Source organism: Canis lupus, chromosome 31, assembly GCF_048164855.1.
Source record: "Canis lupus baileyi chromosome 31, mCanLup2.hap1, whole genome shotgun sequence".
Lineage (NCBI taxonomy): Eukaryota > Metazoa > Chordata > Mammalia > Carnivora > Canidae > Canis > Canis lupus.
In genome coordinates, this window is record NC_132868.1 from 26641225 (window position 1) to 26713313 (window position 72089).

The 72089-nt window shown below is 39.1% G+C and overlaps 1 protein-coding gene, 1 long non-coding RNA gene and 1 pseudogene across 5 annotated transcripts; 1 reads left to right on the forward strand and 2 right to left on the reverse strand.

Moving 5' to 3' along the window:
* Positions 1 to 5664: 5664 nt before the first annotated feature.
* Positions 5665 to 16590, reverse strand: LOC140622217 (uncharacterized). Of its 3 annotated transcripts, none has more exons than XR_012021964.1 (4): positions 16237 to 16590; positions 14909 to 15136; positions 12968 to 13010; positions 5665 to 11491 (listed from the first exon to the last, which is right to left on the reverse strand). It is a non-coding gene; the product is annotated as an uncharacterized lncRNA (long non-coding RNA). The 3 variants fall into 3 exon arrangements; XR_012021963.1 differs by having other exon boundaries at positions 14909 to 15102; positions 16237 to 16589; XR_012021961.1 differs by having other exon boundaries at positions 14909 to 15133; positions 16237 to 16589.
* Positions 16591 to 16701: 111 nt separating this feature from the next.
* MFSD1 (major facilitator superfamily domain containing 1) lies at positions 16702 to 41250 on the forward strand. 2 transcript variants are annotated; one of them, XM_072807875.1, is made up of 16 exons: positions 16702 to 16951; positions 19011 to 19063; positions 19987 to 20099; positions 21636 to 21678; positions 22205 to 22272; positions 24012 to 24120; positions 28576 to 28678; positions 30674 to 30772; positions 31258 to 31369; positions 32271 to 32327; positions 32910 to 33066; positions 34458 to 34555; positions 35146 to 35258; positions 36993 to 37040; positions 38022 to 38079; positions 39378 to 41250. In XM_072807875.1, exons 1-16 carry the CDS (start codon positions 16789 to 16791, stop codon positions 39379 to 39381), a joined length of 1398 nt encoding a protein of 465 aa, XP_072663976.1. In that variant the 5' UTR covers positions 16702 to 16788; the 3' UTR covers positions 39382 to 41250. The 2 variants fall into 2 exon arrangements, with proteins under 2 accessions (XP_072663976.1, XP_072663977.1); XM_072807876.1 differs by lacking the exon at positions 39378 to 41250 and having other exon boundaries at positions 16708 to 16951; positions 38022 to 38083.
* A 9097-nt stretch (positions 41251 to 50347) lies between these two features.
* On the reverse strand, positions 50348 to 51726 carry LOC140622433 (P2Y purinoceptor 3-like; annotated as a pseudogene).
* Positions 51727 to 72089: the final 20363 nt, after the last annotated feature.

Genomic DNA, 72089 nt, shown 5'->3' on the forward strand with positions numbered 1-72089 from the left:
GTAATGGTTTATTAGATATGACAAAACTTTAAGGGAAAACTTTACGGGAAAAAAGAAAAATATTTATAAACTGAATTTCATCAAAATTTAACTTTTGTTCCACAAACAATATGAGTAAAACCTACAGAATAGAACTGTTATGCGTGATAGTTAATAAGACAATCCAATTAAAAATGGGAAAAGGAGGGGACCTAGGTGGCTCAGTCAGTTAGGAGTCTGGCTCTTGATTTTGGATCAAGTCATGATCTCAGGGTTGTGAGACTGAGCTCTAAGTTGGGGTCTGTGCTGGTCATGGAGCCTGCTTAAGGTTCTTTGTCTCTCCCTCTCTCACCGCCCCTCCCCCATCTCTCTCTCTCTCTCTCTCTAAAAAGAGGAAAAGGATCAGAAAACACATTTCTCCAAATATTTATGAAATCTAATTAGCACATGAAAAGAATGAAAAGATGCTCAATTTCACTTGCCATTAGGAAATGTAAAGCAAAGAAATATGGCTAAAATAAAAAAAGCAATAACAGGTATTGGCAAGGATGTGAAGAAATTAGGACCCTTATCCATAACTAGTGATAAGTGAAAACATATGTACACAAAACTCATATAAAACTGCTCATATCAGTGTCATTCATAATAGCCAAAAAGTGGAAATAATCCAAATGTCCATCACCTGATGAATGGATTAAGAAAATATAGTATGTTCACACAATGTACTATTATTTGGCAATTAAAAGGAATGAAGTACAGACACATGCTATAACATGGATGAAACTTAAAAACATTTTACAAAATAAAAGGAACTAATCATAGTATATCATATATTCTATGATTCCATTTGCATGAAATGTTCTGGTTAGGCAAATTCAGAGATACAGAAAGTAGTTTATTGGTTATAGAGTCTTAGGTGGGTAATGCGGGGTCAGTAAGGGGATATGGAGAGTGAAAATAAGGTATATTTTCTGAGTGTTAAAATGTTCTAAAATTAGATTGTACTGATGGTTGCACAACTGTAATATAATAACATCCACTGACTTGTATACTTTTTTTAAAGATTTTATTTATTTATTCATGAGAGGGAGAGAGAGAGAGAGAGAGAGTGTCAGAGACACAGGCAGAGGAAGAAGCAGGCTCCATGCTGGGAGCCTGACACGGGACTCGATTCCAGGACTCCAGGATTGCGCTCTGGGCCAAAGGCAGGCGCTAAACCGCTGAGCCACCCAGGGATCCCCGACTTGTTTACTTTTTTTTAAATTAAAAAAAAAATTTATTGGAGTTCAATTTGCCAACATACAGCATAACACCCTGTGCTCCTCCCGCCAAGTGCCCCCCTCAGTGCCCATCACCCAGTCACCCCAAACCCCCAACCACCTCCCTTTCCACTACCCCTTGTTCGTTTCCCAAAGTTAGGTGTCTCTCATATTTTGTCACCCTCACTGATATTTTCACTTATTTTCTCTCCTTTCCCCTTTATGCCCTTTCACTAATTTTTATATTCCCCAAATAAATGAGACCATATAATGTTTGTCCTTCTCCGATTGACTTATTTCACTCAGCATAACACCCTCCAGTTCCATCCACGTCAAAGCAAATGGTGGGTATTCTCATTTTTAATGGCTGAGTAATATTCCATTGTATACATATACCACAGCTTTATCCATTCATCTTTCAATGGACACTGAGGCTCCTTCCACAGTTTGGCTATTGTGGACATTGCTGCTAGAAGTATCGGGGTACAGGTGTTCCAGCATTTCACTGCATCTGTATCTTTGGGGTAAATCCCCAGCAGTGCAATTGCTGGGTCGTAGGGCAGGTCTATTTTTAACTCTTCGAGGAACCTCCACACAGTTTTCCAGAGTGGCTGCACCAGTTCACATTCCCACCAACAGTGCAGAGGGTTCCCCTTTCTCCACATCCTCTCCAACATTTATTGTTTCCTGTCTTCTTAATTTTCACCATTCTCATGGGTGTGAGGTGGTATCTCATTGTGGTTTTGATTTGTATTTCCCTGATGGTCAGTGATACAGAGCATTTTCTCATGTACTTGTTGGCCATGTCTGCCTTCTTTGATGAAATTTCTGTTCATGTCTTTTGCCCATTTCATGATTGGATTGTTTGTTTCTTTGCTGTTGAGTTTAATAAGTTCTTTATAGATAAAGGATACTAGCCCTTTATCTGATAGGTCATTTGCAAATATCTTCTCCCATTCTGTAGGTTGTCTTTTAGTTTTCTTGACTGTTTCTTTTCCTGTGAAGAAGCTTTTAATCTTGATGAAGTCCCAATAACTCATTTTTGCTTTTGTTTTTCTTGCCTTCATGGATATATCTTGCAAGAAGTTACTGTGGCCAAGTTCAAAAAGGGTGTTGCCTATGTTCTACTCTAGGATTTTGATGGAATCTTCTCACATTTAGATCTTTCATCCATTTTGAGTTTATCTTTGTGTATGGTGTAAGAAGTGGTCTAGTTTCATTCTTCTGCACGTGGCTGTCCAATTTTCCCAGCACCATTTATTGAAGAGACTGTCTTTTTTTCCAGTGGATAGTCTTTCCTGCTTTGTTGAATATTAGTTGACCATAGAGTTGAGAATACACTTCTGGATTCTCTATTCTGTTCCATTGATCTATGTGTCTGTTTTTGTGCCAGGACCACACTGTCTTGATGACCACAGCTTTTAGTACGACCTGAAATCTGGCATTGTGATGCCCCTAGCTATGGTTTTCTTTTTTAATATTCCCCTGGCTATTTGGGGTCTTTTCTGATTCCACACAAATCCTTTTTTTTAATTTTTATTTATTTATGATAGAGAGAGAGAGAGAGAGAGAGAGGCAGAGACACAGGCAGAGGGAGAAGCAGGCTCCATGCACTGGGAGCCCGACTTGGGATTCGATCCCGGCTCTCCAGGATCGCGCCCTGGGCCAAAGGCAGGCGCTAAACCGCTGCACTACCCAGGGATCCCTGATTCCACACAAATCTCAAGATGATTTGTTCCAATTTTCTGAAGAAAGTCCATGGTATTTTGATAGGGATTGCATTAAATTTGTAAATTGCCCTGGGTAACATTGACATTTTCACAATATTAATTCTTCCAATCCATGAGCATGGAATATTTTTCCATCTCTTTGTGTCTTCCTCAATGTCTTTCAGAAGTGTTCTGTAGTTCTTAGGGTATAGATCCTTTACCTCTTTGGTTAGGTTTATTCCTAGGTATCTTATGCTGTTGGGTGCAATTGTAAATGGGATTGACTCCTTAATTTCTCTTTCTTCAGTCTCATTGTTAGTGTGGAGAAATGCCACTGATTTCTGGGCATTGATTTTGTATTCTGCCACACTGCCGAATTGCTGTATGAGTTCTAGCAATTTTCGGGTGGAGTCTTTTGGGTTTTCTATGTACAGTATCATGTCATCTGTTAAGAGGGAGAGTTTGACTTCTTCTTTGCCAATCTGAATGCCTTTTATTTCTTTTTGTTGCCTGATTGCTGAGGCAAGCACTTGACTTGTATACTTTAAATGGTGAATGGTAGGATATGTGAGTTATATTTCTACAAAGCTATTTTTAAAAAGACTTCATTAAGAAAATATAAATGAAAGCTACAGATTGGGAAATGTTATTTACAAAATATAATCTGATGAAAGGACTTGTATCCTAAATTAATAAAGAACTCTTACAATATTGGGAACACAACTCAATTTTTAAAAATGGGGAAAAGATTTGAAAAGATACCTCACTAAAGAAGTTTTATAACATGCATATCAAATAAACACACGAAAAGTTGTTCAATCAACATGGATACTCATCAGGGAAATATAAGGTAAAACTACCATGAGCTATTGTTACCCATCCAATAGAAGGGCTAAAACTAAAATAAGAACATCTGACAATATACAGTGTCTATGAGGATGTAAAACAACTGTATTTCTCATACATTTCTATTGGGAATGCAAAAAGCACAGCTAGTTTGCATACTAGTCCTGCAGCTCTTAAAAAGTTAAACATACATGTACCACACAATTCAATAATCCTACTCATTGGTGTTTACTCAAGAAAAATAAAAACATGTTCTACAAAGTTTTTTCCATGGATGTCTTTAGCAATTTTATTCATAATAGCCCAAACTGGAAGAAACTCAAGTGTTCATGAACAGGTGAATGGATAAACAGACCATCCTATATTCATTCAATGGAATACTGCTCAGCAACAAAAAGGAATAAACTATTGATGCTCCCAACAATATTAATGAATCTCAAGAGACTTATGTCAAGTGAAAGAAGACAGACAAAATAGACTACATATTCTAGGATTTCATTCACATGAAAATCTAGAAAAGGCAAACTGCAATGAAGGAAAAACCAGATCAATAAATGTCTAGTATTTGGGTTAGAGGTAGAGGAAAAGATTAAATGTAATGGGCCATGAAGGAACTTTTTGGGGTGACATCTATTTTCTCCAGATTGTTGTGTGATTATATAGTGGTATAAATTTATCATGAATCATTGATTTACACAATGACAAGGGATAAATTTTACTGAATGTAAATTATACCTCAATAAAGAATAAAGTTTTTAGAAAAAAATCAAAGAAATGTGGGGTTTCTGGTAGTAGGGAATTGCTATAGGTTGAATGTTTGCTTTTCCCCTAAAATTCATATGTTGAAATCTAATTCCCAATGTGATGATGGTAGGAGGCAGAGCCTTGGGGAGGTGCTCAGGTCAGGAAGGTAGACTCCCCGTTAATGGGAGTAGTACTTTTACAAAAGATAACCAGGAGGACTCCCTTGCCCCTTCTTCCATGAAAGGATATAGTGAAAAGAACCAGGAACTGGACTCCCACCAAATACTGGATCTGCTGGTACCTTGATCTTAGACTTCCCAGCTTCTAGGAATTTAAGAAATAATTTTATGTTACTTGTAAAGCTGTTCAGTCCATGGCATTTTGTTATAACAGCCCAAGTGAATGAAAAAAAGAAATTAAGAAGGGATTATTGGTAATAACAAAGTGAAATCCATTGATGTTAGCCAATCCTTATGTGAGGCATAAAAAGACTGAAGTCAATATCCCTAACTCCCAGAACAGAGACTTAGCCACTATATCACATTCACAGTTCTTTTTGGTGTGTGCAATATTATTGTATATGAATCCAAAGCATTTTTTAAAAAGAGTGAAACATTAATAAGTTTCAAAATCAAATATATTGAGCTTCTGACATGATTACTAGCCAGTAATCTCAGAGGAGGATCATACTCTAGGATTAGTCTGGGTTAAGTGAACCCTGACACAAAGATCTGAGGGCAAGAAATCTATTTGGGATATTTTCTATGTGGCTAAAAGCATTAATACGCCAGGACTAAGATTGCTATCCTGAGGCCCGCTTGCAAGGTTGGAACTTGGCCGGCTTCAGGAAGCTTGAATTTTGAGAGAGTTCCCAAAACCCTTATAAGAATGGCTCACTGGGGACACCTAGGTGGCTCAGTGGTTGAGCGTCTGCCTTTGGCTCAGGACATGATCTTGGGATCCAGGATGGAGTCCGACATCAGGTTCCTTGCATGGAGCCTGCTTCTCCCTCTACCTGTGTCTCTGCTTCTCTGTGTGTCTCTCATGAATAAATAAATAAACTCCTAAAAAAAATGGCCACTGTGCCTAAACTGCATGCAAACAATGTGGTTTGTGCTAAACACCTATTTTTCCTTTTGGATTTGGGCACCTGCCAAGCAGAGGGTGCCTGCCTATAGGACCAACTCTTATTAGAGACTTTGGGCATTGAGTCTCTAATGAGATTCCCTAGTAAACAGCTTTTCAAACATGTCACAACTTGTTGCTGTGGGAATAAACAACGTCCTATGTGATTTACTGGAGGAGAAATTTTGAAAACTCATTTCTAGTTTCCTTTGGGTTTTATCCTGTGCACCTTTTCTTTTTGCTTTTTGTCCTTCAGCTGTAATAAATCATATCCATGAATATGACTATATACTCAGTTGTGTGAATCCTCTTAGTGAATCACTGAACCTAGGGTCAGGGAGTCTTGAAGATCCCCAACAGAGGTGATCCCAGAAGACATGAAGAAAGGAAGGAATGATGGCCCTTAAAAGGATATATTATTAAATAAGTTGCCAGAGCAGGCAATCAGGACAAAATTTTTCCCGGGGAACATGCACTTCAGAGTTATCCACTCAAGTGGCAAGAGGGATGTGATATTTAATCAACAGTTGGTATTAATTGTCTGGAACTTTTAGCCCACCCTGTGTAGAGGCCCAGTGGACCCTGGGGGCCATAGCCAGCCCTGAAGCAAAGAGGTGAAGCTGGAAGTTGGACGTGCTTGTATGGAAAATATACATGCCCATGGAGGATATGGTGGGACACTTCTCCCAGTCTCTGAAAGGCATGAAATAAAACATGAACATAGAACTATTGTCCAGTCATTTCACATGCTACCCATTGCCTTCCCTAGGGTGAAATACTTGTACGTTATTCCCCCTAGAGAGCCCTTGCCTTCCAGGAGAGTCCTTTTTAAGCTGCAGTCTGGCCCAGGGCAGCGAGAGCTCCAGGGAGAATCTGACTTATCCATAAAAGACAGAAATAAGGTCTTTACTCTCCCCCTGCTTTCAAGTCCCGGTCACAGGAAGCCCTGCCAGGGTTTACTGTTTTCTTTTGTTTTACCTCTTTACTAGCCCAGACTAATCAGTAGGATCAAGAGTAGGCTTCCTCTCCCATAGAACGGGCACCCAGTGTGAGCCTCTAGCTCTCTCTCCTCAGGACAGAGGCTCCTTCATCAGGCTGCATTACTGAGGGATATTCTAGCTGGGTATATTGTAGGCTCATCTATCCTGCCAGCTCTTGGTAGACTGTCTATATTCTCCAGAACTTCTGGCTTACTTACAGTTTCCTCATTTTTTTCTTTTCCTACTTCCACAGCTAGAAACTCACCATTTAAATGTTTTTTTAAATCCCAGTTTAATTAACAGTTATATTAGGTTCAGGTGTACAATATAATTTTTCAACAATTCGATGTATTTCTCAGTGTTCATCAAAGTAAGTGTACTCTCAATCTGTTTCAAGTGTACTCCTTTGTCTTTTCCATCAGTTCCTCCACCTACCTCTCCTCTGGCAACCACCAGTTTCTTCTCTGTATTTAAAAAGTCTGTTTCTTTATCTTTTGTTTAAACTTTGTTCATTTGTTTTGTTTCTTTAATTTCCACATATAAATGAAGTTATGTGGTATTTCTCTGACTTATTTCATTTAGCATTGTATTCTCCAGTCCATCCATGTTGCAAACGGCAAGATTTCATTCTTTTTTATGGCTGAATAATATTTGATTGTATAACACATCTTCTTTCTTCATTTATTTTGTAGATAGACACTTGGCTTGTTTATATTATTTGGCTACTGTAAATAATGCTGCAATAAACATGGGGGTGCATGTCTTTTTGAATTAGTGTTTTCATTTTCTTTTAAAATTTTATTTAAATTCTAGTGTTTTCATTTTCTTTGGGTAAATATCCAGTAGTGGAATTACTGGGTCGTGTAATAATTCTATTTTTAATTTTTTGAGAAAACTCCATACTGTTTTCCACAGTGGTTGCACCAGTTTGCATTCCCATCAATAGTGCATGAGGGCTCCTTTTCTTTACCACATCTTCACCAACATTTGTTATTTCTTGTGTTTTTGATTCCAGGCATTCTGACAGGAGTAAAATGTTATTTCATTGTGTTTTAATTTGCATTTCTCTGATGATGACTAGAAATTCATCATTTATAACATGGGGATAATAAAAGTATCTATCTCACAGGGTTGTGAGAATTATGTCAGATAAAACCAGAGAAGTGCTTAAAACTGCTTGGAATACAGTAAGAAGTTGATATTATTATGTATGTATAAATAGTTGGTAGATATATATTTATTAGGAAAAAATGGAATGCCCAGATTGCTTCAACCTGCTCATTGAAATGCATCAGGAGACTAGAAAGGCAGTAGATTCTTCAGGAACACTTAGCTGATTTTCAATTTCAGCTTCTGAAAAATTTCAAAAGTTCTAGGCACAATACTATTCCTCTCAAACAGTTGTGAATGATTTACCAGCTCAACTCCTAAATTCAAGGTTGCTAGGTAGACTTAGTGAAATTCTTGTTCAAGAAATGGAAGGTAATAAAATGACAATTCTTATAAGCTCCGTGTCAGCTTCTACTACCCATACAGTTTAATCTTACCTTTAAAAAAAATAGCTCAATACTTGCAGAGCAGACTTGAAAAACCCTCCTTCTATAACTGCTTGTGAGGAGAACAGAGAAGCCATTGACAGAAACCTGGAATGCTCAAATCAGAAACATACTGACGCCACAGGGCCTCGCACACACAATGAGATGAGCCAGTCCTGTGGCCACAGACGATTAGCAACAGACATTTAGCAAGCAGAGTAGAAATAAGAGGATAATCCTGGGAATTCGTTTGTGACACTGCATTTCAGGTGACCTTGCGACGAGAGTATAAGCAAGAACTCAGGACAGTCCAGCAACTGGAACAAAGGCTGTAAGACCCCAAAGGGACTGAGCCAGCAGGTGACAATGTGTAGCAGAACTTCCACAGTGCAAAGAAAGAAATTCAGAATGGAGATGATTCCTTAGCTACACTTGACTGAAGGTTATCGTAAGGAGCGATTTAACTGTTGGTATCAGAACTCAGTGTGTATCATGTTTATTGATCGTGGTTATGTTTAATGAATATTGTGCTTATTCTAGAATGGGAGTTTGGCTATTCTCAACTAATGTTTTGTAGGATTTATTAAAACTTTTAGGACCTTTTTTGATATATCCTATTTTGATGTACCCTACTCCTATGTTCTCATTTTTCTGCTGGGACTCTACTGATAAAATATTCAAAAATACAATCTATATGCCATTTGATTAATTTTGATAACAAACATGCCTGATACTGAAGATAAATAACACAGCTCTAATCTGTGAACTCAACCTTCTTTTTTATTTGAAAATTACCTACTTTTTGAAGTAATGAATATTCAAGATCTACAGTTTAATACTCTTAAGTTTGCTAAGATCTCTGTCTCCCTTTAGTCCACAAGGTAATCAATGCAAGGATTCTCTGGTCCTTAAGATCATCCTTGCCAATTTTTCTTAACCCAAAAATGCCTTAGGAATTCATGTCAGGATCAATTTTATGAAGGTAAGCTAAGACATTGTCATTTTATGTTTGGAAACTGTAGTAAGTGAAAAAGACATTGTCCTTGGCTGGAGAGGGGTCTGTTGAGTACAGGTAAGGACACCCTCTAGTTTTTCTGGATCTGTGTAGGTCATTTCATCAGGGACAGAAATGCAGTTTAGTTCTCATTGCCCATAACTTTTGTCTTGAACTTAGCTAACTTTTGTTATCAGATCAAAACTACCACATGCTGTTTAAATCAGAATATGCTAAATTGTTATTCTTTAGCCCTTCAGAAAGCTCTTTCCTGCTAAGCATATTAGTCTTGGGTTTTTTATTATTTTTATTTTTTAAAGATTTTACTTATTTATTCGAGAGAGAGAGAGAGGTAGAGACATAGGCAGAAAGAGAAGCAGGCTCCATGAAGGGAGCCTGATGCAGAACTCGAGCCTGGGACTCCAGGATCATGCCCTGGGCCAAAGGCAGGCGCTCAACCGCTGAGCCACCCAGGCATTCCAGGTCTTGGGTTTTTTTTTTAAAAGACTTATCCTTTGGAAAGTCTTGCCTAGTTTACCTAGTGAACATAGGCAGTGGATTTTTAAAGAGTTATTGTCCTAAGATATATGAACTGAGAGGGCTGTACTAGAATCTACCCTTTAAAGTAGCACTAGAGTGACCTCCACTGGCCAAACAGCTTTATTGGCTTATGTGAGAGAGAGCTTACCTCTGATATAACAAAGAAAGAGCATCTGGAGACAGATGTTCTAAATAGCTGAATATGCCAATCCAAATGCCAATGATTTCTGTCTTTAAAAATTTATATCCACTACTGTAAACATTTCTTTGTTATTTTTTATAAATCTATGCTGCATATGCCAGTCTAAATAGGCAAAATCTCAAAAGCTTGACAATGCAGTCTCTCGGTGAGGCTGTGGGAAACAGGTATTTTCACAGCAAATAGTATTACAACCCCTCTAAAAGGAAATTTGGAATACCTAACAAAACCATATAGGCCTTATCCTTTGACTCAGCAATTGCATGTCAGCCTGAACAGAAACTTCCAGCAATATAAAAATACATATGCAAAGATTATTCAATGCAACATGATTTGTAATTGCAAAATATTGAATGCTTAATAAATGCCCAAATATAGGAAAGTGGTTGAATAAACTATAGTACATATATAACACATAGTATTACACAGGTATAAAAAAAGAATAAGATCTATAAGAAGGGATATGGAGGATTTTTCAGGATATGTCGTTAGAGAGAAACAACTTTTAATAATTGACATCTATATTAACGTTGTTTTTCGACCTAATCCAGGAGATAGTTTGAACTTTAGTACTAGAAATTTGTGCTGACTCAGGGATCATAGAGATGGGTGAGGAAGGCATTTTAAGTCTTTGTCTTCCCTGGGCCAGCCCTGTGGAAATATTCACTAATGGATTCTATGTGTGGCGGGTCACTTCTCTCAATAGAGAGAAAGGTAGATACATACAAACATTCATAGGGATCCAAAACAGATAATAAATTGTGTTTACGTTTAGATGTCTGCATTGAACACACATTGACTCTGCCATGTTGCAGTATTTACAGACAAATTATGCTTGAATATAGATGCAACAGGTGGACCCGAGTCCAGTGAGTTTGTTGACTCCAAGATTTTACAATGATCTGTTTGATGTAGGTGTGTGTTGATTTAAATTAAATTTCAAGCTTAGAGTGGAGAAGATCTTGTTACTTCCCAAATGATAAAACCTGCTCCGCATCTGCAGTGGTGTGCTCACATTTCCCTTTCTGTTGTCATTCTTCCCACGGGCTGGTTGTTTTAATTTTTTTCTCATCCTTTAATTTTTCTTCTCACTTTAAATTTCAGAGGTTATCTTTGTTGTACAGCTTTGTTATATTCATGACTTTATAGATTTGCTTGTTCTGTTAAGCTGTGGGTTCCTTGATACTTGCACCTGCGCTGTAGGAACTGGGCACTGAAAAGGTTGCCCACACTTATCCCTGGAATGAGCATGTGCCTTTCAGCCTAAGATGTCTCTCCTGTGCTGTCTACTGACAAAGCTTCACTTTGTTCCAGGGGCAAAGGAAAAACATTTAAATTATCACAGACCAGGTGAAAAGAATGAGCTGCGGCAGTAACTACAAATCTGTGTTAAGGTGTGTCTATGTACACTTCCTGTGGCTGTTCCTCTGATAGCTTTATTTTTTCTTTTTTTTCATTCTTTCTCTTCCTCAGTATGTTATTCATAAGTACGTGCACAAGTCTATGAAACAGACTTCCATAACCATGATAGATGAATAGATAAATGTACAGGTAGAGGTAGGCATATGGATGACTACATAGCTGGACACATAAAAAGAAAAATAGAAATAAACTGAGATATATATATACATATGTATACATAGATTAAAAACTATCATAGTAAGACAAACATATCTTTATTAAAAACTGAAGTCTGAAGGGCATAAATATAGTCACTGGCAATAGAAATTTAGGGAAATTTGAGATGGCATTTCATCTTGGGCATGGTACCTATCTTTGTTTCCAATTTACCAGCCTTTCTCCTCATCCTGACATCCCAATTTCATATCTTTGGAGGCAGGCCCCTTCTCTTTAATTAGTTTTCAAAACAGATAATAAGGATGTGCCAATCTGGGGGTCTGCATATGAATAGAAACACATGTATTTACTCTTATACTTTACACTCATACACATTTTGGTTCTACGTGTCTCACTGAGACCCAAGGGTCAGCAGCTCTGACCACTGAGGTGTAAGAGCTCTCTTTCCCAGTACCTACTTTTCCCAGTAAGAAATCTCTTGTGTTTCTTTAGGAACATGCTCATATTTACTTTCTCAAGCTTTTTTCCCAAGGGGCTGGTTTTGGTGGTGTTAATCTTTTCTTTTCTTTTCATCCTCATCTTGTAATTCTTTATTCTGTATCTCTTTATTATTGTTTTGTCATATTGCCTCATATATTTCCAATAGGTCTATACTTTTTGTATTTTTAATAATTTTTTTCATTCAGTGGAATAGTTATATATATTAACATAATATCTTTTGCAATCTCTTTCCTTCTTTTAACCAGTTCTTTCAAGTAGGTCATACAGCAATTTATGGTCTAATTTTTGTTTATTCACTAATTTGTATTGAAACCCCAGTGAATTATTTATTCTGCTTCTTCAGGACTCAAATTTGCCATAAACAAATGAGGAAAACAACAGAATTATTCTATTGGAGGTGAATATAATAAATCTAAATGGTTCTTAGGCATTTTTCTATATAATAAAAAGCATCATTTACTGAGCATGCAAACATTATTTTAGATCTTTATAAAAAAAGTTTGGCCATAGAGGATCAGATCCATAAAGACTGCTCTTTGGCTTTAATTATTTTAGATGCAAAACTTCATATTTAGAAAACATTAAGACTAGTATTTATTTCTCACTATCATTCATATTCTTTCCATATGAAGACATTAAATTAACATTCTTAAAAATCTCACAATCACCTTGGCAACCCAATAAGTATGCAGGTCACAAATATGATTTTTGCTGATGGAAAAATTAAGGTGCAGAAATGTGCAATGAGTCCAAGTCATATACTAAGTATCTTTTCTTATTGAAAAATCACTTCTATTTCAATCAACTTTTAAATCATGTCTAATAAAAACATCATTTCAGCTTTATGTCACGCTACCTAATTCTTTATAAAAGAGTGAATTTTATATTCTGGGCAAAGGAAGCAGATATTCAAGTGGATTTCGAAATATTGCAAACATAGTTTTGAGAGAAATGTTAAGGAATAAAAAATAGCATTACCTGAGTCCCAGAGTTGAGAGTTGAGGGAAGAGCTTTCTCCACACTGGAGACAGTCAAAGGCAAGGTACCAGGCAAAATATATGGAAGAAACAGATTCTCAGATCATGATGGTAATGTTAAAAAATTCCCCCCGAAATAAAACAATGAAAAAACTAAAGGAGACAGTTAAAGAATGATTACTATATGAATTAGCCAATGCTCCCCAGAACTCCTAGTGGGTACCTTCCCATTTTCTGGGCTACCAGTTTTGCCAATTCAATTCTGAAATATAAGGGTAATCTCATCCTACACTATTTAGTCCCATGATTTAAATCAATCTAGTTATTTTTACCAGACTTCCAAAGCTTTCCTTTGCACATCTTCCAAATAGAATGGCAGTTGATGTGCTTTTGTATCCCTTTCTAAGTCTTTGTATATGGTAGTATTTTTGTGTTTTGCCTTAACTACTTTAATCCCTTCCCCTGGCCCCTGAATCTTCTACATTCTTAGAGATCAAGCTCACTTATTACTGTGTCTGGGATCCGAAGCAGAACCAGATACTCCTCACTCTTGCCCCACATTAGAAAACTCAAACTGCTAGTGTGGGGGTGTGGGGAGGTGGGGTGGATGTGGGCCACAGAGGGAAAGAAGTCACTGAAGAGGACTAATGCGGTTTTCAGCCTGGCTTCCGCATAGGATGGAAATACGAGGAATGTTCTAAGCCACCCAGCCCTCTGGAGGAGTGGTAGATAGTAAAGGCAGGTGAAAGCTGAATCTAGACTAACTTAAGGTTTTCAAGAGAACCTTAGTCTCTTTTCTATGGGCTAACTTTGCTTCAGAGGCAGCAGACATTGTCACACCAATGAAAGTGGCTGGTCAATCTAACTATGTTGCGTCCCAGGTAATAGTCTATACCTATGCCCTCATTCTTGTTTTTCCATTACATGGTAATTATAAAGTCAATCTGCTTGACTATCGATAGGTCATACCGTAATAGGACTCACAGAAAAGTTGAAAGACTAGTATAAGGTTTTCCATATATCTGGAACCCAGATCCCCTAAATGTTAACATTTCACCACTTCGTTTTCTCTCTCTGTATACATATATACACGTATGTATGTGTGTAAGCCACATACACAATTTAAAATTTTCTAGCAGCCACATTAAAAGCAGGTAAAATTAATTGTAATATCCTGTTTGACCCAATATATGTATGGTATCATTTTGACATGCAATCAGGATAAAAAACAACATCATATTTTCTTTTTGTCGTACAAAATTTTTGAAAGCTGGCGTGTATTTTATACGTACAGTACATCTCAATTAGTAGCCACACTTCAAGTGCTCAATAGCCACACACAGGGATGGCTACCTAATGGACAGCAGAAATACTGATGATCTTTCAAGCTATGGGACTGGATGAGTAAAAGAGAGCCCAGGACTGGGTCTTGGAGCACTTGAACATTAAGGATGCAAATCAAAAAAAAAAAAAAAAAAAAAAAGAGGAGCTGATAAATGAGACAGCAAATGACAGGCTAGTCGACTAGGAGGAAAACGAAGCAAACATAGCGTCAAGATAGCGTCAAGTGGCCATAAAGGAGGAGACTGTCAACTGCATCAACTGAGGAGGAGAAGTAAAACGAGGACAGAGAAGTGATCCCTGTAATTGGGAAAATGCAATTGTTAGACATCTTGGCAAAACTGTTTCATTGGACTGGGTGCTGCTCTTTAGAACTGAAGAGAGAACCGGAGGTGCAAAGTGGAGACCTCATGTGCGGATATTTCAAAGGCCACAAGCTCCAAACTAATCAATCTCCTCTGACGCTCTCCCCCCCTCTCCTCCAATACTCCGACCTCTATTTGAGGCCTATGCTAGATACCTGGGAAACACTGACTCCGTTTCTTTCAGACCTTGTATGCCATTCACAAAGACATCCCTGTTTCACCTCTTAAATACTTACTGTCTCCTTTGCTCTGTCCATATTTCCTCTTGCAGGCCCTTGCCACCTCTAATCTTCCTGATACTTAGTACTCCTTGCTGTAATTAGATCTCTAGGACTGTCACCCTCAAAATCCTTTTTGTAAAGCCTTGAGACACGCAGAAATGTGGGTCGAGAAGGGGGCGGGGATCGGGTGGTGCTGCCAGATTGAATTTCTAAAAACACAAATCGTGTATTCTTGCCATTCTGCTAAAAAAAAAAACCTTGCATGGCTCTTTGTGGAACAGCTCTAGTGTTGCTACTCTTGGATTCCTTCTCTCAATCCCAAATAGATACACACACACACACACACACACACACACACATCCAGTTCTGGTTCATGCTAGCATTTTTATTATCCCTTCTACCCACCCCTCCCCCTCCTTCCAGTAACCCATCCCCTGAAACAGGCAGCACGACCGGCTCATTTTCACTAATTCTCTTTTTTTACTTAATGATTATATATCATTACATATTATATATTATATATATGTTATATGTATATGTCTTATATATATATATATTCTTTCATCCCCCACTACTTCAAAAATTCCCTTGTCTATGTGATCAATGACTGTCAAGTGGCCAAATCCAATGATCAATTGTTGTGTCTTATTTTTGGTTCTCCTTCCTCCCTGCAAGCTCCTTTTGCATCCCCTTTTGGTAGTTTCTCCTCACCTTGCTGACCTTGCAATATTGTAGTTTCTGTTTCTATTCAATCCTTCAGTGATATTTCCATAAATGTAAAAACAATCGGTATGCTTGCATTTTCTACGTTTTTATTTCCAACCTAGATCTTATTTCTGAACTTTTGAGTCATACTTCTAAGTGCCTATGTAATACTGACATTTGCAAATTTAATAGGTAATTTTCATTCTCTCTCTCTGTGTCTCTCTCATAAATAAAATCTTTAAAAAAATAATGCCACTGTTCCCTGTACCCCTTTCTTAACACCAACTTCCTTGCCAGTATCAGAGACTCTATAAATTCTTTGTTCTAGTAATTCTTTCCTCGCTTTTTTTTTTTTAAGATTTTATTTATTTATTCATGAGAGACAGAGAGAGAGAGAGAGAGGCAGAGACACAGGCAGAGGGAGAAGCAGGCTCCATGCAGGGAGCCCGACGTGGGGACTCGATCCCGGGTCTCCAGGATCAGGCCCTGGGCTGAAGGCGGTGCTAAACCGCTGAGCCACCCGGGGTTGCCCAATAAATAAAATCTTTAAAAACTAATGCCACATTCACAAACTATGCTCACCACACTCATCCATTCATCATAGTTTTTTTTTTTTTTTTTTTTTTTTTCTCAAGTACCAGCTTTTGTCATTGTTTCCAACTAAACTGCAAACTCTTGGAGGTCCGAGAGCTCGTCTCCTGACGTTTGTACCCGGCACGTCCCTTGACACATCATTAGGTGTTCAATCAAAGGTGTGAGCGCTAACAGCAGTCCGAGGCCGCCACAACGGGGGCGCGTCTTCCGCGTCTCCAGGCCACGCCGGGTCACGCAGGGGGCGCCCGGCCTCCAGCCGGACGGGAGGCCCGCACTTTCCCGGGCGGAGCTGCGCGGCGCCGCAACCACAGCGGGGCTGGAGCCCACAGGGGGGCGCTCGGCGGGCGGGAGGCCGCGGGGAGGCACCGCGACAGTCCCCGGGGGCGGCGGACGGCGAAGCCCCGCCTCCTCCTCCCCCCTCGGGCAGCCTCCGCCGGCCACGTGACCGCGGCCGCTCACGTGAGCGTGGCCCTGCGTGACCCGCCGCGGCGTCACGTGAGCGGCCGCGGCCACGTGACCGCGTTCTCGGCGGGGCCCTGGGGGTGCGGCCTTGCCCCGCAGTTGCGGCTGCCGCGTCCCCGGCTTCCCCCGGCGCGATGGAGGAGGACGAGGAGGAGGCGCGGGCCCTGCTGGAAGGCCGCCCGGATGGGGCTGGCAGAGCGGCCCCCGGCGTCTCCGGGGCGCTGCCGGCAATCTGCGACCCCGGTCGCCTGGCGCACCGGCTCCTGGTGCTGTTGCTGATGTGCTTCCTCGGCTTTGGTGAGGGTGGGGCCGAGAGGCGAGACGTTTCCGATTTTCCCTGGGAGCCCCGGGATCCGCTGAGCTCGGAGCTGCGACGCGGCCCCTTCCCTTCCCCTTCGCCTGCGGAGGCTGCTGCCCCCGGCACCTCGGGGTGGGGGTCGGAGTCGGCTAAGCGGGGCGAGTTTTGTCTCTCTCTTGCCCTCCAAGAAGTTCTGGGGGCTGGGAGCTCGCCCCCTGGGGCCATGGATGTGAAGGAGCCCCTGTTTGTCTAAGCTCGTGTCCATACAGTGTTAAGAAGGAATTCAGAGGGGCGGCCCGGGTGGCGCAGCGGTGGAGCGCCGCCTTCAGCCCAGGGCCTGATCCTGGAGACCCGGGATCGAGTCCCGCCTCGGGCTCCCTGCGTGGAGCCTGCTTCTCCCTCTGCCTGTGTCTCTGCCTCTCTCTCTCTCTCTGTCTCTCTCTCTCTGTCTCTCATGAATAAATAAATAAAATCTTTTTTTTTTTAAAGAAGGAATTCAGGAAGATTGAACTCTCCACCCCTAAGACCTCCCCCCCCCCCCCCCAAGCTTTTTAAAGGACTAATACGTGAGCAGTCTGTTATTTGTTTCTCATGGTCTTTGGGTAAATCCATGCATGCGCCCTGCCGGTGGCTGCAGTAAGTAGGTGTGTTCCCTTGCTGCTCCGCTCTGCCGCTGCTGAAGGAACCCTCCTGGGTTTGCCTTGTGGTGGTCTTGGCGGTGTTCGGTTTCAGTTACGAAATCTGACGACCCTGAAAAGTTCTTGAGATGATTTCTAAAGCATCTGCTTGTATTCCCGCAACTGATGTGTCCAGCATTCTCATGTCAGCTTGGTATGGTTTTAAGAGGTGGTTATGTGTTTCTCAGGGGCGTTTGCTAGAACCTGCTGGAATGTGTAATCAACATTATTGTGGATAATTTTATGCTGCTGTTGGAAATATGTAAAAAGGCTTCCATGAAGGATGCCTTGGGTTTACCTCCTTTGCAACTCTTGGTTCACCCCTTCCCCCCATACTTTGTGGAAAGGTGATGCCTGTCCAATAGCTTTAAAACATGACATTGGGCTGAGTGAAGTAAGTCAGTCGGAGAAGGACAAACATTATATGTTCTCATTCATTTGGGGAATATAAATAATAGTGAAAGGGAATAGAAGGGAAGGGAGAAGAAATGTGTGGGAAATATCAGAAAGGGAGACAGAACGTAAAGACTGCTAACTCTGGGAAACGAACTAGGGGTGGTAGAAGGGGAGGAGGGCGGGGGGTGGGAGTGAATGGGTGACGGGCACTGGGGGTTATTCTGTATGTTAGTAAATTGAACACCAATAAAAAATAAATTAAAAAAAAACCATGACATTGGCATCCTTTACAGCAATTAAAACAGGAATCCTAACTTGCTGGGTTTAGAAACCAAAAAACCTAACATACAAAGCACTTAAAATTACCTCTACTCAAGCAGATTATTTTGGGTAAATTATGGTTAATTGTCTGATTTTATTATTTTTTTTAAATTACTGAGAAACTTTTTTTAAGACTTTATTTATTTATTCGTGAGAGACACACAGACAGGCAGGGAATCTTGGGAATTCTGTTTGTAGATCTAGATTATTGTTTCAAATATCGACTCAGTCAGAGTAGTTAAACTCCATTCCAGTACTCTCATGGTAAGTGGTGACCTCGGGTAACATTATTAGGAAACTGCTGAGGGTGTTTGTGAAATCTTTAGTGTGTGTGTGTGTGTGTGTGTGTGTTTTGGTAGCTTTAAATAAGGAAAACATAGTTGTTTCATGAAGATGCTAAAAAAAGACAATTGTCGATTGACTTCTCTTAAGGTTCCCAATATTTGCTGTTTATGCACATAAGTTGAAAATGATTTGGCATGTTTTCTCTGCATCATTTGGCTACAACGTAGAAAATATTAGTGGAAAGGAAGTGGTCCACACTGTCAGTCCTTGAGCCCCTCATATAAACATTGAAAATCACCAGTTGAATAATATTTGCAACTTGAAACTTCTACATGGACAGAATTATTATTTATAAAATGTTTGCTCTTCCTTATTCTAGGCAGCTATTTTTGCTATGATAATCCTGCTGCCCTTCAGACTCAGGTTAAGCGGGTAAGTTGATTTTTCACTTTATTTCTTTTGTTGGCTCTGGAGTAGGTTTAACTGTTGAGGCATCATCAAGTCTCAGATTGCCTGGCTGAAACGTCCGTTGAATCCATTTTAACATCTGTAGTGAAATTCATGTGTAGTAAGGAGTATTCTTGAGTTGGAATGAGTGGCCACAAAGAATTCATTTATAACACTTGTGACTAGATACTGTTTTACACTTTAAATAAATTAGTGCTATTTCCGTAGAATTACCAAAAATATTAGCAGATTTTTGTTTGTAATGCACTTTCCAATTGCATAATCATCTGAATGACAAATGATTAGAATAGCTTTTTGCTTTCTTAAATATATCTTTGTTATTGTTCATTCATTTTTTTTTTTATTTAATGTGGATGCCGACCACAGAGGATTCTCCATGTCAATATCTTTATTCTGGTTTTGTAAAAAATATCTTTGATATTTATAGTTTCTTGTGAATTTAGATAGTTTTTTCTTTGTAAGGTTTTATCTTTGTACAGAAAGGAAAAGATTAGCCCTTAACATTCTAGAGTGAAAGGAAAAGAAGGTAGGATTTGGGGGGTGCATAGGGATGGGCTAAGATTATCTTTTCCATGTGGAAGGAATACCAGTGCGCATGGTATAATGGGAATAAGAATGGAGAAGATACAGACAGATGGAGATGGTCCCAGTATTGGGGGATCTATTGATCTTGGATTCCATAAATGCTCTGAAAAGGCATACGGACCCAGGGATCCCAAGGGTCACCATTTTTCTGTGATAGGGGCCATAGCTGTCATGAGATTCTCAAAGCAGTTAGTGACTATAAATGATTAAGAAACTTCTGTCCTACACACAAAGAATGTTTGATTTGTTGCTATACTTAAATGTTTGGAAAAAAAAAAGAGTTTTATTTTCTTTTGTTATAGGATATGCAGGTGAATACCACGAAATTCATGCTGCTGTATGCCTGGTATTCTTGGCCCAATGTAGTTTTATGTTTTTTCGGTGGCTTTTTGATAGATCGAGTATTTGGAATACGGTAAGCTTGAGAAAAATCTCACTGTGGGTAAAATGTTATTAGGAAAACACAGAAGTAGATTAGGCATTCTATAAAGATAAAGAGAAAAATAAAATTCTGTATTAACTGTTATAATCTACATTATTATTATTATTATTATTATTATTAAAAATTTTGAAGGGTTAAGTATAAAGGAGGAATTAAAGTTATTTTGCTTGGTCTGAAGGGATGGAATTAGCTTGAAACTTCAGGGAGACTGATCCTACTTAGTATGATGTAGACTTTGGTGAGTGTGATGAAGGGCCATGAGTTGCCAGTTTTCCAATGCTAGAGAACTATTCAGTAGAATGTGGATGGCCATTTCACAAGGATCTTGAGAGGGATTTGAGTTTCAGAAGTAGGATTTACTCGTAGAATCTTTGAGGTCTCTTCTAATACTGGCATTTTATTACTCTGGGACATTAATGAGAGATTTGAAGTATAGAATGTGTGAGTGGGCAGATTTGCAATTGTATTAACTTGGTTGATACTTGTCCTTTTAAAAATAATTATGCTAAGTGAAATAAGTTAGAGGAAGACAAATACCATATGATTTCACTCATATATGGAATCTAAACAAAAAACAGAGCCATACCTATATAGAGAACAAATTGATGGTTGCCACAAAGGAGGGCATGGAAGGTTGGCCAAAATGGATGAAGGGGAGTGGGAGATACAAATTTCAGGTTATGGAATGAGTAAGTCACAGGAATGGAAAGGCACAGCATAAGGAGTATAGGCAATGATATTGTAGTAGTGTTGTATGATGATAGACGGCAGCTATATTTGTGGTGAACATAGAGTAATGTATAAACTTGTCAAATCATTATGTTGTATACCTGAGAGTATTATAACACTGTATCAACTATACTCAAAGAACAAAAACAAAAATCAATAAATAAAATAAAAATAGTTTTTAGTTGTCGGGAATTATAACCACTTAAAATTACTTAATCTTGGAATAAATTCTAAACTCTTAATAGTAATTTTGTAAAGAATGTCAATTTTTTTAAGGATTTTATTTATTTTAGAGAGAAAGAGAACAAGCTCCTGTGCATGCAGGAGAGTGGCAGATGGAGAGAGAGAGAGAGAATCCCAAGCAGACTCCTCACTGAGCATGGAGCCTGATGCAGGGCTCCATCTCACCACACTGACATCATGACCTAAGCTGAACCAGAAGTTGGATGCTAAACTGACTGAGCCACCAAGGCACCCCTAGAATGTTGATTTTTAAGTGGGAACCCTGGGAACTTTTTGAAGATTATTTAACAAATTTTGTTTGTTGAAGAGATGATAATGGTTTAAAAATGTATGCCATTCTCTGGAATCCTCTTAGAAGTCAAGACTTCTGTAGCTTAATATTTAGCCTAGGAAAGCTGCTGACTTTAGAGGCAGACTAGCACTTCATTTTTTTTTTTTCCTGGAAGAAATATGTAGGGGTCAAAGAAAACTGGAGTGAATTATTACTGAAGGACTTGGTGACATAGTCTTAATTCATTCTCTTTCTCTCTCTCACAGATGGGGCACCATTATTTTTAGCTGCTTTGTTTGCATTGGACAGGTAAGAAAGTCCAAAACATCCATTGATTGTGTAACAGTGACTTTTGAATTCTTGTCTAATTCTACCAGCAAAAATGTGTTTATTGACTACCCGACTTAATTAAGCAGGGCCCACAGATGCCCATGTAGCATAATGCATAGTCCATTTTAAGCCTTGAGATAGATGAACATTAATATTTAAATTTCACAGATTTACTAAGAGGGAACATTAAAACCATTATAGAAGTTGTGATTTTTTATTATTTATTTCTTTTTTTTTTTATTTTTTTTATTTTTTTTAATTTTTATTTATTTATGATAGTCACAGAGAGAGAGAGAGGCAGAGACACAGGCAGAGGGAGAAGCAGGCTCCATGCACCAGGAGCCCGATGTGGGATTCGATCCCGGGTCTCCAGGATCGCGCCCTGGGCCAAAGGCAGGCGCCAAACCGCTGCGCCACCCAGGGATCCCTTATTATTTATTTCTCTTGAATACTTTACCTTTTTATTTCTATTGAAATGATTCTGCATTTCTGTTCTACGTTGTAGGTGATTTTTGCTCTGGGTGGAATATTTAATGCTTTTTGGCTGATGGAATTTGGAAGATTTGTGTTTGGGTAAGTTAGGCATAATTTTATTCATCCTAATATGTTAATTACTATTTTAGTGTTTATTATTAATTTATTAAAGATTCATAAAATTATGTCTCTTCTGGAGAATTACCTCAAATCCTTGAAATCTATCTATACATACAAAAGACTGTTTATTGTCTTCCTTTAAAGTAAGCAATAATTTTGAGTGGTCATGGTTAACTATTTCGGGTTTAGATATTAAATAGTTTTCCAGAAATGATATTTTTCCCGAATGTTTTGTTTTTTGTTATATTGAAGACTGATTTAAACTTCATTTAGAAAAGTATAGACCAACCATTTGTATGTTGGCGATTTATGGACATTTTTCTATTTCTTAATGGATGATATGCAGGTCTTTTTGAATCCTGTTAAAGAGGCTTGAATAATCAAACTACCAGCAGACTGATTATTCTTCATGAATTTCAGTGCCTGTTCAATACATCCATTCTGCGTCCAGCCTTGGGCTCCCTGCTGAGAGATGCAGATGATAGAACTTATTTAAGCTTTTCTTATAAGTACTGGGGACATGTAGACATATGTGATTCACCTTGGAAAGTTTCTGAGTGAGAGAGAAGGAAACAAAATATATATAAAAATATGAAAGAGATGGACGCCTGGGTGGTTCAGCAGTTGAGTATCTGCCTTTGGCTCGGCATGATCTCGGGGTCCTGGGATTGAGTCCTACATCGGACTCCCTGTGAGAAGCCTGCTTCTCCCTCTGCCTATGTCTCTGTCCCTCTCTCTGTCTTATGAATAAATAAATAAAATCTTTTAAAAAAAATGTGAAAAGGGTCAAGAGATGGAGGTATTGTCAGAAATGGCCTCATGGATGAAGTATGCCTTGACATCAGCATCAGGTTTGGATTTGTAGAAAGAGGGGGAATATTTTTGGATTTTTGGATTAAGACAGAGTGAGGAGGACTCAGTGTTAGGATATGGAGGAGAATCTCCTAACTGAAGGTCTAGAGAGGGAGTGGTCAGTATGTAGGACTTACAGAAAGAAAGTCAAAGCCCAGGAAATAGAAAAATGTCAAATATGGAAGTTATTGACCTGGAAAATGTGAATTTTTGTGTTTCCACAAAGTAAGAACTACTCTTCCCAGGTGGACCTTTTATGTATCATAGGTAACATAGGTGATGATGTAACCCAGACTCCTTTTATTACAGGTCATGTTTATTATTGCGACATGCCACAATCCCCAAAACTTAGCAGTGTCATACAGCCATTACAATATGCTTGTGGACTTTGTGGGTTAGGAATTTGAACAGGGTACAGCATGGATGGCTTGTCTGTGCACCGGATGTCTGGAGTCTCAGCCCAAAAGATTCATGGAAGGTTGGGTACTGGAATCATCTGAAAGCTTGTTGACTTAAACGTCTCATTCTGGGATAACTTGAAGACTAGCACTGCTGGATGGAGTGCCTACATGTGGTCTTTCTGGGTGGCTTGGCTTTCTCATAGCATGGTATACTGAGGGTTGTTGGACTTTTTACAGGATGGCTCAGGGCTTCAAGTGGGAATGTTTGAGTAAAAAGGCAGATGTCAGCTTTGATTACATAGCACCACTTCCACCATATTATATTGGTTGAAGCAGTCTCAGGCCCACTAGATTCAGAGGTGGGGACACACCTTTTGATAGGAGGAGTGTCAAATTTTAAACTTGCATTGCTAATAGTGGTATTTCTGTAAAAGCAGTAATTTTTCTTCCTTTTCTCATTTTTAGGATTGGTGGGGAGTCCTTAGCAGTTGCTCAGAATACATATGCTGTGAGTTGGTTTAAAGGCAAAGAATTAAACTTGGTGTTTGGACTTCAACTTAGTATGGCTAGAATTGTAAGTATGACAAACCTAATGAAGTCAAACAGGAAGTAAGAGATTCAATCTTATAATTATCACTTAAAAATAATGGGATGAAGTGTATTTTTGTTTGCTACATTAGGCATTGATTTTTTATGTTTTTCTGTAGACCATAGTATAACATTTACCTTACTTTAAGGCATTTTTACCTTATTTCACTTAGGAAACAGTCTAAAAAGGCTAATTAGCATTTATTAAAGAATCTGAGCATTGGTAGGGATCTTACAGGTTTTGTTATCAAATTTCTTTGCCCACTTTTTGCATTCCTGCTATGAAAGTCTTCCAGACTATACTTGCACATTTCTAGTGATTGGAAGCTCACTGTGTGATAGGGCAGCTCCTTTAGTTAGCTTTGTGAAGTTCAACCTTACATAGAGATGAAATTTGCTTCCACAGGTAACTTTTTCTGATTGCCCAAACTTTTGCCCTCTTGTTAGTATTTATTTCCTTTGCTGTGGGCCAGCACTTTGCTTATAAAGACAGCTTTTAAGTTCCTCACTCATTTCCTGTGGTTGTCTAAGCCACATGACATGGGTTGCAGCTCCCTGGCCATGGTGCTCCCACCTGCCTGGGCTTACTGCAGGTATTCAGTACTTTACTCAGCATCTCGAACCTGGAACTATTTGTGGTGTTTCAGGTTTGGTCTGATAGAGGGTACTCAGAGAAGCAACATTGTACTTTTATTAATGCAACCTATAAGGTGTTTGGCCCTCCCAAACCCTGTTAAGTATTTTTTTCTCATAAACTCCTATGAATAGAGGGTTTTTTGTTTTTTTTTTGTTCTGTTTTGTTTTGTTTTTAAATCCTTGCCACTGAAAATCAAGGTTCCAAAGACTAGTAAATGGCATGAAAATGCTTGTAACATATTCTTAGGGAAAAAGAAATCCAGTAAAAAAGTCTTTAATGTAGTGGTTCATTATATGAAATGTGTAACACGTGTCACCTGTATGATACTTTTGTGACTTTATACATATAGATTCTTCCTAATTTTTCAACCATTATAGACAGCACTGTTGTGTGACACTCTATAAAACTTGTCTGCATCTGTTTTCTGAGGCTAGGTTGCTAGGAATGGAACTGAGTCAAGAGAATTAGTTAGGGTTTCTTAGGACATATTCCCATATTATTTTCTCAATGATGTTTACATTCCCATCTGTGGGATATGAAAGGATTCTTTTTATTATATAGCTTTGATAGTACAGACTGTTATTGCCTTAAAAAATTATTTTATCAATTTGATTGGAAACACCTAGATATTACTTTATTTGTAATTATTAGCTAGTGTGATTTTGCATATTATCTAAATTTTATACACAAGGATATTCTGAGTACTTTGTTATGTATCTTGTGCAAGTAAAGATATGTTTGTGGTGGTTTGTGGGTCTCATTGTCTAATAACTTATTGAAGAAGGAAGTGAGATGCACTCTTGGTGACATCATTGTGGCTACTCGTGGTCTTCAAGTTCTTCTCTGTATGGTCACAAATTAGCTCTAATCCATTCAGCTGCATTCTAAGGAGCCCTAAGTTTTTTAGAAAGGAATCTAGGTAGGGGTTAAAGGGGAAAGGAGAGAAACTCAGTGGGAAATAACAGAGGGAGACAGAACATGAGAGACTCCTAACTCTGGGAAATGAACAAGGGGTAGTGGAAGGGGAGGTGGGCGGGGTGATGGGGTGACTGGGTGACGGGCACTGAGGGGGGGCACTTGACAGCACTGGGTATTATACTTACTATATGTTGGCAAATTGAACTCCAATAAAAAATATATTAAAAAAACAAAAAGGGGGGATCCCTGGGTGGCGCAGCGGTTTGGCACCTGCCTTTGGCCCAGGGCACGATCCTGGAGACCCGGGATCGAATCCCACGTCGGGTTCCCGGTGCATGGAGCCTGCTTCTCCCTCTGCCTATGTCTCTCTCTCTCTCTCTCTCTCTCTCTCTCTCTCTCTGTGACTATCATAAATAAAGAAATAAAAGACTTGTTTAAAAAAAATAAAATAAAATAAATTAAAAAAAAGAAAGGAATCTTAGGGGCTTCTAGAATGCAGGATGGAGGTAATTGGGGTGATGGGAGGACCTGGGGAGGAGGTAGAGTGAGCCAGACTGCAAGCAGGCACCTTCTCTTAAGCTAGGGTGGCTCAGCTTTGACCTGATTTCTTGCTTAGGGTCCTTGTGAGAAGTATGAGACCAAAGGATTCCATTTCAGAGCTGCTGGGGTAGATGGAGTTTTAGGGTTTTTGTGCTTTCCTTGTCCCTGGGCATATTCAGAATGGTCATAGAGATTCTGGCTTTACCTTTCCATAGATTTTCTGTAGCCTGAGCTGTGAGCATTTTATCTTCAGGCAGCAGACTTCTCACTTATTATTTGTGTCTTACTGGGGGTTAGAAGTCCAACACTCTTTTGATTTTCATTTGTAATTTGTTACTTTTAAATGCATTATTTCAACAAATATTTATTGAGTACTTGCTAAGTCATGTCATTTAGGCATTTTAGAATTAACGGATTTTTAAGACAACATCCCTGTCATTGAGAAGCTTTCATTTTCAATGATATTGGGGAAAGTTTCTAGTACGTCTCTATTTATACCTTATTACTCATTTGAATAATGCCATAAGCTATTATTTTTGTAAGAAATAGCTGCATGGAATTTGCTACAGTGTTTGCTGTGAGAATATTGTGGATGACACATTGATTTCTCAGTCCTTAAGTGTCTGACCTGTCAATAACAGCATTTAGCATAGTTGGCATTCCCCCTACCCTGATGTCTTCTCATGGGTTCCAGGTCACTACAGTCTCACAGTTTCCCTCTTGCCTTTCTGTTTACTCCTTTGGCCTGTTTTGCTAGTTCCATCTTAGTCTTCTCAACTTGTAAATGTGGGGGTGCCCTGGAGCATGATTATTGGATGTCTTGTCTTTTCTTTTGACACTCACCTCCTTGGTGATCTTATAGGTGTCTTTGCTCCTGCATTTATATCACTTGTCCAGGCCTTTTCCCTGCATTCCACACCCCTATAATGCAACTTCCTACTTGACATTTCCACTTGGATGTCTAGTAGGCACATCAGACCTGACGTGGCCAAAAGCCAGCTCTTGATTTTCTACTACTACCCTCCCCTCAACCCTCCCCCCACCAAACCCAGCTTATGCTGTAGTTCTTTCATCCTTGGTTATGGGCAACTCTTTTCCAGTTGCTCAGGCAAAACCTTAGGTGTCATCCTAAATTACTCCTCCCTGGTCAACATGTATTTTCCATTAGCCAGTCTTGTTAGCTTTACCATCAAAATATATCCATATTCTGACCTCTTCTCACCATGCCTACTGCTAGCCACCCTAGTCCAAGACCCATCACCTCTCTTCTGGATTATTGCAGTAGCCTCCTAATGCATATATCCTTGCTTCTGCCTTCATCCCCACTTGTAGTCTCTTTTGAATACAGCAGTCAGAACAAATCTGTTAAAATGTATGGAATTCTGCTGCTTCTCTACTCAAAACCCAAGTGGCTTCCCATCTCATACAGAATAAAAGCCAGAATCCTTAGTATTATCTGTGGTTTGCCCCCCACCCCCCAATTTCCTCTCCGGGGATCTCCTCTCATTTTTCTGTCTTCTTCATTTACACTGTTCCAGTCTCTGCCGTCCCTGCTGTTCCTGGAGCATAGTGCTGTTGCACTTTCAGGGCCTGGCTGTTCATTCTGCCTGAATGCTTTGTCCTTCCGCCCAGATCACCTCATAGCTAGCTGCCTTCAAGTTTTTACTCAAAGGCACAGTCTCAGTGAGGCCTTTACCCCTTTATGTTCTCTATCTCTGCTTTATTTTTTCCCTTATTTAAAAAAGTGCTTACTACAATGTAATATATATACTACATATTTTGCCACTTTGCCCCACTGAAATATCAGCTTTATGAAAGCTGGGAATTTTTCTGTTTGTTCTTTATTATATTCCCAGTACCTTAGAACAGTGGCTGGTTCAATCAGGGCTCAATAATTGCTGATGAATATGTGAATGAGGATATTATTTTCTATAACTTTTATTGTCTTTTTATGGATAGGATGAGTTTTTTTTTTTTTAAGAATGTCAGTATCAGCAAACGCTATGCTTTTTCTGAGTGAAAGTTTATTTATTCTTAGCTGCCCTGTGAATTTTGTCACTCGTTTCATTTTTGCTTTTGCTACTAGAAAATTCTAAGTGTACTGTGCTGTTTTCAATACTAGCATTTTCTATAAATTAGCTTTTTTGTGTGTGCAGTAATCTTATCTGTGGCTTTTTCTTAGTGTGCTAGTTTTGTTTTAAAAGTTTAGTAGTGTTTTTTAAAAATTTATCTATTTAATCTGGATCTTGTTATACCTGTTTCTCCTAGCTACCTCATATCCTTTATTGAACGAGATGGAGTATATATAAATGAAAATTATATATATGCCTTTTCCTTCATTTTCAGGGAAGTACAGTAAACATGAATCTCATGGGATGGCTGTATTCTAAAGTTGAAGCTTCGTTGGGTTCTGCTGGTCACAAAACCCTTGGGGTCACACTTATGATTGGTTAGTGGATCCTGATGTCCCTTGTTTTGTCTCTTCTGAAAGCATGTCATAGGAAGTATTATGGGAGAGGAAAGAACACTGGAATCAGGGTTAGACCACTTTGGTTATAGTTTTGCCTGAACAGTTCACTAGTTCTTGGACCTAATTAGAAATAGTAAATCATTCACCCTGTTTGTGTTACTATTTCCACCTTCTTAAAATGGAGGATCTTGTCCCTCTTTATCTGCTTCAGCACTGTCATGATGAGCAAATAAGAGTATATTTGAAAATTCTGAAAACAGAGACTTTATACATGTAAGGTGTTACTAGTCTGTAGCAAAGAGAAAATTACTTCCTTTTAAGCAAATTCATTTAGTATACCTGTGGAGCTAAGATTTTACAGAAGTTGTCATGGGAAATCCACTGTGTTGGGAGTCAGGAGTGTGGGTTCTAGTCCTGGCTCTAACTAGTTCTGTCATCTTGGACAAGATGATTAGCCCCTGGGTCTCAGCTTTCTTTTCTGTAAAATTTCAGGTGTTTGACTGAAACTGTATAGGTCCCTCTGGCCCTAAGTTCTCTTAGCTAAGGCTTGGTTGTCCTGGTTGCTGGGTAGATCACTGAGACACATATGAGTGAGGCCTTCTGGAGTTACCACCTGTGCTTTTCTCTGAGTAGTGGATTTTTGTAACTGAGCCCCATAGTGGGTAAGAGGGCCACTTGGAGAGACCTACAAAGACCTGTGGGATGGTGGGGAGAATATTCTGTGCCATCTTTTATTCCTTATATATAACTTGATAGAAAGAGGTCAGTGGAGAGGAAGTCTTCAACAGGTAAAAAATCTAGAGTCTCCTCCTTTCCTCTCTCACCTCTCAAATCCCTTGCCTTATCGAAAACTTCTTTTTCTTACTCTCAGATGCTCTTCAGTATTCCTTCCACTCCTCTCCACAACGGAGAACTTAATAATTTTAAAGAATTTTAGAGCCAGGAAAGATTTGTGCTGTCAAGTCAAAGCCTCTAGTTTTACAAATGGGGAAGTTGAACTTCTAACTAAGAGATTAAGTTCTGTGTTCAACATCATTCAGCTTGTGGCAGAAGTAGAACCCACATCTACTGACTTTTATTTTAGCAATTTTCAGATAGACCACATTATGAAATTAAAGATTCATTTATTTTACTGAACTTATTTTAAAAGTCTTGAAAGTATAAACTTTATTTACTCTTTATCCTGATTGAGTTTAATGATAGGAGTTTAGCATTAGTGAGTAATGCTGATTACAAAGAGGAAGGAGAGCCTGGGTGAGCTGTGCTGTGGGTGGATGGGTAGAGCCCTTTGGGCTGCCAAAGGGCAGGAGCAAGGGTTACAGACTTTGGGAAGAAATTGAGAGGAAGATGAGATGATCGGAGAATCAGACTTCGTTGTTTTTATTTATTTTTTTTAAGATTTTATTTATTCATGAGAGAGAGAGAGAGGCAGAGACACAGGCAGAGGGAGAAGCAGGCTGCATGCAGGGAACCTGACATGGGGACTCGATTCTGGGACTTCAGGATCACGCCCTGAGCCTAAGGCAGGCACTAAATTGCTGAGCCACTCAGGCGTCCCCAGACTTTGTTTTTATAATTTTTCTCCCTGGCATCCATCAGTAATCAGTGCTTAGACTTAGTTAATATATTAGTACTGATTTGCTAGCTGGTCATCCACTTTCTTAAGGAAATTCTAGATTACAAGACTAGACTAGTATGTTATGGTCTTTTCCCTCTAGTCTCCAACCTTCTGCTGGGAAATAAATGTAGTAAGAGTGACTGTAGTTTGTTGAGTACTTAACCACATGCTGTTCCTTTCCTTCTGTCCTGATTTAGTATTTGTAAGATTTTCTTAGATGTGTCAAGATGGCATCCCTTTCAATTGCTAAGTTTTCTGCTATGACTGTAAGGTGCTGCCTCTTGGGAACCTTCATTCACTTTTAAAAATCTCTCTCTCTCTCTCTCTCTCTTTTTCTTTTTCTTTTTTTATTATAGGGGGTATAACATGTATTCTTTCACTAATCTGTGCCTTGGTTCTTGCTTACTTGGATCAGAGAGCAGAAAAGATCCTTCACAAAGCACAAGGAAAAACAGGTAGGTCTAAATGCAAGAAAAGTGGGCTTTGGGGATTTGCGGAACTTTGAACATAATTTACAATGAGATAAGTTCCTTATGTAGTGTTATAAGACCAGTGAGGCTTAATACATGTCTTTTATCTTTTATTTTCCAATCTGTTTCAACTTGTCTAAATTTTGGAGAACAATTTTTTTTTTCACTTAAGCACTTTTGACAGAATTTACATTCTTTATTTTTTGTTTTTTTATTTTTATTTTTAGAATTTACATTCTTGATTGCACTTTGTGTATTTGGAAAATGATGAGTGTTCCTGGAAGACAGCAGGAAAGTAGACAGTAATCTTAGGTTTTGCTTTTTCTAATGTCTTTTTAGATTTTCCCAGAAGTTATGTTCCAGTACTTTACTGAGAAAAGTGTTTTGTAAACTGAATGGCAAAGGTTAATCAGTACTCTTGACCTGGGTATGCAAAATTATGCTCATAGCTTCTTCCCTTTCTTTTTAAGGTGAAGTTATTAAGTTAACTGATGTAAAGGACTTCTCTTTTCCCCTGTGGCTAATATTTATCATCTGTGTCTGCTATTATGTGGCAGTGTTCCCTTTTATTGGACTTGGGAAGTGAGTATTCTCTGGCATTCCATTGTTGTTGCTAAATTATAATGAGAATTTAATCACACAATTGCAATTTTTTTAGCTATAAATCTTGCTTTTCTGGTTATAGTTTACATTTACATAGGAATTGTTTTACATCCTGGGATATAACTGATTTTCTTACCTTATAAGGGTTAGTATTTGGCTTAATACTTTCATTATATTTTTGATGAAATATAACAGTTTTGAATCTTAATAAAGATTTATTTTAATACTTTGCATTGGATTAGTATTCTTTTTTTTTTTTTTTTTTAATTTCCTCTTTATTCCTTTGTTTGGAAGCCTATTCTTAAGAATGGAAATAGTGCTTTGACTCATTGTGCCATGCCTGGGCGCATTTGCTAGGACTACATTATGCCAGGGTTAAAAATCAATTTTTTTTTTTTAATCACTTAGCTCTGCCTTTCCACTGGCAGCTGCTCGAACAGAGCAGTATGTTGAGTGTGTTTATAGGGGTGTGTCTTCGTAATCAGAACCTTTAAATTCAGAGTGTTTTAAATTATTTGAGACAAGATCTCTAGGCATTATTTGGCAAAGAACCTATCCAGTCCCGCTTTAAGGAAAAGAAGCACTTTTAATTTCATGTAGTAATTCATTTGGTATTCTGAAAACTTATGTGTACTGTTTGTTTATTTAAAATGAAAAAAGTCAACATCAGGGTATTTTATTTAGTGAAATACATAAACACTAAAGCTTTAACATCAGTTGCTTAAAGATGAATGTTAGATCAGGTAAGAAAATAATATCAAGAAGGAAAAGTTGGTTAAACTTAGAATTATTTTAATTTAGTTTTATTTTGCCTTTAATTATTAAAAAGCAGTTCTCTCTAAAGTACTTATTTCTCTCTCTCTGTCTCTCTCTATTTTAGAGTTTTCTTTACAGAGAAATTTGGATTTTCCTCCCAGGCAGCAAGTGCTATAAACAGGTATTTCATTAATTCTGTGAGTGCTTATTTTGTGCATAGGTGGGTCTTTAATTATAACCAAATGTTCTAAGAGACAAAGAATACGTGTAACTTAACATCCATAATACGAAATCAACATTATATTGGTACTTGATCCTGAGAGACCATCTTTGCATTAATGGAAAACTGAAGAAATCTTGGGCTGCTCTTTAATCTTTAAATTTCTGTTTACTGGGGGTGCCTGGGTGGCTCAGTGGTTGAGCATCTGTCTTTGGCTCAGGTCATGATCCTGGGGTCCTGGGATTGAGTCCCACATCAGGCTCCCCACAGGGAGCCCGCTTCTCCCTCTGCCTGTCTCTGCCTCTCTGTGTGTCTCTCACAAATAAATAAATAAAAATCTTAAAAAAAATAAAAAGATACTATATTGTAATACTGTTTACTGATGACTATTTTATTTTATTTTTTTTTCTGATGACCGTTTTAGAAGAATGCTAAATTAAATGAGCTAGGGTTTGCTTTACCTGATGGTTTTAGGGACTTCTTGGATTTTTTTTTTTAAAGCTGTTATGATTTTATTAAATATCTTTTATATTCTTTGGGCAGTATTGTATATGTTATATCAGCTCCCATGTCCCCGATATTTGGGCTCCTGGTGGATAAAACAGGAAAGAACATCATCTGGGTTCTGTGTGCAGTGGTGACCACTCTTGCTGCCCACATCATGCTGGCCTTCACACTGTGGAACCCTTGGATTGCTATGGTAATGTCACTGTTCATGCTGGCAGGGCTTCAGGGAAGACTCTGTAAAAGTGCATGTCAGGAGCCACCATATACTCATTCTGATAGAGCTTGTGAAAGGGGAAAAACAATGCCTTCAGTTTCTACAAAATAACTATTTTAAAAGTAAATTTGATTACTAATGAATAAGATATTTTTAATTTTATTTGGCTTTTTAACATAGTAATCTCAGTGCTGAAATAGAATTTGAGATAAAGTAGTCTTAGGAAAGCTAAAATGCTTATTAGTTCCATTTATTTTTCTGTACTTCTTTAAAAGAAATTCTTCCATCATAAGTGGCAAAAAAAAAAAAATCTTTCTGCCCATGATTCATGATTTTGCATTCTTTTGACCTTGATCCTTAGAAGGTTAAAAAAATTCATCAGGGTTTTGTTACTCTTTTTTAGAATGTCATTTTAAAGACCACAGGCTGAGATGTGCTGCATTTCTTGACTATTAACAAAAGAATATCTTGAACATATATGTTTGCACTTAGTGAGATTTCTTTAGGACAGATTCCTGGAAGTATAAATGCTATAGCAAAGGTTTTGCACACTTAACATCTTGATAGACGTTGTGAAACTTCTCCTCTAAGAAGTTCTTACCCATTTATAGTTTTACCAATAATACACAAATGTGCATTTTTTTAGTATCCTAGTCATGTTGGGCATTGGCCTTATTTTAACCTTTGCCAATATAATAGGTGTAAATGATCTTATTTAAACTTAAATCATAAGGCTTCCTTTATAATTAAAAAGTAACACTAGGTAATGGTTTTCTACCCTGCTCTCCAGTTAGGCGTTGATGACCTGAGGTAAGATAATAGACTTTTTGGCATGGTGTTGCCTTGATTGCTTAATTTGTAAATAATAAATATTGGAAGATTAACTTTCCAGAAATGTTGGTAGTAACTTTTTGCAAATTAGCTTTATTTTCTTGCTTAGTCCTTGATTGTACCCTGGGCCCAGTCAGTTATAAGCACACATAATATAAAATGGTTAAGACAAGGGATCCCTGGGTGGCTCAGCAGTTTAGCTCCTGCCTTTGGCCCAGGGCGTGATCCTGGAGTCCCGGGATCGAGTCCCACATCGGACTCCCAGCATGGAGCCTGTTTCTCCCTCCTGTGTCTCTGCCTATGTCATAAATAAATAAATACATACATACATACATACTGTGTGTGTATTTTGTCACTAGAGGGATACTATTAGAGTCAGGACTTTCTTGTATCAAATGTGAGTTTTAGTTATAATCATAATAAAATATGCATGAATATTCATATATTTGCTAATGATCGCAGATTGGCTAATTTGCATTAAAGGAAAACCACTTTTTTTGGTTAACGTTAAGATTTTTACCCTTTTCTGTATTCTACAGGTTCTCCTGGGACTCTCCTATTCGTTGCTTGCCTGTGCGTTGTGGCCCATGGTGGCGTTTGTAGTTCCTGAACATCAGCTAGGAACTGCATATGGCTTGTAAGTGTTTGCACTATAATGTTCCTCTTTGCTGTATCAATTTGATTATCATATAAAACTCCAGATCTCTTGAATCTAGTCCTCTTCAGGCTCTTGGGACAGCTCTGAATCTAGAAACTACTAGAAAAGTCAGTTAATCTATTTGTGATATTGTGGCAATGGATGCTCCAAGCCTCCAGCAAGATAGCTGATGTTAAGCTAACCCATTAGAAGTGGTTTCTGACATTGCCATTGACTGCCTGTTTATCTGAGCGTTTCTTAGTGAGAAGTTGAGTTCTAGTCTCAGAACAGGGCAGAAGGCAAAAGTGGGAACTGCACTCATGGTTGGTATTCACTTAGCTTTTTCTTTCAGCAGGAAAGTATTAAGCTCATACTGCACTTAGTAAGACAAGCTCCCTTACTTTTGAGCATAACAGCTAGTAGTAGAAACAGTCTTGGGTTGAAAAACCTAATCAGGTCGTCCCTGGTTAAAAACATCTCTTAACACTAATAGTATGTCATTCACAGATACTAATATTTAAAATGAATTGTTACTCTGTGTGTGAAGACTTTTGAAACTGAAATGTGTTTTTGTATTTCTTGTTTTGTAGCATGCAGTCCATTCAGAATCTTGGGTTGGCAATCATTTCCATCATTGCTGGCATGATACTGGATACTCGGGGATATTTGTTCTTAGAAGTTTTCTTCATTGCCTGTGTTTCTTGTAAGTGTGTTATGTGGCAACATTTAGTTTCTTTTAATATGTAACGGAATGTTTTCATTTATACTTTTAGGTTACTTTTAGGTTTTTGTTGTTGTTCTCTTTTTCCCTCTTTTAGACCAAATCCCTAAGATATATCTATCAAATTTGCCTGTTTCTTAGTCTGTGCATTAGTTTCCCAGCTGGTGGCTTTCTGGTTCTCTGAGGATTCACAGGCATTTTTTTTTTTTTTTTTTTAGGAGATTCCTATTTTTAAAAGTAGTAGTGGAATCTGCTTCATATTCTATTTTAAATATTTACAGTTTTTACATTATCCTCTTTGAAGTGAAACCATTTTAAAAGGTGGTGAGTACATCCCTGGTGTGAATATGTGGACATCGGTATGATTTAGGTGTGAGTGCCTATAGTTTATTCATTAGACAACTTTAAATTGCCTTTATTTTTAGTCCTGTTATTTAATGTTTACCTGTAATGATTTATTGGTTGAAAATAGGAAGTATTAGGAAATAGTATTACTATTGAAAACAATAAAAATAAATTAGCATTTTTCCTGTGGTAGGCTTCACTATATGCACAGTTGTATTCATCTGAAAAAAATTCTTATATATCAAGTTGTCCTTTATGCTTTTACATGTGTTTAAAATGGTAAACCCTAACCCCAGTGATGATTTTATCATTTACATTTATAGAGATTAAATGCATTTAATCTCTATAAAACCACATTCTCTTGAAAGGTGGTATTAGTAGATAATTATTATGAAAAGCCTGAATGTATTTTATTATTTCATAATTTTAGAAGTAAACACATCAAATTTTAAGAATATGTTGTTTTTAAAAAGTGGGTCATGTAGAATTCACAATACTAGGTCATCAAAGTGTTTTTGTCTATTTTTGATGCTGCAGCATGTGGTTTAATTTCAAACCATGATTCTATGTATATTTGGTTCTTAAACACTACCATTTAAAAATGTTTTAATTGCCATATTAAGTTAAATTTAGTGTGCCTCACTTGTTAAGGTAAAAAGGCTGTAACTGGGATCCCTGGGTGGCGCAGCGGTTTAGCGCCTGCCTTTGGCCCAGGGCACGATCCTGGAGACCCAGGATCGAATCCCACATCGGGCTCCCGGTACATGGAGCCTGCTTCTCCCTCTGCCTGTGTCTCTGCCTCTCTCTCTCTCTCTCTCTCTCTCTCTCTCTCTCTGTGACTATCATAAATAAATAAAAATTAAAAAAAAAAAAAAAAAAAGGCTGTAACTTAGAGATTGTCACTGGCTCCAGGCTTTTGGGAGTCAAATGGCCACATTCTATGTTTGGTTAATTTGTTAAAAATGAACATGATGTTTTCAGACTTAGAATCCTCAAAGGATTGTTTCTATTTGGTTCTCTGTAAAAAGATAGGGGGCTGGCAGGAGTTTTGAAAGTACCAGGAGGCACTACCACTTAAAAGGAAGAATAAAGAGAGTAAATAGCAGCTGGGATGATCTCTGTGGATCACCCCTTTTCCTGTATCAGCTTGTCTCTGATCCTGCTGCCCTTGGGCTCCTGTAGCCCATCGAATAAACGGTGTGTAAATCATTTTTAGTGCTTTTTGGAAGATAATATAATAGTGTTTTTATTTTTAAATGCCAATCAATAAAGATTTATATAAGGTTTACTTTGCAATTATGATTACATAGGAATCATTGGGAAGAAGTACATGTTTTTGAAGGATCCTGTGTTTTTTTTTTTCACTTCCAGTGTCACTTTTATCTGTGGTCTTACTCTATGTGGTGAATCGTGCCAGAGGTAAGTAGAATTTGACATTTTCTTCTTAAACCATTGTGGATCATCTTGTGGGGTCCCTGGATTGTCTGTATACCTCTTTAGAAGCCAGTGCTTTAGTTCATGTAATGATGACACTCTCTTCATAGTGATGGAAACACATTTCATTATGTAATCTGTAATTATATATTTTGGAACTTCAGATTTATTAAGATTGTTGTCCCTTCTGGCCAGTTCAATCTAAGTGGGTTTTTTTTTTTTTTTTTCAATTTAAGTTTTGTAATATAAAATTTAAGATTTTTTTATGTTAGCATAAAGAAGTTTGGCATTTCAAAATAACCTGAAGCCATTACTGTGTTATTGTCTCATCTTTAAAATAATAAGGAAACAAATTCATAGTTATAGTTTGCATTTTAAGGTTGAAAGAAAATAGTTTGCATTTTAAGGTTGATACAGAATGAGGTGTTACAGATTTTTTTCTTTTGCTGACATATTATAAATGCATTTGTACTTTTTTTCTTTGTTCTGTATATGAGTTTGATGTTACCCTTATGCCCAATGCCCAAGCTATTTCTAACTAGTTTGCTCCTAAAGTTTGTTATACACTTGGTAAAATGTATATACCTGCTGTTTAAATGATTTTAGGTCACTTCCTTTAATTTCTCTTAATTTTCACTATTACTGAAAATAAATACAATTTCCCAGTTAACAAGATGTAAAGCAGTACATGAGTCCAAACTTAAAAAAACAATGTTCGAATTAAGGAGTGATTATTTGTATGTGGATCATATAAAGATTCTTTTTATTTTTTTTTTCATATAAAGATTCTTAAAAAACATTTTTTCCCCTTGGGAAGGTCCCAGGAAGTAAACATTTCTTTCTCATTTTTCATAGCCTTTTCTGTTACTTTAAGGTATACCCATACAAGTAAGTGTGTGTGTGTGTGTGTGAGAATTTTACTTTTAATAGTCATGTAGAAAGATTCTATGCCTATTTGTGTTTTAGGGGGGAACCTAAATCATTCTGCAAGACAAAGGGAAGAAATAAAACTTTCTCATGCTGAGTAAGTATTAAAAGAGAAAAGTTGTCTTTTTTTTTTTTTTTTTTTTTTTTTTGCAAATCTCAAACATTAGCTTTTTCTTTCAAAGTGTTAGGGTTAGACTTTTAAGAAATTAGTCTTCTTTGAGATTCAAGAGCTAGAGATTATCTCTGGAACTACTATAACAAAATTCTTGTTCAGAAAATTTAAATAGGATGGATATCAAGGGTTAAAGTGAAAGGGGAAAAATAATTGGGTTTTAAATTGCTTTCTGAGAGAAAGACCAGAACTCTAGTATTTATAACTTATTAGAGGAAGGGTCTTTGTCCTAAACTCCTGTGCTGGGCTTACCCTTCCATTCTCTGATGTTTTCTTTTTTTTAACTAGTTGAGAAAATTTTTCATTTTGTTCTGGTACTAACATTCCATGTTCTCTGACTCATTTGGAGCAGATTAAGTATATAGTGTGGCATTAAGTTGAACTAATTTTTTTCATGAAGGTATGGTAAAATGTAACAGGAACTATATTTCCTATTATTATGATTTCTGATTTTTAGATATTGAATTTTTTATGATTTAAAAAATTTATTTGTAAACATACACCATGTAACTATAAGTTTTGTGAATTTTGTATGGGTTAAAGTCTTGTAGAACAAAAAATGGTAGGTGATTCTTGGCCATTTCAAATTCCCTTTAAGGTAGTAATTCTAGAATGCATCTTGAAAAGATAATCAGAAGTGTTACAAGTTTTAAATATCTTTATGACAGTCTTATTTGTTACATTAATATATTGGAAACAACATGAATGTCCCAAAGTGACAAAGGGAAATGATTAAATAGATTATGACACATCCATATAATACTGTTGTTAAAATCATGTTTTAGGATTTTAAAAGTCAGAGATAATTCCCTCCCTGCACCATGTCAGAAATACTTACCATGCCACATGTTGAGGAGACAAAAGATTAAAATGCAAGTGTAATATGCTCATTTTGTTCAAGAAAAAGTACGCAGGCACATGTATTTCTTATTGTATATAATAGAAGAAATACTGAAAGGAAAAACTCCAAATACCAGAAATTCCATTTCAATATAGTAAGGTTACAGGCATACTTTTTCTATTGTTTTTCTGTATTTCCCAAATTTTCTGTGTTGATCTTGTTACTTTTCTAATCAAGAAGATTTAAGAGATTATTTATCAAAGTGTGCAACTTCTAATATTTGGCATCTGTTTTGTAATGCTTATGGTTTTTATTTTGTAAACCAAATGAGGCCTCCTGTTTTTTCCCTCTTTTTGATAATTTATTACATTGTGTTTTGCAGATGAGAAGCTTTAAATGACTGTGTCATGAGAATGGGCTGCACACATCATTGGTTCGAAAACCTCATTTTTTTTAATCTAGAGTTTATGTAGGGAGAATAATGGTTTGGAAACTTAGTATATTTATGTATCAAAAACACCTACTTCAAAGTATATTTGTGAGGGCTGTTTCAGACTCTGTCTTATGTACTGTGTATTGCTCAAGAATTCTGTGGAATCGGCTAACAGTGAAGTGTAGAAAGTTTCTCAGGAATACGCAAGTGAACTTCATTAAGGAGAGTAAATAATGGAAAACTTGGATCTTGTATTAAGATAATTTTCAGAAGATGTTTCTTAAGGATATGGCTTTTTTTTTTTTTTAATCTTCAAGCAAAACAAAAAGCTTTTGAGGGGGTAAAAGGGATATTTTATACAGAATAAACAATGGCATTTTAGTAGACATTCCCTGTTTTTATAGGGAATAGTTAAGAGATTTTTTTATGCAATCTCCTCATTTTCACAAATAGCAGATTGTATTCTGCTATCTTTAGTTATGAGAGGCTGCCAAGCAGTGACCCTTTTGAGCTTCTTTATCTCTCCATTACTAAGGACCCTGATCACTTAGGGATTAATTTTATAGTACAAACTTTCTGTAAAATGTTTTCTTATAATAATTAATTTCTAAAAAGTAGTATCCCTTAAATTATGATAGTTGCATACCTACATGGATAAAAACACTGCAAAAGAAGTACTCGATGTCTTCTAAAACCTTTGATTAAAAAAATATTAAAACATTGATTTTAACTTATTTATTTGGAAGATTATTTCTATAAGAAAATCTAAGTTAGAATAAAGAAAATTTGCCCAATTGCAGTCTTTGAAAGTCAGTGAAGTACCCTTTTCTCCAGAGTAGGACCTAAAGTAACATTTATGTTTTTCAGATTAAATAAAATGTGATTATAAATTTTTTTTGACAGACTTAAAAACTTTTAAACTTGAGTTAGTCTTAGCCTATTATAAATTAAAGTCGAAGAATTTTTCATGTGTTTTACTCTCCAGGAGTATGCAGATATTTTAGAAAACTATTAAACTGTCATATTTAGCTAATTGTAGTGTTTAAAATACAGGACATAACATTGTATGCTAGAAAGTTCTGGAACAGATTGAAAGTACATTCCTTATTCAGGTTACTAAGTTTACTTACATCCCTTTTTCTGATTTACAGTTTATTGTGTCCTTACTCAGTTGTTAGTTCTTTAGGCTTTGACTGCCATGTGACAGAATGTTCTAGCCCAGATTATTGAGTGTTGGCTTTATCACTTGGTGAGAGTGGAGGAAGCCAGCTGTTACTGCTGCTGGAGGGCTTGCGTGTTCCATGCCTTACTTTTTTCACCACCTCCGTGCCTCAGCCATAGTGAGCTGCTTAATTATATTTTTCAAATGGGTCATGTTCCTTTCCCTTTTGGCTGCTCCCTTTGCCTAGGATATTTTATCCAGGATCCTCGGTAACCTGGTTTCACCTGATTTACAACAGAAAACCTTAGCCCCAGCTCAGAAGCATTCTTCCTGTGGGAACTCTTCCAGACCTTCAGGCTATATCAAGTTCTTCTAAAATTTTTGTGGTCTCTGAAAAGCCCTGTTTTTTCTTTCTTGGCTTACCTCAACTTAAAATGAAGAATTTGTGATAGTGTGAGTGTCTGTCTCCCTTCAGATTGTAAGCTCTAAGAGGGCAGGGACTGTGTCTGTTACGTTAATTATGATTGTGTTGATAGTGCCTATCACAGAGTAGGTACAAAATAAACATTTTTTGAATGGTGCATAAATTAAAAGAGTAAAATGGAGTAATCTTTTTGGAGGGCAAATTGGTAATATGAATAAAAAGACCTGAAAAGGGGACTTCATGATGGTGGACTACATGCCTTTTGACTTAGCAGTTTTATTTCTAATAATTTATCCCAGGAAAGCCATCAGACAAATATACACATAAATGTATTTTAAGAAAGTATTTTCGTAGCAAGGTTGGTTGTTTTATGATAGCCTTAAAAAGGAAAACACTCATGTTTATTAGAATAGATTTATTAAGTACACCATATCATGTGCTTAAAGTGAAATATTAAGACAGTCATTGAATGGTTTCATTAGAGAGCATTGACATGGAATGATGGCATTATCATGTAAAGATTCAGAGTGCTGCTTTTTTTATGATTTATTAATAGAGCTTGCTTGTGCATAGTGGGAGGGGCAGAGGGAGAGAACCCAAGCAGACTCTGCTGTGTGTGTGTGTGGAGTCCAGTGTGGGGCTGGATCCCACAACTCTGAGATCACGACCTGAGCCAAAATCAAGAGTCAGATGCTCAACCTATTGAGCCACACAGGCACCCACAGAGTGCTGCTATTTTAATAACAAACAAACATGTCTGAAGGATATGTATGTAAGTGTCTCTGAGTGAGGACTTTCTTTTGGCTTATTTCTACTTTTTTTTTTTTTTTAAAGATTTTATTTATTCATGAGAGACACACAGAGAGATAGAGAGGCAGAGACACAGGCAGAGAGAGAAGCAGGCTCCATGCAGGGAGCCTGAGTGGGACTCGATCCCGGGACTCCAGGACCACGCCCTGGGCCGAAGTCAGGCACTAAACCACTGAGCCATCCAGGGATCCTCAAGGCTTATTTATACTTCTAATTATCCAACAATAGCACTGTAATAAAAGCTTTTAAAAACTCACAGAGAACAAAATTCCCAAGTTTGAGTGCTACTTTTGAGGAAAGTGGTAGTTTCAGAAAGGAGGAAGGTGACAGGTAATGTTTCCCAAAGAATTTTGGGGATGGAGTTAGGTGGGAGTTAATAGGTCCCTGAGTTAGAATTTGCATTGACAGGAAAAAAATTGCATGTGAAAGGAAACTTGAGAGAAAAAACAGAATAGAAAATGGGGTAAAAGCTAAGGAAATAATAAACTTTCTGGCCCCACTGGTGGCAAAGAACAGGTTCAAGTTGTCTGCAAGCTCTCTGTGATTTCTGGGATATCTCAACCCGATTCTCCTTGGCTTTTTCCATTTGCATGTTCTTGGAGTACACCAGGGGGAAATTGAGTTTAGGCCCTGAACAGAGATTTGCGACCTAGAAGTTGATGGGGAAATCTTTCGATATTTTGTAAGAAATACTGAAAAACCTTTAACATCATGCAGGTAGGCCAGACAACCAAGCTGTTTACAAACTTAATACCAGTTAGTTCCATGAGGTGTTCATATATAAGGTCATGTACTCAAGTATACATGTCTTCTCCGTGGTGGATCTTTATCAGTCCCACGTCTTGGCAGTGACCCTGCCTAACTCACTCAACTTCCTAAAATGATTTTTCCCCCATATGTTTGATTGCAAATCAATTGTGTAATAAAAATCAGTGGCATTCTATTTGGGATTAGTGTGTATTTTATAGGAGTTTGTCTTTTTTGTCTCTTTGAAGAAGGTCACCTTTCATGCTTGTCTCCTAAGTTTCACTACATTGTAGCTTTCTGTGCTTCCATTTCCTGATTAGCAAAATGGAATATCACTAGAGTTTCTTCTAGGGCTCATGTACCTAATTTATGAAACATACAGATATGGTTGATTGCCACATGTTAGATATATATTCATTGATGGATGACCTAAAATATTATCTAGAGAAATATCTATCCATTCCTTACATTTAGTTGATGGGTTGGAGAAAATGGCTCTCCTAGGATTGTGCCAAAGATTCCTTTGGGCACTCTGGCAAATAAATGGAGCATGCTCAGAAATTTCTAGGATATGGTGGGTTGTTCACAAACAGCTGAAAGGAAAGTGTGGGCTGATGACATTTTCAAGCTTCTTTTGAAGTTTATCCAACTCTTCTGCCTCCCCCCCCCCCAATATTAAGGCTTGTTCAGTTTTCTAAGGAAAATCTGATTATTTCAGGGTTCTGTGTCTTAGTATGTTCAGGTAGTTTTTAACCTTTCAAAGCAGATCCTGGCACCCCTAGGGAAGAATAAAAGTGTTAGGACATAAGGTGAGCCCTTCTTTTTTCCCCCTTCCCAACCCAGATTTCACAGGGTACAGTGCATAAGAGATGGGATAGTTGATGGAATGAGGTGGGAGGAGGATGAGAGAGGGGAGGCTGGGATAGAAATGGCTGGAAGGAGAACAGGCCCAAATTAGCAACAAGAAGCCTGGGCTGGGACATAGAGGGAATGGGCAGATGGGCCTGCAGGCAGGTTTTAGAGTCACTGATCATGAAATGGAGTGAAAGTGTCAGAGGAGAAATAAGTGTCTTCTTTGGGTTCTGGTGGAGTCCGTGTAGGTAGAGTCCAGGCTCGGTGGATGGAGAGTGGGGAAATGGGCCTAAGACTGCAGACATATTTAGTGGATGCTTTGAAATACTTCCCATGGCTTTAACTTTATTTTACAATTCCATGAGTTTTAATAGAGATTTGTGTTCTGGCTACCACAGTTAAGATACAGAACAAATAGTTTCTTGGTGATCACTTCGTAGGAAAAATATTGTAATATTTGAAGGTAATGTACACGTGGGCCCTTCATTTAAGAGTTAAGTTTGGGGGGATCCCTGGTGGCGCAGCGGTTTGGCGCCTGCCTTTAGCCCAGGGCGCGATCCTGGAGACCCGGGATCGAATCCCACGTCAGGCTCCCGGTGCATGGAGCCTGCTTCTCCCTCTGCCTGTGTCTCTGCCTCTCTCTCTCTCTCTGTGATTATCATAAAAAAAAAAAAAAAAAAAGAGTTAAGTTTGGTATATTTTTTAACACTGGAACTTCTGAAAGGCTTTTCTAGTCTGATGATTAAGTGCATAAAGTTTTCATGATTATGGAACTTAATATGCTGTATTTCATGGACTATAATATTTCACCTTTCACATCTTTGAAATTGGGATATATGTTTGGCATCATCATGTAATTCAAAGAAAAGCAGTTGTAGGGAAAACCAGGCATAATGCTATAATAATATGATGATGATGCTTGATGATGTAAGATAAGCACAGTCTTATGTGTTATCATTTGCTTCTGGCATTACTGAACCTAAGGTTCTTTACTAGAGGTGGTGAGTCAGAGATGTGGAAAATGTAAACCCATTTTCCTCAAGGGTTAAATGGATGCATGAGGAAAACAGACAAAGGAATCAGTGATTCTGTGATTGTGATATAGTTTGATGAACACTGTTACAGAGCAATGGCTAATGGGGTTCAGAGGACCTAGAATACTTCAAAGACTCCCAGAGGAGATGGTCTTTGAGCTGTATCATAAAGAATGAGTAAGATGAGGGAGTGGGGCAAGAGTGGAGAGGGCAAGAGGTCTTAAAGCTGAGCGAGCCTACTGGTTAATGAAAATGGAGTGAAGGTGATGTAGGAGGGCAGGGGGTTAGCTTGAAAGTTTTTATACAAGGCAGATTGGGGAAGCCTTTTCAGCATGATCTTTTTTTTTTTTTTTTTTTTTTAAGATTGTTTTAGAGAGTGCATGCAAGTGAGGGGTTGGACAGAGGGAGATAGAGGCAGAACAGAGGAGTAGACTTTTCACCTGCTACAGAGCTTGATGTGGGGCTTGATCCCAGGACCCTGAAATCAGGACCTGCACCAAAACCAAGAGTCTGAGGCTTAATGGATTCTAGCCACTGAGGTACCCCCATGTACAGCATGATCTTAATCCTTAAGGCAAATGGGAGTTTTTGGAAGATTTTTCTGTTGGGGATTAAGATGGGGTTTACATTTTAAAAAGGTGGCCCTAGAAGCAGAAAGAAGGAAATGAAATGGAGTTTGAGAAAACAAATCTGGAGTCAGTAAGATGTTTAATATGTTGGAGCAGTGAAGCCCATGAGGGATGATGGAAATTTGAACTCAAGCAGTGACTGGGAAGATGGAAAAGACAAGTTCTAGTGATGCTTGGGAGGTCCAACTGACAATGTGATCGTGATGTGTAAGGAGGAAGAGGCTGAAATTGAAGAGGACTCCCAGATTTCCAGCTTGAATGGATGGTGGTGCCATTTAACGGGAAAGAGCAGCCAGCTTATAATGATTTGGAGTATGAATCCAAGATAGAAATTACTCTAAAAAAAAAAAAGTGTAGCCTACTCTTGCAAGAAACTAGGCTACAAAGGAAGAGAGAACATAAGAAGGAGTCTTCAGCGGCTGTTTTTTTTTATTGTGAGGTTACTGCTTTATAAAGGTCTTGTTGTTAATGTGTTTTTCTACTTGTGGAGTGGAACATTCTCAGACTGTGATTCTTTAATTTTCTTGAAGTGGCTCTCTTTGCTTTTTTGTTCGTGGTTTAACCACTATAAAAATTTCCAGCTACAGCTTGCTGCAAGAACTTAAGTTCTGCTTCTCATCATGGAGTTCTTCTTAAGGCCATTACCTTTGAAGTTGTTTGATATGTTCAAAACAAACCTCTCAACAAAACAAAAAGTTAAGAAATTGAAATACTAAAGAGATTTGGCTGGTTTACAAGAAAGTAAAAGATAATGAGAATATATAACTTTTTAATGTTAGGTTAAGTTGTGCTTAATTGCAGACAACTTTGTGAAACATTTCCCCTCTTTGTTGTCTTTAAAATATGGCCTAAAAAGTGAGCACGCTTGCAGGTATTGTGTATTCTGGAATTGCTTTGAATTGGAGTTGGTGAGTGTTAGAACAAATAAATCCCAGACAACTCATGATTTAATTTTATAGGCACACATTCATAAATTGGATTTAGGCGGTAATTTCAGAAAAGCATACACAGGAGAATCATTCGCTGTGTGTTCATTTATTCTACAAAGATTTAGTAGGTACCCATATGTTGAAGCCTCTGCTAGATCCTGTAGGAGGGGAAGTAAGAGCATTTAAATTTTGCTGCTCATACAGGGGAGATGTGCCTTAGGTGTGGATGATGGGTCAGAGAAGGGAAAGGGCATTCTGATGCATGGTCAGGGAAGGCTTCTTGGAAGAGTTGGCATTTGGGTTGCTTTCTGAGAGACAGCTATTCAGTCTCTGACTAGTCTTTTTCATGTGATGCCTTTGATTAGTTACCGTCGTTCTTGAAATTGTTGTCTCATTGACTTTCTAGCACCCTATTATCTAGCAGCACCTCCTTATCCCCGTGTCACCTGTCAAGACTTTTATGATTCCCTTATCTCCCTGGTCCTCCATTTGTTCTCTTTCCTTCTTTCTCACAGGTGTCATTTACGTCTGTAGCTTTGAATATATCCCTGGCTAGACAACTCTAAACTCAAGGGTTTGATCCGAAGCCGTCTCTGAACCTCCATCCTGCATTTCCAGCTGAGGCCTCCCTCAAGCGCTCACATTTAACTTGTCTGAATCTGAACTCTCTCCTGCACTGCTCAGTCTGCCTCCCTTCCTCCCTCTCTTTTTCTTTCCCCATTGACTATTGAGTGCCTACCTCATGCTAGATGCTAGTTTATCATTCTTTTGATTCCTCGGGCTTGGAGTCTCAGAGTCATTTTTGTTCTGTCTCCTTACCACTCATGCCTAAATAAGTATTTTATTTCTCTTAAGTCTTTCTAAGATGTTTTAAAATCTATTCAGTTCTATTCATGCCCATTATCTATATACTTGGGTCACTGCAGTGGTCTTCTCAATGTGGATTGCTGCCTTCTTCATTATCAGCATCACCATTGCCTCCTGAGAGTCTACTGTCTTCAGAAGTTGCTAGCATGCCATGTTCTATAGATTGGAAAATGGAGTAGTGGGGGAGAGAAAACAGACTTGTAATGAGACAGGAGCCCATCATCAACTCCAAGGTGATAAGCCAGTGGGAGAGTCAGCAGTGCAGAGTGAGACCAGTGGCATCTGGAGGAAGTAGAGTGCAAGGTCTGGGAAGAGGAGTACTTAAGCTTGTGGAGAAGGTTTTGGGGATGGTGTATTGAATGGTAAACATGTGAGAGGTAGAAATCCACGTGGTGGATCAGGAGAGCTATGAGTTGAAAAGTTCAGCTGGGAGCACACTGTGATAGGTATAATATGCCTGTGTGAGAAGTCTGGGCTTTATCTCATAGAAGTGAGGGTATGGGGGGTGGGTCTATGGACAGAATTAGGGAGAGTGTGATGCACAAAAAATGCTTTTTTAAAGAAAATGTGGTTGCGGTGTGGAGGCTGGCTTTGAAGGGAGAGTCATTAGGAGACCTCACATAAGACCGCTGTGATAGTTTTGTTTCTTTTCTCCAATTCATTCAAAACATGGGGACTGGCAGGTTAAGTTTCTGGTTCACGGCTTTGATCAACCACTGTCCTGTTCAAATGCCCTCAGAGATGACCTGTGCCTTGAGTGATTCTTTTGCTGACTTTGGGATGGCTTTTGTAATCACACTTCAGCCCACCTTTCCAGCATCATCTCTACTTTCTCCCCCTCAGGAACCAACTATCGACTCTTACACAGATTTTCCATGTTCTCGAACACTGCTTGAGAAATTGTGCTAATTGAGATTTCACTAGACTTATGCATGCTTGTAATGCTTTTCAGGATCCTCTCAGACAGTAGTAGTATTGTTAACCCTGCTTGGGAAACTTCCCTAATACTTAACTTGCGTACTGTTCGCTTTTGATTAATTAACAACTGACATGATTTCTTCATAGCTGCTGAAACTGTTTAATTAGCATTCATATTGTTGTTTGTGTGGTCTTGTTTTGCTTCTCCAATAGTCTATAACATCCTTAAGGTCTGGTACAATGCTTGACACTTTTGTAGGTGCCTACAGCCATTTTATTGGCATCCACTGCTGCCTCAGTCATGCTATTTTGTACATGGTAATATTTGCTGACCTTCAGCTGTGTTCCAAACAACCAGGCAGATTATCAAGATTCTTGGGGCCCAGAGCAATAACATATTTGAGGATCTCAGCTTTGACCAGGATGGTGGACATTGAGTGAGTAGATTCAGAAAGAACTTTTGTTTCTTCTAGTCTTTTTGTTTCCTTCTGGGTGAATTTTCAGTGAAGTCAGGAACATCCCTTAGACTGATGGTGGGCAGTAGGTTCCAGCTCCTCTTACAAGTGAGTCTTTTTTTTTTTTTTTTCAAAAGGAATAGTCTAGTTTGATTCTTGTCTTGAGATAATTATCCCTGAAAACCAGGATGTGATGTCAACTAAATTAAACTTTTTTGATCCCAACTCTACAGAAATAACTTAAAAATGGATGCTTTTACTTTGCTGTTAAGTAGGTCAGAAGACTCTGCAGAAGCAAAATTAGCGTTATATAGATCAGGGAAATAATTGCAAGCACCTAAGTTAACAAAGACTAAAGGCTGGAAAACTTTGGCCATAGGTGTTAAAGTACTTTTTTTAGATAAAGGTAATGTGTCCTGAGGATTCTAGATTAGTCTTCTTCCCGCCTCCAGGGTTAGCAGGCCGATGTGCATTCAAGATAAGGGCTAAGAGGACACAGGGGATGGCTTTATATTTTTCTTAAGGAACCTAGTGCACCAGTTTTCCAGTAATGTAAGCCATATTAATTTGTAAGGGATAATCATTGCGACTGTTGGACAGCTGACTTCCCGGTGTGCTATGCAAAGAAGGGGACAAAAATGAATAATATAAGCAAGAAAGCTGAGAATATTCAAAAGAGCAAACAGTTTTAAGTTCTCTTAGCTGCTATAGAGGCACTTATGTGGAAACAGCTGACCTGCTAATTAGAAAACGTCTTTGCCTATTCATTAAATTAATTATCTCAAGGAATTCTGCTAGGCAATACTTTGTCTAGTTCTAATTATTGTGTGCCCTTGAAAGCAATAAACTCTACTTTTACAATAAAATTTTATAATTGAGACATAGACGTGGCTTCTTCAGACACTTCCTGTAATTAGAGTGGGGTAGCAATGAGGGGTTACACTTTGGTTTTTATTAAAAAGGCTTATTCACCTCTTCATAGGGAGATTATAATGAACTATTAAATAATGTATGTTTAGATCTGAGAACTCCTTGGAGATCAATATTGTTCAAATATGAGGTTTTTAAGTTTATCTTTTTGGATTACTTTGGATGTTATTTTTTTAAGAATGAACATCATATTATGATGAAAGACAGTGATAAAACTTTTCTGTCATAAACTGACATTAAATTCAAATAAGAATAAGGTGAGTTGTTATTCATGCAGTCAGTTTGCCGTTTTCCCCCCCACTTTGTCCTGCAGGGCTTTTTCTAATCTTAATCAGAACCCTGTTAAGAAGTGTAATGTAAAAGAACACACATTGGATACTCAGTGGTCTGTACATGAGAGCAACTATATGAAAGGTGAAGTGACCTAAAATGATGAGCTGATGCTGTTGAGGAGAACTTGGCTGGATCTTGACCAATGCTTGGATTGGGCCATACACTTCAGTCTTAGGAGTGTGTGCTTTGGAGGCCAGTGCCTGGCTTCAAAGCTTCCATCCAGCATGATGATCTGGACATTCTCCAGCTGGGTGACCTTGGACAAGTTACTTAAAGCCCTCTATTTCTGTATCCTTATCTGTAAATGAGGCAAACAGTAGCTCCCACCTCCAAGGGCTGTTGTGAGCATTAAATGAGTTATTCCATGGAAAGTACTTTTCCATAGTAAGGACTTTATTCACTTATTCATGCAACCAGTCATTACTTATTCATTCATCCATGCATCCATTCATTTCTACTGTCCATTATATACTCACTATATGCTGGGCCCTGCTGCAGATGCTGGGGTTAGGGGTATAGCAGTCAGGTGAAATAAATGAGTAAACAAAGTTCAGGTACTAATAAGTGTTAAAAAGTAGATAGGAAACTGGGTTATGGGGAGAGAGGTCAGTGTTAACTAGGGTGGGTAGGAGCTTTTGAGGAGGTGGTGTTCTAGCCGAGGCCTAAGTGATGAGATAAATGTCAGCTCTGTTTAAAATAAGGTTTTCCTTTGTGTTGGTGGTTCTCTTCATATTCTCACTTTAATATATCTTTTTTTAAAAATTATTTTAAAGATTTTTATTTATTAGAGAACAAGAGAGTGCATCCGTGAGCAGGTGGGGAGCAGAAGGAAAGGGAAAAGCAGACCCCCTGCTGAGCAGGGAGCCCAATGCAGGGCTTGACTCCAGGACCCTGGGATCATGACCTGAGCCAAAGGCAAATGCTTAACTGACAGAGTCACCCAGGAACCTTAAAATCTCTTCAGATCAATATAAAATCCTTTGTAGCAGGACACAACTAGGAGATCTTGAGCCCCTCTCCCAGTAGCACATGACTGTGTTCAGACAAGTCATCGTCAGTATCTTGGCAGTACTTCATCTTGTCAGTACCCAGATCTGGCCACCCATGGGTCTCTTTCCCTTGTTCTGCCTGAGTTCCTGGAAGAGCCTGACTCTGTTGTTCCCAACTAATAGAAAGTACAGGATTGGATTGAGGCAGCTGCTCATGCTTACCAGAGGCCTCCATATCTTATAGGCCAAGCTGACCACTATCAAGAGCTGGCAGTCCTGTGAAGGTAGGAAGCGGAGCATGAGGTAGAAGGAGCGTGTGATGTGAAAGGGCACAAAGCAGAGGGTGAAGAGGCCGCACACCAACAAGATGGTTCGGATGGACTTGGCCCGGGTTACATTGCCTGTCTTCATGAGGGCCTCTCCTGGCTTGATGAGGCTCCTCACCATCAGCGAGTAGCACACCAGGATGACCAAGGAGGGAAAGACGAAGCCAGACAACGTCAGAACCACACCATAGGCAAAAAACTGATCAAAGTTCTCTGGGCTGGTCATGTCATAGCAGATCATCTGGCCGTCAATGTATTCTGTGTGGGAGAAGAACAGTGTGGGCAGTAGCTGGAGGACCACCAGGGCCCAAGTGGTGGCCGTACCCAGGAGGGCGTGCCGGCGGGTCCGGTAGGGTAGTGAACGCAGGGGGTGGCACACGCCCAGGAAGCGGTGCACAGAGATACAGGTCAGTAGCAGGATGCTGCCGTAGAGGTTGGTGTAGAACAGGAAGCGCACCAGCCTGCACAGCAGCTCCCCGAAGGGCCACCTGTCACCCAGGGAGTAGGTGGTGATGAGGAAGGGCAGCGTCAGCACATAAAGCAGGTCAGCTACCATCAGGTTCACCAGGTAGATGGTGGCACAGCTCCAGCGCTTGGTTTGGCGCCAGGAGAGCCACAAGACCATGCCATTCAGAGGCATCCCTAGCATGAGGATGATACTGTAGGTCAGGGAGAGGTAGATTTGCTTGTAGTCCTCTGAGAACTTGCAGACTGTCTGTTCCCTTGAGGCATTAGTATCCAGCATCTCCATCTCCTGGGAGGCTCCCTCTGGGAGCACAGTAGCTCCTGCTTGTGCTCCTCCTGGGAAAAAAAACCAAAATGGGCGGCATGGCATCATGTTGGCTAGGTGTTGGTTAGCCTCTCCCTTGATCTGGCATTCAAGTCTGGGTTCCCAAAATCTGGTTAGAGTCTTTGAGATAGGCCAGCTCCAGGAGAAAACACACACACACACACATACACACAATAAAAAATAACCCAAGGGCACAGGAGTCTTTAGAAGCAGGGCTTGTAGACTTACCAGGTTCAAAGGGCTGGCCTTACACTGTCTTATATGCTCTCTGCTCTAGGCTAGGTGTCCTAGGAAGCTCAAGTGCAGGTGCAGTTCAAGTGCAGCAGCACCTTCTGGTGCAGGAAGGTGCTGCTGTAATTTAAACAGGACATATAACCTGGATCACTGACTCCTTTGGCTAAAATCCTTTGCATAGAGCCAGGAAACCTCCAAGGAAATTTTGATTTGTATCTCTTTCAGGATTTATTAGCTGCGTATTTGAATACTGAGTCTGATTTGCTTATTAACCATCTCAGCATCCCAAACACCCAAGAAAACAAGTCTGAGCCATAAAGCCAGGTGCAACTTCTTTCATATTCCTGCCTCTGCTGATGAAGGAGATCGAATAGGCAGATCCACGTAGCTGGGGAAGCTGTGTGTGAATCCTGCATGTGTCACATTGGCAAGTCAGTGGGTTGGTCAGCCAATCACCATGGAGCCTACAGGAATGAAAAGTTTGTTTCTAGGATTTGACATTCAGAAAGACTAATCCAGGGCAAGGGAAAAAGGTTTAAGATAGGTAATTTTGGGATCAATTGAGTGTTGACTATAAGCTATACAGAGTTTTATTCACAACAAAAGGAGCAAAGACCTCATTCACTCTGCCAGTCAGCAAACATCTACTGAGCATCTATTGGGTCTGGCACTAGGGATAGGAACATGAATAAAATATGGCTCTTGCTCTCCAGGATTTCACAGTCTGGTGGGGAAGACACAAACCAACACAGCTAATTGTGACAATGTGAAGAATGGTCAACAAAATGCTGTGAAGACCAGCAGAATGCAGCAGTTCTCTGCTAAGGGAGTTGAGTGAAGGTTCTTAATGAGGTGCCGTTTGAGCTGCTTGGGAAAAGAACAGAGCAGCTTGGTAGGCAAAGAAGGATGAGGGCACTTCCTGTGGGGGTAGCGTGGGGGAGGCAGCCCACAAAAGGGAATGGAGTTTAAGGGCTCAGCGTGTCCTGGGATGGCAGGAGAGCCAGGGTGGGGGATGTGTTTGAGGCTGTGTTTGAGGGAGATGCTTAGTAGCAGCCCAGGACTGGAGCAGTCAGACTGTAAGGGAGCTGTAGCAGTGCATGCAGGTGAGAGATGCTCAGTACTCTGGGTGAGGCTACGAGGGATGGATGGAGGGCAGGGACCTGTCCCCAGAGATGCTGCTGAGGCAGGAATGACAGGACTGAATGGACATAGGGCAAGCACCAGAGGAGGAGTTGAGGGTGTCCCTGAGATTGAGTGAGTAGGTGGTGAGGCCAGTGGTGAGGCCAGTGCCTGAAGCTTGAGGGTTGAGACATGTTGTGAGGTTGCAGGATGGTGGCTCTGTGCTGCAGCTTGCCAAAGGGCTCGCCACCTCGCTAACTGGCTTTGGGATCTACTTGATTAGGAGAGCAAAGCTATTTGATGGGGTGAGTAAAAAGAATATAGTTTTCTCTCATTTTGTTCTCTGTAATCTTTCATGTGGGGGGTTGGCAAATGCTTAGTTATTTCCATCGAAGCTGCCTTCCCATCTTGGTGTGGGCTCTCAGAGGGAAGCCAAAGAGGGGAACCAGCCTGGCTTACTGCAGGCTCGGGCAGCCAGTTCACACTGTGATCTTATTTAATACTCAGAACAACCTTGTGGATGAAGCATTATTAGCTCCAGTTTACTGCTGAGGAAATTGAGAGTCAGAGAAGACACCCCTATAGGGCTCACTAGGCCCTCTAATCTAGTTGGCTTGTTCCTGATGTGGATTGTGGGTTTCTGCTTCCTCGGAGCACCATGTGGTGTGGTGGAAAGCGCTGTGATCTAGCTCTGCCAGGGACCACTAGTAAGGTTTGAAATAAGCCACCTTGTCTCTGAGCCATGGTCTCCTCAGGTATAAAATGGGACAGTCTTTCTGGTGAGGTTTCTGTGAGAATTATTTAGAAGAAAGGCACACAGGCCCCACAGGCCTGCTGCAAGGGACAGACCCAACACATTTTAGTCCTCTTCCTACTCATTCTTCCCTCTTTTCCTAGAGACCATGGTGCCCTGAAAACCTGAGCTCTTTTGTTTATGTGGGAGGATGGGAAGGCAAGTGTGCCTTTGTTACCCCATAACTGGAGAAAGTTACCTTTCTTCATGAGTATTACTTTCATGGCTATGAGGCTATGGTCTGAACTGTGTTCCATACAAATTCATCTGCTGAATGCTTAACTCCCAATGTAACTACAGTTAAAACGAGGAAGTAATTAAAGTTAGATGAGATCGTAAGAGTGGGATCTTAATTCTGTAGGATTAGTGTCTTTGTAATGAAGGATATCAGAGAAAACTTGCTTTATGTGAGGACATAGAAGGTGGCCTTCAGGCCAGGAAGAGAGCTTTCACCAGGAACCAAACCTTGCAGTTCTTGATCTGGGACTTCCCAGTTTCCAGAACTGTTTCTACCATTTAAGCCCACAGTAGGATATTTTGTTACAGCAGAGCCCAGTGCATAATTGAGCAGACTGAGATACCTTAAATGTGCTTTAAGGCCTACTTGGTGGGGAGGGACAGCTTTTCAGGTGAGAGGATGACCATATTAGTCAAGGCATAAGTGTAGAGAACTAGACAGTGTTTGGACTAGTGTATCACTGAGGTTGCTGTTATGGAGAAAGGAAGAGGGGGAGGGAAAGAAGGCCATAAGGGATTACTTCACTTGCTGGAAGCTGTGACAGTAGTGACCACTCCCTCCTCTTTGAAACCTCTCTTCTCTGGTTTCTGTCATCCGCTGGACTTTTCTCCTCGCTCCCTAGAACTCCTAATTCTCTGCATTCTCTGGGATGCAGAACTGAAGGGCTGTGTAGCTATTCAAAGAACAAAGGAAAAAGAGTGGAAGAGTGGTGGGCTGAGGTTTTGCAACACAAGAGAACTTAAGGGGCATCTGCCATGATGAATCCGATTTTAAGAAGTCCACACTTCTAGGAAGTGTGTACTGCATGCATAATGCACTTTCCCCTCTTTGTTACCATTAGCTCAACAGCTTTCAAAAAGACTGACACAATTTAGGGTTGGGATTTTTTTTTTCTTTCAAATGGCTCAGTGAGAGGATGCGCCTCATGGAAAGAATGACGCAGGTGTCACCAAATGTGTGGTTAAATGGGTACCGCGGCTTCGGACCTTGAGCCCAGGGTTCTTCCCACTGTGAGTGTCAATGAGCCTGGGTCTGTTTCTGGCGCCCTGCTGAACAGGGCAGGGACCTCAGCAAGCCCTTCAGGTGCAGTAGAGATCTCTGCGGACCACACTGGGCGTCTTTCAAAGGGGATAGGAGAGTCTTTGTCATTTTAATGGTCTAAAGTAGTTATCACCACCCAGGGAAGTGACACACCTAAGATGAAAGAACTGTTCTCTCTCCTTTAACAAGTGTTTATAAGATACATATTTCAAGAGTTCAAAAAGGGAAAAGTAATGAATAAATTTGAGTAACAATAAAATGTTACTGCCTTTCAATTGTTGAGGAATGGTCGTTGAATGAGAAAACCTTTAAAAAAAGATTCTGGGCCAAAGGAATGGGAATTGCTCATTTTCATTTTAAAATGCCACTATTGTATTATATGTGTTTAAATATATGAATTGATTTTAATATTTAATATTTTACCTGTGTCTGAAGACTTTTCTTGCAAGGGACAGACTTCAACAGTGAAGCGATGTAATGGAGTCTCATAAATACCTTTATACAGTAAAAGTTCATTTTTACAAGTTATTCTGAAAAACTGTTAATATGTGTACTCTTTTTAAAGATGAATTAGGGATTTATTATTCATACTACATGTAATTATTTGATTTTTCAACAAGATTTTTAAAAAATGAGGTGGTGAATTAAAGTAATTGGTGATTTATTTTGAATTACTTTTCCTAAGTGTTTCAAATCCAGTAGATAATTTGGTGTTACTTGGCCAGCAGACCACTGGGTGGCGATGAAGACCTACAGGTTACAATCCCTTGCCCCTCCCTGGAGGAAGTAGGAACTGGGGTTGGGCTCAGGTCCAGGAATAGCCGCTGTGGATGAGGTATAATTCATTGAGGACATACAGGAACCCCCACCAATCAAACTACCTCTTATTTATCTTATGTCTACAGTTACTATGCTAGGTTCACACTATGAAATGGAGATACAGTCAGCCCAAAGCAGCCTGTTATCATGATTGATTTCATGAGATAGGCATTGTGGTAGGCATTATTTTCCCTGTTTTACAGCTGAGCAAACCAAGGTTCAGAGAGGTTCAGGGGAAGTCCTGTCTGAGATGATCTGGAGAAAGCCTGGACTTTTTTTACAAAACAGAGACTCAGCTCATTCCCAGATTTCCAGGAAATGTTTTCTTACCTCCCTCCCTCCTCCCCTTCCCATAGACATACTACAACAAAGAAAGAAGACATGAAAATAAAAGAGCAGGTCATCCCTGAAGTAACTTTATGTAGTGCCTTTGTTATAGACGACAGAACCCTAGTTTAAAAAGCATGATCTAGGGCAGCCCAGAGGGCTTAGCGGTTTAGCACACCGCCTTCGGCCCAGGGCGTGATCCTGGACACCCTGGATCGAGTCCCATGTCGGGCTCCCTGCATGGAGCCTGCTTCTCCCTCTGCCTGTGTCTCTGCCTCTTTCTCTCTCTCTCTCTCTCTCTCTCTGTCTCTCATAAATAAATAAAATCTTAAAAAAAAATAAAAAGCATGATCTGGAAATAATGGTAAAGAGAGAACGGAATAAATAGAATTTTTAAATACTGTAAAAAAAAAAAAACACTATTAAGAATGAGACCTACATAGCAACCTTCTACCCAGTTGAGTCTTAAGATAAAAGGAACTGACATTAGCTTTTTAATGATTTTATACTATATTTTTACACTGCAAGCATACCTCTGTTGTGTACCTGGATTCTTTTTACACATTTGGATTGTCCCCAAAACACTGGAGTCCAAGGGCTTTTTTTTTCCCCTCAAGGAAAGCAAACTGGATCTTTAAATAATTTAGAGGACTGTCTAGAGACAGTGAGTACTTAATTTCAATAATTAATTTATATAGCAGCTTGCACATTTTTGTTTTCTGTTGACAAGGACGCGACATAATTGGCAGCTTCAAATTAGTGTAAACATGGGGAGTGATTGGGAAACATTCTCTGACATTGTACTGTCACAACAGACTAGGTGGCTGCTCTGAAACTGATGTTACTTTGTCTAGAAAAATAATCACTACTAAAAAAAAAATCTTTTTACTCCATCTGTACAATTGTGTGATCCCTCAAACTGACTTTGAAATCGGAATTTTTAACGTTAATGTTGCAGTAAAAATAACTGTAGTTGTATTGTCCTGTGGTTGTAGAAGTTCATCATTGCCTTTGGGCTCACAACCTTGAAAGGGGATCTTTATGAAACTTCCTTTTCCTTTCATTTGGCATCAGACAAAGATCTTTAAATGCACCACCACTGAGACTGTCTTTTCCTGTGTTCTGTGTCAAGAAATGTAGAAAGCAGGTTTGGTTTGGGGCAAAAGCAGAGATCAGTAGCAGAGCCTGGGGCTGTAGGATTAGTGGTAAAGTTGCCCAAGGCATCTGCAGATTGGAGGGCTTGTGTCTAGGACCCCTCCCTCCATCCACTCTTACCCTCAGGCAGCAAGCTCCCCTCCAGCCTGCCCCTAAAATGCTGCTTAAATCAGTAACATGCAGACAGGCTGTCCATCACTGGAGCCTTTCCTGTTGCTAGGGTGTTGCTAAGGTGGGGGGCAGTGGTGGTAAGAATCCACAGTGGCTCTGCATACTCAGCTCATGGGGGCAGTAGGAGAATGCTGTTGTCTTAACTTGAGTCACCCAGAAAGCAGAGCCGAGGTTTAGTGTGCAATCATTTTATTAGGGAATACAGTCCTAGGGAACAGGAGTGAGGAACAAAAGGGGAATAGCCTGGTGAATGAGGAAGAGCTAATAGGAGGACTCCAAGGTGGATTATTGAGTTGGCCCCCACAAAAGGCAACTTTGTGCTCAGTCCCTAGAGACTGTCATTTGAAAACCTGCATCAACTGCATTTCAAGAAGGTCCTCCCAGGGGACGCCTGGGCGGCTCAGCGGTTGAGCACCTGGCTCAGGGCGTGATCTGCAGTCTCAGGCTCCAGTCCCACATTAGGCTTCCTGCCTGGAGCCTGTTTCTCCCTCTGCCTACATCTCTGCCTTTCTCTCTCTGTGTCTTTCATGAATAAATAAATAAATAATCTTAAAAAAAAAAAAAAAAAAGTCCTCCCAGGGCCAGAAAAAAGGAGGCACTTGTCCACCAGCTTCTATCTCCCACTGGCCAGGCCATACTGGTGGGTGTGTCCTGTGAGTACAGAACATCAGAAAGAGGAGACATGCTGAAGAAAATGAATTTTCCCATCAAACCCCATTTTTCTTTTGCCCTATGAGATGTTACCCTCTTCCTTTACTTGTACTTCTGTGTTACTTTTGCACAGGAGATTAGAGCTCTTGCTCTATCTGATCCTTTATCCTTTTCTGTGAAGTCATTCTTCCTGTTTTTTCTTGCTCGTTTTATTCTAATGAATTTCTTGTTTTTGTTACTGATTTTTAGGAGTTCTCTACACACTTTGCATAGGTCTTTAAAGTTATTCATGTTATAATTTTTTTAACTCTGTGGCTTTGTTGGCTTAATAACATGTATATATCTGTGTGTGTATATATGTAGGTGTATATACATGGTATATGTATTTTTTTAAAGAATAGAAGTTCTCAATTTTAACATGGTTGAAATGATCAATTTTTCTTTTATGGATTATGCTTTTTGTATCTGGTTTAAAAATCCTTCTCTGTCTTGAGGTCATAAAGATATTCTACTATATAAGCAAATGAAAACTTTTCCCATTTAGATCTAAATGAGTTTGTCCTACTAATGCGTTTAATGCTTGTGTGTGTATGCATGTGTGTATGAGAAACACAGAACAACATGATTAGATTAGATGCTTTTTGGAGAGTGGAGAGCAGGGAGCATTGGAAATAAGTTGGAAGGCATTTGGTTTAGTTTAAGAGGGACAAGATGGTAGCTTTAACTTGAGGGATGAGAGTGACAATGGACAGAAATGGTTGGATTCAACTGATACTTAGGAGGTAAATAAACATGATCTGGTGATGATTAAATATAGGGATAAAGGAATTATGCCAGGGACTTTACTTTCTGCTGCTACCAACCAATGCTTTCATCCTTTTGTCTATTATTTCTCTATTTTATTGCTTGTCTCTATTAAGTTTCTCCTTCCAGACTCGGCTTTCCCTCTGGGCATCCTTTGGCTTCTACTACAATTGCAGATGATGAACTCTACACAGAGCCAAAGAAATTTTCCCAAGAGACTCTGATTGACCCATGTATCACCATTATTCAAAAAGAGAAGACATACTTATGAGAATAGGTTTTCTTTCTCACCAAACCCCATTTTTCTTTGATAATGTCTAAATTATGAACTTGCTTTCTAAAACACATACTTATAATAGAAACTTCTCATGACTCTAAAACAGTTGTGGATAGCAAATATAATATTTGGAGCTGGTTTCCAACACAGAGAGTTTCATTTATTAATAGTATGCCTGTCAGAGCTTTGACTCTGAGATATTTTGTTCATACATAAACCATAAATTTAAGTTGACAGTCCTATTAATGATGGAATGCAGGTATGTATGTTTTTGGTAAAAGAACAAAGTGAATATTTTTGAACCTTATTATATGCAAGACAGATTAAAAACAGTAGTCATAGAGAATGAAAACAGGCCTTGATGTCATGTTCAGTAAAACATGTCAGAAGTGAGGTCTCAGAAAGCACTACAGTGAAATACGAGGGAAAGGTGTGGAGTTGCAAGAGGTTTCATTTAAACACGAGGCTCCTGTATTAATATTTTTATTGATTTATTTTCATGCCAATATGTTCTGACATAAATATGGTGATCTATAATGTATCGACCATAAAAGTCAACATTATTTTTAAAGCTGACTCAGGGAAATAAAACCTGATTGTTAGTGCTGATATATACGGTATATTACCGGGTTGAAAAATTAACCTCTCCTGTTCTGCTCCCGATTGAGCTATATAAGAGAGATGCATTTCAACACTGTTGACCTTTTGTGTATGTTTTGCTTCACGGCCAAAGTTTAGTTTGCAGTGGGACCGGCGCGTGGTATGAAGTAAAGAACAATGCGTATTCAACATTCTTCAGAAAAAACTTTGACAAAAATGAAAGATAATCAGCAAAAATATTTTTCTTTTAGAGGATCGAAAGGCTTGGGAATCTCTCTGGGTTAGATACTGTGGAGTCCATAACTTGTATCTTCAGTAAACTGTGAGAGCAGTATGAGGCCCCAAGACATAGAGGACACAGTGTTAGTCACGAGTGACCACAGAGGAGACACTCAGTCTAGAATGCTAGAGACAGGGGCACACCCTCATGGGTGGCACAAGCCACCCACAACAGCGATAGGACCTTCAATGAAATGATCCTATGAAATGAAGATTGAGCTAAGGAGAGTTTAACTTAGCAGCATAGGAGAGTATGCTAATAAGACCCAAGTGGATTTGGATAACTTCTTCCTTCACTGAGTTCCAGAACAGAATAAGTTTGCTGAAAATAAGCAAATACCAAGAATTTTAGAGCCAGAGGGGCCCCTGGGTGCTAGGCAGGTGTAATCACTTGGCAGATGAGGAAAGTGAGCAATTTGTCCAAGGTCAGGTAAACGGTTAGTGGCTGAGCTGTGTCTGGCTTCCAGACTTCCTGATTCTCTGTCCAGGGCCCTTTCTATTCCATTTCATCAATTAGGAGCCTTGACTAGTAATGCATGTGAATGGAGGACATTCCACAGGACCACTCGAATCTGGTTTCCAACCTACCACTGTAGTGCAACTGATCTTGTCAAGGCTCTCACTGGCCTCCATGTTGGCAAATCCTATGGGAACTTTTCTGACTCCATTTAAACCTCTAATCAGCATATGCTGCATTCACTGAAACAGTCTTCTCTTGCTTTTTCTTTCTTTTCTTTTTTTCTCTTGCTTTTTCATCTGCTAGGATTTCATTGCTGGTGAGGGGAAACCCATGCCAAATGTGACCAAGTAAAACAATTTGTTGGTCATATAATTACTGTTCTGGTAAGGCTGGCTTTATAGATGGTACTACCAAGACTGTTTTCTTTTTCTGCATTTTCTGGCTCTACTTTCTCCAAATTGGCTTCATTTTCATATGTACTCTCTTGTCATAGTGACAGGATGGCTATCATAGACTCCAGTCTTCCAGTTAATAATGTGCAGATCCAGCAGGAAAAATTATGCCTCAGCGAAGAATTCCTGGGATTTGCACTAATTGGTCCTATTGTCTTGTTCTAAGTTCTGTGTCTATCTCTGAACCAGTCGCTGTGGCCAGGGGAATGGAATGCATCAACTGGCGTAGGCTTTGGTTAAATGCTCCAACCCTAAGATGCAGGAGAAAGAATTGGCTTCATCTGAATTCCATGTATTTAAAGTGTGAGAGGGGTGGCTCTCCTAAAGCATATTTGGGGTCTTCTTACAAGAAAGAGATTGAATACCAGGCAGCAAAAACAACAAATGCCTCTAACAACTTCTCTGATGTGACCGTGCCCTACTATGCCTCCTACTTCACTCTTTTCAGTCTTACTCACTGTATTGTCTCTTCAACTTGATGCTCAAGGCCCAGCTCCAGACCTTCTCCTCTTCTATATCTATATTTGCTCTCAAGGTGATTTTACTCAGTCCATGCTGAAAGCAAATCGGCATAGCCCAGAATGTTTTGAGTCAACTGTGGCTAATATAGTAGTTGAAATTGTAGGAATTTAATAAGAAAGAGTGTGGAATGGGAATTCTTGAGAAGAATGCAGAACACCAAGCTACTCCATATCCTTTGCTCCAAAGATAAGGGGCAAGGTTGAAAAATATTTACAAATAGTTATCAAAAATGCACAAAGAATAAACTCTATTAGTCAGGTAGGTTAAAAGTTCTCTTAAGGTCAGATCTATCTATCTATCTATCTATCTATCTATCTATCTATCTATGCACTTTTCCATGTGAAATTGAATTTCTGGCTGATTTATTTGCTGGGAAGTTAAAGAAATCTCCTGGGATATTTTCTTTCTTTATTACAGAGGTTTATTGTAATTATCTGTGTAATACGATCTTTAACCCAGAGGCTATGGTTACTGTAAAGCTTGTTTTACATATTTGTTGTGGAGAATTACATTTATTCATTATGTATCTATTACAAGAAATTGTATATATTAGAATAATCTGGATAGGATATTGGATTTATGCACCTAAGCTGTAGCATGCCAACCAGTACTGTTAATGACCTTACTAACTTTATTCCATAACTCCATTTCTACATAAATTCATAAACCCAATTTCTAGTCAGAAGCCATTAGAACCCTTTCTCTTGGCTTTCTTGTTATAGGTTTATTTGAGAAAAATTAGTTTGTGACTCTATAATTCTGACAGTATGTGAAGCTTGCTTTTTTCATGCCACTTATGTCTTGACAACTCCCTAATCCATACCCACAGCCCAGTTCTGTATCCTGAGCTCCAGACTTGTGTATCCAACTGCCCATTTGGCACTACCTGGATATTTATAGGTTTCACCAACTTAATGTGGCCAAGAGTAAGTTTTTGATTTCCTCTTCTTTTTCACTACCAAATCTGTTTCTCTGCTCAATATTCTTCATAATTTCAATAAATGGCACTGTTTCCCAGCAGTCCACTCCCTGACTTTCAGTCTGGATTGTTCTGATGTTCAATTTGGTCCTAGGAGTCAAATCACAAGGCCATTTCCCTGAAAGCCTGTCTGTTCTTTGAACATATCATGCTCATTCATGCCCCAGAGTCTCTGAGGTTCCTGCCCCCACTGTTTGGAATACACTTTCCGCAGCTCTTTCTCTGCATGGCTGAATTCATCTTTTCCTTCCGATCTTAGCTAAAATGTCATGTTCTCAGAGGGCTTTTTACTATCTAAAACAATTTGTGCTGTAATCCTTTACTATAGCACCTTGTTTACTTTATGTGTATGTGTGTATGTGTATGTATATATATAGCTATTTATTTTTACAAAATCTATGCTTATTATTTTGCTTGTTTTTTTTGTCTCTCTTTCACTAAAATGTAAATTAATTGAGGTCAGGGACCTTGTCTCTATTGTTCTTTATGTCTTCGGGCCTAGCAAAGCCTTGCCCATAGTAAGCACTCAGTGTATCTTAGCTGAATGAATGAAAGATCATCCTTTTTTACTTTCTTAGAAGGATGGGAGACAAGTGGCTTGCTCTCTGCTGAGGGTCATGCCATCTCTCCCACCCAAGCAGGATGGACTTTTTTGCAGGATTCATATAGATGATAATGGGCTAGCTTCTGAGACAGTGATTGTCGGATGACTACCGTCATGGGTGGGCATAAAGAGAAGTAGCTTGAACCTTCATCCCCCAAGACATTGACTCTGGGAGTGGTGGGCTTCTCTCTGGTCTTTTATCTTTAGCCTCCTTTTTAGAGCGATTGATGCTGAGATATAACATCTTGATTTCATGCAGGGATCTTGATACCTTTGATATGAGATGTGCATTCTTGAGAAGGATAACTAAAAAGCACCAGTAATAATCCCACAATCAACTTTTCACACTGCTCTTGGAAAGGAAGTTCTGTGCAATGTGGAAGTGAATACATATAAGATAAAACATGAATTATGGCTTGTTTTCATCTTTAAAAATAGTGTATAGGGCTAGTCTCTCTATTCACAATTTTATGAGTTGTTTGTTATGACTGACCAAACATTTTTGTTGTTCTTGTTTTAATTAACTAAAATTATTTATTTTAGAGAGGACGAGAGAATGTGCACAAGGAAGGGGAGGGGCAGAGGCAGAGAGAGAGAATGTCAGGCAGACAGAATGTCAAGCAGACACCTCACTAAGCATGGAGCCCAATGTGCGGCTCAGTCTTAAGGAGCTGAAATCATGACCTGGGCTGAAACCAAGAGTCACATGCTCAAGCAACTGAGCCACCCAGGTACTCTTGTTGTTTTTGCTTTTTGTTTGTAACTGTATCAGTCACCTTTTACTAGATTATGGGCAATAACAGAAAACTCTAAAATCTTCCTGGCTTACGACAGCTAAGTCTTGCTTTTTAGAGTATGTTAATTGTAAGTCAGGTTCAGCTCTTCTGTGTGTCTCTTCTTCATCCGAGGATCCAGGCTGAAGGAGTAGTCCCAATCTGGGACATGCTTGTCTGATAGCAAAGAGAAAAAGAGAGGGAGAGAGAGGAAACATGAAATAGCTTTTAAAGCTTCTGCTTAGAAATAGCGTGCTTCACTTCTAGTCACATGTCCTTGGTTAGAGTAAGTCACACAGTCAAACCTGATACAAATAAAGTGGTTTAATCCACTGGCAGAAAGGCAGAGCCAATGATTGGGATTGTTAATATAATTTTCCACAGGAATTTTCTACTGAAGACCTAAAATACTGTTGCTGAAAAGTTATGGGAATATGTGATGAATTAGAATTTTAAAAAGAGTGAATATTTTTAACTACTATGATGTATTAGTGGTATGTGCAAATCACATAATGTAGGACAAGGAGCCTACATAATCCGAAGTCTTTGTATGCCCACAGTTTACTGTGTGAACTTGGACAAGACACTTAGTACAGCTGGGCTCCCATTTCTGCAAAACAAGAGGTTTAAAAGAGATGATATTCAAGGTCATTATGAATGAAAAATGTCTGTGCTCCTCTGATTCCAAGTACATAATGGGTGGTGGTCTGAGTCGTGGCAGTTTTGAGGGCTCAATTTGTGGGACATGTTAGGGCTGTTCGAAAGCATTGTTCTGTACTTCATAGGCAGGTAGGGAGATCTAAGACCTTCATCAACTTCTAGGGGATGAATCCTGTACTTAATTTCTTCCCACCAAAGCCTTGCCAGTTGCCCACATGAGACTACTGTTCAGTTTAAAAGGATTTTTCATTCTCAGTTCACTTAGCCAGAGGGCAGGTTCTGACAAGGTGGCTGTTTGAGTATTGTAGATGAGTGATGATGAAAAAAACAGCAAGCCGTAAGATGTGAATAGAAATCCTGACTCCAGCTCGGCCCTAAACTGTTAGTTTTTGGAAAGAAAAAATTAAGAAAAATGAAATCAGACTTTGAGAATCTCATCCATCTGTACCTAATTCTGTATAACTCTTCCTGTTGTATGAGCCTCAGGGGTTATGGGAAGCTTGTTCAGTGAGAAGCTAACCTGAACCTGTCAAGATTTTTTTTTTTTCCTCCCAGTACATCTATTCCCGTCTTTCCTTGCTATTTAGGTCTAGTTGGCATATGTCTTAAATTAGAAACACTCAGCTCTTTTCAACCAGATTTTCAGCTTAGATCAGACCCTGCAGAGCTTTAGCCACTGAATTAAACACTTGACCAAGTTCTGGCTGACCTCTACATGCCCATTCATCACAATGTAAGTGATTTCATATATTTTCCAGTATCGTGGCTTTGAACTGTTCCCAGTAACCTAAACATATCACTGTCATTGTTGTCACTATAGCAATTAGGATATTAGTTCAATTCAGTGGACTACTTTCCTCCAGTGTGTTAAAACATTTTATAAAGATATTATTCCTCAGAGATGCTCTCATACATGTGCATCAAGAGATAGAGAAACACAAGGATATTCACTGCAATATTGTTTGTGATCAGAAAAAAAAACACAAATGCCCAAATATCAATAGAAGAATTGATGAATATATTGTACTATTATTATACAATATTCATGTAGCAATTAAAGTAAATGAACTGGAACTATGTGTATCAATATGAATATATCTCAAAAGCATGTTGGGTGGAAAAAAAGCAAGTTTCAGAATTATACATACAGTATGAAACCATTTAACTTAAAGTTCAAAAACAATGCAAGATTATGTATCATTATAGATACACATGTTTATAATTAAAACTAAAAATAAAATGTAGAATAAGGGTACGTTCAAGAATTTTAGAATAATGATTACCTCTGGGGAAGGAAGGGGAAGATATCCACAGTGGGAATAGTTTATGTCTGTAATATTTTATTTCTCAAAAAACAAAACCCCAAATATTGTAGACTGTTAACCTTGGCTAAATCTGCTGGTAAGCATACGGGTATCTGTTATTGTTTCTTTATGCTTTTTGGCATATGGGAAATACTTAATAATAAAACAGTGCATCCTCCTCCCCCATCATCTCCCTTTTCCTCCTACCAGCCTCCAAACGGTGTAATACCATTGCAGGCAAAGAACAATTTCTAGAAGTCTGGGTTTACTTCATGTGGTTTGGAGAAGGTGACCTCTTCTTTCTGTTAAATTTAAAAACATCACCTCAAACTCAGATTTGAGATTGGTTTTGAAAAAGAGCTGGACCGTCAGGGCCTTTTTGTTCACAGTGATTTGTTTCACATATCCCAGAGTCTCTTCCCCCACTTCCCCACCTCCGTGCTCAAAATTTTCTAATGGCCTCCTGTTGTCCTCAGGATGAAGCCCCAGGCAGCCTACAGCCCTGCAGCATTCTGTCCCAGGCTTCTCCCCTGCCTGTTGGACTTCTGTCTTCTCTTATATTCCCTGTTCTCTCCATCTAGGGTCTTCACAGGTCAGCACCTCTGCCTGGCTTACTGTTATCCCTCATCTCCCTTCAGCTTTAAGCTCTAGGTGCTTCTTTAAGGACATCTGCCCTGACCCTGCTCTGGGTCTTATTCTCTGCTCCATCCCCACAGTTCCAAGGACACATGCTCAATACCTGTTTATTAACTCTCACTGACCTGAAATTAAAATTGTAGTGATTGAATGGATCAGGTTGCACCCTAACACCCACTTATCCCTTTTTATGAATGGTGACATGTCTATTTATTCTTGCTTCATTTTTGCTATCATGAGACAATAACAGGTAATAAAGTTAATTATCTTACCAGAACAATAGAAACTTTTACCATGGGTCTTGGACATATCCAAATTCAATATTACTTAGTATTTAGTAAGTGATACCTAATATAAAGGGAATCATGAAGTAAGTATTAGTCATTACTTTTAAGTCAGGTACTTGTAAAAAGGTGATCTGTACTCTAATTCAGGAGCATATATGGGTAATAAAAAAATCCTTAGAATTTCTCTTGAGTTTAATATCCGTATTGGCAGGCATTATGCATGGGAAAAAAGCCACTGCAATACATTCCAGGAAAGTGGAAATCTATCTGAAGCAGACTTGTTTTAAACCAAAGAATTTGATTACTAAAGTAAGGATAATTTTTTGATAGTTTTTTTGTATCAGGCAGTTCCTTGGGAAGGATTCACAGGCTGGTGTTTGAATCAGAATCCTCTGAGCTTAATAGTGCAAGTGAAAATTTATGTAGTGTCTCTCTTGCTTTTGTGTAAGGGGCTGAAAGTCTGCAAATCTTAGTAGGGTATATCTAATAACATGTTAATAACTCACAAATTGCCAGCTTTGGACTGCAGACCTTGAGTGAAAGGGTCTTCATAAATTATACATGTCTGACAAATAGGTGATACATTTTTCAAATCACATAAGCTCCTCAGAATCAAGTCTGCTCTGTGGAGATAATTAAAGAAAATCAATGTGTGTTGATTGATAGATATTTGACTTGAAAACACATTCTCCACGCTGTCTCAGACAATGGGGTGCCTGAGCTTTAAGACCATTCTCTGAAGATGGTAGGAGGAGTGCAGTGGAGGGCTTGAGTGTGCTGGGTATAGTGTTTATTACTCTCCACGCCAGTCCTCTCTGTGCTGGCCCTGACCCTAACTCCCCACATTCCTGAGGACAGCTGATTTGACCTAATCTCAGTCGGCTTCCTTGAGTGAAAGTGTAGGACTCTGTGTTAGTCTCACTGGGACGGCAGGAGGCTTAATTCATCAATGTTGGTAAACTGTTAGGAAGATGAGAAGTGCTGTGTCCACTCTAAGCAACATTATTGATTCAGTTTTTTCCTTGTGGTTAATATAAAATTCTCCACATATCAGATAATGGCTCAGCATTGCATAAACAGCTAAGAATGGCTGGCAGAAGAGATGTGGCCTTCGTTTTCCCCTAGGAAAATTGATGTCTGTAAAATGTCTTCAGTTTCTCTGAAAAAACATTATTACATGATTTAAACTGATTATATATTGTTATTGTATTTTTATTTGCCTATCAGAGTATTTTTTTTTTTTAATTTGGTTTGGTTTGCTTTTCAGTAACCATCTAAAATAATGTTGAGCCCAGTAAATGCTTTACATAATGGGAGGTCTGGACTGGTAAACATTTTGTTTATCCATTCTGGATAATTCTGTCCATCAAATAATAGGGGGACACAGACATGAGTGTATGTGTACAAATATATAATATAGAATATGTATTGAATATATGTGTGTAGGTATAGATATATATGTATATATAAATATAAAATCTAATTTGTATTATCCATAGTGCATAATCCTGTTCATTAATTAATAGGGATAAATAAAAATAAATTATATATATATATAATATATATCCTGTTAATATGTTTTTTCTACCAAAATAATAACATGATAAGTAACTACTAATTATGACATTCAGGTAATTCACCATTCTTAAAAGGATTTAGGAAATGCACTCCTAAAATTACTTCCTACAGGTATTTTTAAAAGCATATAAGGGATCCCTGGGTGGCACAGTGGTTTGGCGCCTGCCTTTGGCCTAGGGCGCGATCCTGGAGACCCGGGATCGAATCCCACATCAGGCTCCCGGTGCATGGAGCCTGCTTCTCCCTCTGCCTGTGTCTCTGCCTCTCTCTCTCTCTCTGTGACTATCATAAATAAATGAAAATTAAAAAAAAAAAAAATCTAAAAAAAAAAAAAAAGCATATAAGAGACCTAGGCCAGTTACTTTACCATTAACTAAAAAAAAAAACCCTTAAATGAATAATACTGGATCATCTGCTTATTATTTATCAGACATAGTGCTAGATCATTTTTCCATGCTTCCAAATTCCAAATAGACACTTGGAAGATGGAAAATTCAACATAATTTGTTATTGTAAAGCAGAATGTGCAGGGCACTATAAAGTGCGCATTGAAGATGAAGACTCTCCTTTGAGTACAAAGGATCTGGTTCATTTGTTTAAAAAAATTCTGTTTCTGGTATTAGGATTATGGCTCTAAAAAAGTCTTTATCTTCCCACGTACATACATACGTAAATCAGTTTCATTATCATGTGGTCACACTATTTGTGTGTAGCTCAGCCATGAAAATAGTCTACCAAAGTTTTACGAATTTGCTTTTTTCATTTGTTATTCATCAATTTATTTCCTACATCATTTATTGGGTGCTTGGTATGTATTAGATGCCATGAAATGCATTAAAAAGTAAAGGATTCTTTTTACTTTACTCATAAGGAAGTTGTGGAGCTAGCTGGGTTAAAGAAAGTGTTCTAGAGACAAGAGACGTTATAAATTACTATGGACAGAGGCTGGTACTTGTCCCTCAACATCTATAACTCCTCTTTTTTTTTTTTTTTTTGTAAGATTTTACTTATTCATGAGAAACAGAGAGAGAGAGAGAGAGAGTCAGAGACATAGGCAGAGGGAGAAGCAGGCTCTCTGTGGGGAGCCCGATGCGGGACTTGGTCCCAGAGCCCTGGGATCATGACCTGAGCTGAAGGCAGATGCTCAACCACTGAGCCACCCAGGTGCCCCCTCCTCTTCTTTTTCAGTAGCAGAATTCCTAGTTCTTAGCTGGGCACATGGCTGTGCAGAGTGAAGATGTATCTCTGAGCCTCCCTTGAGCTAACTGTGGCCAGTGCCAAGTCTGGACAATGCTTTGTAAGAGGAACTGTTCTGTGGCAACTTCTGAAACCCTTTCTTTGTCTGCTTTGCTCCCTTTGGCCTTTCTTTTTCATGTCTTCTTCTTGCTCACTGGATGAGGATGTAACTGCTGGAGCTCCTGTGACCATATTGGGCCCTGCAGATGAGGAAAGTCATACCTCCATTCACCTAGGAATGAAAGACTGAAGTCTGGAAGGAACCTGGGGCCCTATGTTTTATGGAATTGCCTTGGGCAGCCTACCTCTGATCTTCTATGTGAGAGAGCAATAAACTCCATCTGTCTGTTACTTTAGGTATCTGATACTTCCAGCCAAACATAATCTTGGCAGACACATCCTGCAAAGTGTACATTTTAAGTGTGGAGGGGACAATATACAGAACAGTGATCAGACTGGGGAATTGCCATGAGGGAAGGCTTCCTGGAAGCAGTTGCTCTCCGTACCCCAACTCTTTCTTACCCACTCACTGTTTCTTTCACCTCACCATTTCTTTGAATGTGATGACACTTTCTTCCTTACCTTTGCTCATGTTGTTCCTCCACAATGCTTTCTCTATGCATCTTACTGCCTATCAAGTTAATTTTATAATTATATTAAATTATATAATCCCCATAAGTGCTGAACACAGTTAATTAGACTGTGTAAACACTGAGTACATTTAGCTGTCATCCTCATTGCTATTACAGGCCAGATTAGATTTTGCCTATGTTCTAAAACCTCTCTTGAATACACTCCCCCCCACCCCCACCCCCAAAAGGATTGTCCCCTTGATAACCTAAACCCTGACACTAAACAATAGTCAGGGAACTGAATGAACTGTTTGGAAAAGTGACTGGCTAGTTATGTGTGTAACTACCTCTCAGGAGGAAGGGAGGGACAGGAGGAGGAATGCAGCAGGCCTTCCAGCATTCCTTCTTTGCTTTCTGGCTGCTTCTTTGACATTGTGGGCCCTCCCTGTCCCCAGGCTGTTGTTTCTATAGCCACTTCTCAGAGGGAAAGCCATAGCAGTTCCTCGATCCTGAGCTTTGCCAACACGAATCTCATCTTTGCTATTTGGGGGGCAGGAGAGTGGCAGCAAACAGATTAGAGTATGGGGCTGGGGACAAGCAAGCTGCGTGTTTGTAAGATTACCTCGCCTCTTTTTTTTTTTTTTTTTTGACAACTATAAGGCACCATAAGACCACCTTTTTAGGACCATGTTGTGCTGCTCTTTGTTTCCAGCTGTTTCTGCTATGGGATTGCTATGCCAGCATGACCTACATGTGGGGTTTACTCTCAGACACACCACTCTCAGCTCTGCTCAGGTGTTCTCCATGTACTTTCTTCCCTCCACTCTATGCCCCTTTGATGTCCTGTGGACATGGTCACACAGGTGTCTGTGCAGCGGACCATGGGTGGTACAAGCAAGCACTATGCTGGAGCCTTGATTGGGCTGGCACAGAGATTTCTTAGTTTTTGGGAGTTCAAACACACTAAAAAAAAAAAAAAAAAAAAAAAATCTCCCGCCAGGAATAATGAGAGCCTTGTCACTCACAGGATGAGGTGGATTTCACTCCAGATGGTGGTCTTTAGAAAAAGAAACTGTTACTGTCAGATTTGAGGTTTTCAGTCATTGAAAAAGAAGAACTGATTTTGAGAATCATTTCCACAGTCCCTCCCCTCTTTCTTGGTCTTGTCTGTTAAGAGAACTGAGTGAAGGAAGATATTCCTTCAACTTCCTCCCATTGGTGCTGACATACTGATCCTGGCTGGATTTTTGCACCATGTTCCACAGTGGCATGTCTCACTTCCCTGAGGCCAGCATATGCAGGACGATATTTCATTGTAATTGTCTGTTTCATTGAGGCCTTTGTAATCTTACTTGCTTTATCCAGTAGAGCAAATTCTTACTTCCTTATTTAAAAGCTTTCTCCTGATAATAGGTGATTATAATATTTGCTTCATCTAAGCCTATCCACCTGTGTTTCTCGAAGAACAAAGTTCTCCAGGTGAATACTGGCTATCTTTTCTTTTAACAAAGAAGTTGGGAAGATTGAGCTCTAATATTTGTTTGAGTGCAATTGTTTTTCTGAGGTCTACATTGAGAGTTAAGGACATATTTTATTTTATTTTATTTTATTTTTTTATTTTTTTATTTTTTATTGGTGTTCAATTTACTAACATACAGAATAACCCCCAGTGCCCGTCACCCATTCACTCCCACCCCCCGCCCTCCTCCCCTTCTACCACCCCTAGTTCGTTTCCCAGAGTTAGCAGTCTTTACGTTCTGTCTCCCTTTCTGATATTTCCCACACATTTCTTCTCCCTTCCCTTATATTCCCTTTCACTATTATTTATATTCCCCAAATGAATGAGAACATATAATGTTTGTCCTTCTCCGACTTACTTCACTCAGCATAATACC

Bases quoted from the DNA above. Each gene is read 5' to 3' on its own strand.
- MFSD1 (XM_072807875.1), top strand. From the start codon at position 16,789: ATGGAGGAGGACGAGGAGGAGGCGCGGGCCCTGCTGGAAGGCCGCCCG. The intron at 22,273-24,011 runs GTAAGTTAGGCA...TCTCATTTTTAG, and splicing joins TTTGGAAGATTTGTGTTTGG to GATTGGTGGGGAGTCCTTAG. The intron at 24,121-28,575 runs GTAAGTATGACA...CTTCATTTTCAG, and splicing joins AACTTAGTATGGCTAGAATT to GGAAGTACAGTAAACATGAA.